Below are 67,430 nucleotides of genomic sequence, written 5' to 3'. Positions count from 1 at the left end.
AAAACAGCTTGTTTGAGGGTAGTTGGAAGATGGAACTGCTTGAATGGTGATGGATTTAATATACAGCCATTCCAAAAGTTCCATAAAGAATAGTTACTTACTGGGTTTTTCAAACACAGAAGTGGCATATTTATTACTGGTTTTGTAATTCCTTATTGTCTCCTTCACAGCAAGAATTTTATTATTTCTTCCCTTGGAGGTATGAATTTGTTTAAGAACGTGAATAGTATGGGTCAGTATCAAGTAACAGTGAATGCTGAGTTATTTTGATGAATGATTACAAACCTTGAAAGACCCATTATATCAGAGACCTGCAACATGATGTATCTGTATAAGGAACAACACACTGGAAGCAATCACATGATTTGTTCATTGATCAGACACCACCAAATACTTGTAAAGATATGGTTGAAGGAAAAAACACATTACTCTTTCATAAGATGATCTTAAGACCCAATACATAGCTGAACTAGTCACATTATTATCATTGAAAAAAACTTGTACACTAATTTTTATAACACAAGCTGTGTACACAATCTGATATATTTGTGACATGAAGCTATTGGGACCCAAAACAGCTTGACCACACAGCTGTCATGAAAGGCTTAGGTGTAGTGAAGAAAACTCTCAATACTGTTAAAAAGGAACTCACTAGCTGGGTGCTGGTGGTTTAAAAAACCTCACACCTTTCATCCCAGCACTTAAGAGGCAGTGGCAGGTGGATATCTGCGAGTTTGAGGCCAGCCTGGTAGACAGAGTTAGTTCCAGAACAGCTACGACTGTTAAACAGAGAAACCCAGTCTCAGAAAAAAAAATCACTAACTTTCTAACAGGATTGTTTTCTCTTGATGTTGACTCAATGACTAAGTGTGGTGATTGAAAATGCTGCAGATATGCACCTGTGATTCTGTACCCTCACCTCTCCTCAAAACGGCAACTATCTTTTCACCTGCCATAGCAAAGGACATACAGACTCCAGAATCAAAGACCCTTCCTGAGAGATGTTTGCTGCAAGTAGCAGGGATCAAGAATAATTACAAACTTATTGCTTTCATCTTTTAAGGGAACACTAAATGAGGATCTGATAATTCTGCATCATGGGAGATGCAGTGAGAAAGAAATATTGAGTTATGACATGTGAAGACTTGCAGTCATCTATGGAAGTCCCATTGCATCCTTTTTTCCACAAGAGAAACAGATTTAGCTATTTCCTCTTTGTTATACTCAGGAGACTGCATCACTGAAGTTAGTAAAGAGAAAAAAAATGAGACAAATGGATAATGAAGATGTCATGGATCATAAGAAAATGGCAATAATCCATACTGAAGGTTATTGTGTCCTCTGTTCAATCACACTCTGACACTGTGTACATGCCCATGTCTCATTGCCAATGGGTAGTTACATTTTGTAGTAAGTTGTGGTTTATTTAGAGCGCTATTGGTCACAGGAAAAAAGCTAAAAGAGTAAGTATAGAAAAAACATCGGAGGTTCTCAAATCTCTCAAAAGACAGCCTCAGCAGCAGATGCTGTGACAGGCCAACTCTACCACGTCTGTCAGATACACCGTTGCTGCCGAAAAACTGTTAAAAACTACAGATGATGTTCTCATCAGAGTTTTCTCCAATTCTTCCCACATTCCCAAATCCACAAAACCCTCAAGGACAGTATTTGGTTTGAGATAAAATGAAAAAGAACATGCAGAGACAGGGATATTTGTCTATCTGATGACAACCATTGACTGAGGGATGGGGAATAGCAAATATTTTTACCTTGCATTTAATTGATACAGATGGAAATAAACACTATGTTTCTTTTTTTCTTTTGGCAATTTGTGTTTCTTCTACCAAGATCTCTCTGTACTATTCATTAATATAGTAGGTAATTCTGTAATTCCTGGGATACAGTGAATTTACTTTTTCATTTCTTTTCATGATTTATACACTAATATGTTCTCAAATATTTTCTTAACAAGGATTTTATTCTCTTTTTGCTGTTTGTATTCTTATTACATTTATTTCTTTGTTTTAAAGAGGTGCTTTTTTACGAGTTTGGAGGTTACAGGACAATTGTTCTCTCCATTCATGAGGGCCACCAGAATCGAACACATGATCAGGAAGATGATTGATTCAGTGAGTGAGTTTTGCTGAATTTCTTTTCTCTCTGGTTTTTAGAATACTCTTCAAAACATTGGTGTCAGCTCTTTAAAGGTTTGGGAGAAGTCAGCAAAGGACCCATCCAGTCCTGGGATTCTTGTGTAAGGACCATTTTTATGATGCTTCTGCAGTCTTCTATAATTGCTTATACCTTTGGATTATTCATATCAGGTCATATGTATATAGGAATTTATCTACTTATATATATCTACTTATCTACTTATATATTTATCTACTTTTAGAACAAAAAATTCAATATATTTCCTAATAATTCATTGGATTTTACTGGGATTTTCTAAGACACCTGTTTTCACTGCAAATTTTATAATCCTTGATCTTAGTTCTCCAGTTTTACAAATGGCTTCTCTTAATGCAGAAATCTTGGCTCTAAGTTGTTTCCTTATCTTCTTTATTTAATAACTTATTTCTTTTGAGACAGAGTCTCTTCATGTACCCCTAGCTGCCATCCACTTTTCTTCTGAGAACAAGCTGTCCTTGAATGTGCAGAGATCCACCTATCTCTGACTTGCCAGTGCTTGGATTAAAGGAGTGCCCTCCTTAAGTGTTGAACCACATCTTTCCATTGCTGCTAAGTAGATGCTAATGAGAGTCCTGACATCCCTCTGTTGTATTTTCACTTGCAGAGTGATGTCATTTTCCTTTATATCTTGTTATTTGTTTTATTAGCTATGTATTTCACATTATCTGACTATCAGATGAGGGACAGAGTTTCTCCTCTGGCCATAACTCTCTAGACTCTTAAATACCTCTCTTGTTAGAATGTCCATTTCTTTCTCTTCGTTTGAAAACTTCCTGTTTCTTCATTAAACACAATCTCTCTGATAACTTTTAACTTAGTTTTGTTCTATTGATTGTATCCTAGAAATGTTGTGTTCTTTATTCACCTTCCTTTCCACTATTGATTTTTAATCACTGAATGTGGAGTTACCAAAAGGCATTAGAATAATAAAAATAAATAGAGGGAATCTGGAGAAGTGTCAAAACCAGAAATCAGATCACAAGTTTTCTGTATGCTTTCACTGCTTTAGAAAACATGACCACTTCCAGTTGTCCCTGTAAATAATGTTTCATAGCTATAAATTGGATGTGATTGTCAAGACCACTTCCAGCACAGACACTGAGAGAAGTAATCAATCAATGAGACCTCTTGAAACTGAGAAGCTTTTGTAGAGCAAAGGATATGGTAACAAGACAAAGCCACAGCCTACAGAATGGGAAAAGGTCTTCACCAACGCCACATCTGACAGATGACTGATAATCAGAATATATAAAGAACTCAAGAAATTAGACATCAAAATGCCCGACAGTCCAATTAAGAAATGGACTATAGAACTTAACAGAGAATTCTCAACAGAGGAAACTCAAATGGCTGAAAGACATTTGAGGAATTTCTCAACATCCCTAATCATCAGGGAAATGCAAATCAAAACGACTCTGAGATACCACGTTACACCTGTCAGAATGGCTAAGATCAAAAACACTGAAGACAGCTTATGCTGGAGAGGAAGTGGAGCTAGGGGAACTCTCCTCCACTGCTGGTGGGAATGCAGGCTTGTACATCCACTTTGGAAATCAATATGGCGATTTCTTAGAAAATTGGGAATCAATCTCCCCCAATATCCAGCTATACCAGTCTTAGGCATATACCCAAGGAATATTCAATCATACCACAAGGGCACTTGCTCAGCTATGTACATATCAGCATTGTTTGTAATAGCCAGAACTTGGAAACAACCTAGATGCACTTCAACTGAAGAATTAGAAATAAAATGTGGTACATATACACAATGGAATACTACTCAATAGAGAAAAACAATGACATCATGAGGTTTGCAGGCAAATGGATGGAACTAGAAAAATCATCCTGAGTGAGGTAACCCAGACTCAGAAAGACAATCATGGTATGTACTCACTCATAGGAGGATACTAGATGTAAAACAAAGATGACTAGACTGCTACTCACAACTCCAGGGAAGCTAAATAGAAAATAGTACCCCAAGAAAGACACAGGGATCACCCAATGACAGAGAAATGGATGAGATCTACATGGTTGTGAGTGGAGGTATTGAAGGGCAGGGGTCGAGGGAAAGAGAGCTATTGGAGCGGGGGATCCCAGCTGGAGCAAGAACAGAGAGGGAGAACAAGGAATAAGAGAACATGATAAATGAAGACCACATGAGAATAGGAAGAAGCAAAGTGATAGAGAGGTCCCAGAAATCCACAAAGATACCTCCACAATAGACTACTGGCAATGGTCGAGAAAAAGCCCCAACTGACCTTCTCTGGTAATAGGATGGCCAAATACCCTAATTGTCATGCTAGAAACCTCATCCAATGACTGAGGTAACCGGATGAAGAGATCCATGGCCAGGCCCCAAGTGGAGCTCTCGGAGTCCAATTGGTGAGAAAGAGGAGGGTTTGTATAAACAAGAATTGTTGAGACCAAGATTGGAAAAAGCACAGGGACAAATTGCCAAACGAATGGAAACAAATGAACTATGAACCAATAGCTGAGGAGCCCCCAACTGGATCAGGCCCTTTGGAGAAGTGAGACAGTTGATTAGCTTGATCTGTTTGGGAGGCATCCAGGCAGTGGGACCGGGTCCTGTCCTCAGTGCATGCGTTGGCTGTTTGGAACTTGGGGCTTTTACAGGGACACTTGGCTCAGCCTGGGAGGAGGGGACTGGACCTGCCTGAACTAAATCTACCACCAGGTTGAATTCAATCCCCAGGGGAGTCTTTGCCCTGGAGGAGATGGGGACAGGTGGTGCTCTGGGGGGAAGGCAGGGTCGGGGGGAGGAGTGAACAAGGGAATCTGTGCCTGATATTTAAAATTAAATTAAATTATAAAACAAAAAAAGAAAACATGACAACTTCCAGTTGACCCTGTAAATAATGTTTCATAGCTTAAATTGGATGTGATTCTCAGGATGTACAGATATTAACACAAGAATAGAATCAGAGCAAGAAGAAGTCAGTTTTATTTAACATGCTAATCACCAAACATATCAAGAAAACCTGAACATAATTGTTCTTTTTAGTCAGTTTATCATGATCATAATAATTTTTTTCAGAATTCAAATTTTACAGATATATTTTTATTTATTCTTTGTAGTTACAATGTGTTACCAAAAATTCCACAAGCACATTGTATGAAGTAGGGTAAACAGAATCTGAGTGATTATTTTTATGCACTTGCTGAAATATGATGCATAAAAGCACATACATTAATTAAACACAAAAGTTTATATATGCATACATCAATGTTCTGTGATGGTTGTCCACAATGTACATACCCTTCTCAGGCATGAGGGGTTAATCAAGAACCATATATGGTGCTTCAGTTTATGTTTTAGTTATATCAGCTTCTGATAAATTTCTCATCCAGGGAACAGAGTGGCTGTATGCTATAGAATAGTGGACGTGATCAGACAGGGACTCAAAGCTGGGAAACACCCAGAGATGACTATGGATGTTTTTACCAGGAGATAGCTAGGATTAATCAAGAACACCAGAAACAGTTGAAAGAGACAATGGATTACATAAAAGAAAACAAATGTACTCACTTCAAGAAGGATGGTCTTGATAGCCCTGGACTCAGTGGAAGATTTTGGGGAAGTTTTGGTAGTAGACATGTGTTGCATTCTCTGTTTGGGTCTAAACAGGGTAAGAACAGTTGATATGCTGACCCAGACCATGAGGCCCCCCCATACAGCATCAAAGAGAGGCAGAAACACAGCATGCAGAATTTTGCCAGGTTTTTCAAGAAAAACAGAGCAGTACCCACAGTCTTGTATACTTATGTTTCTACCTTCCAATTTTCAAGTCATGTGGAGGAAATTATAAGAATTTAAGATGTTCAGAATGCAACAGAAGCATAGGAATAAACCACTGTGCTTGAATGTTTTGTCTCTAATCTCTGCTCACCTGGAGTCCCTGTGGCTGAAGGTAATGGCCTGGAAAACACTTATGAAGCTGCTACTTCAAATACATGTACTGATGCCCATTTTTTCAAGGTAAAGAAAAAGATTGCATCCACAATCAGTTACAAAAACTTTCAGCCTAAAAGCTTCCATGGTCTTCAGCAATCCTTTGTAAAGCAGAGCTATAACAAAGGCATGAACCTGGATGAATGACAATTGAGAAAAGGTGCAAAGTTACAGTGCAGTGCCCTGACTGCTGCTTTGATGGCTTCCTCAAATGCAGTTTACAATATTTCCTTTGTGCTTACACATAAATGCTCAACGTACAATTCTGGGGCTTTGAGCTATTTTTTACATCATGTGTGAACATGAATGCAAACTTCAATTTTCAGGTCACTATAAGTCATGGGTGAATATTTCCAGCAACTAACTGATACTGTAATGTGATAGTAACTTGCCCCATCGTGAATCATGTTGAACCTTAAGGTACTACCTCGAAACCTATATGGTTTCAAATAGCCTTTCCTAGATCCACGTGAGGAATATAGGTGTAATGTGTTACAGAATTGCTAAAACCATGCCATATATTTTGGACAATAAACTCAAATACATTTTATAATATTGAGTGTGAGAAAAATAATTTATCTTCAGTCTCAGATCACACACAAAAATCTTAGTGAATACCAGCAGAATATAAAAGTATTGGCTATTAACACAAGAGTGGAGAAAATTTTAATATACAGGATGTATATGTGAAACTGTTGTGTGAAAAACGAAAGTTAATTGTCTAAACTGGGAAGATTTCAAATGTATACTTTATTAGACTATTGCTTAGGATCCCTTTCAATACACAGATGTATTTTAGGATGTCAAAAAGTTTTCCACATCCATCTTATACATATCCAAACTCATCACTTTCAAACTCTTACACCATGGTGTGTTAATTTCCATGTGATTTCAATATTTTGAAAACTGACTGCAGGGCACACCTCTAACAGCTGGGATTAGATGGACAGCATTTCCTTAACTCTCCTTACCTACATTTATATAGAAAATGACCCAAGGGACTCCGCACTGTGCACATTTCTTTAAGAGATTCAAAATTTTTCTAAATTTATTTTGTTTTACTTAAATTTATGTAAAGACATCTTTCCATTAACATAAGGACAGTCATTCTGAGAATAATTCCATTAATCTTAGAAATTAATGATAGTTTTATTCCAAGTACAAAACCATCATGCAAACTACAAACTCCAGTATTAATATATTTCATGATTCTTATAATGCTAAATAGCATATTATAAACATAATGTTGTGTTTCCAAATATACTTTGTTTTGTTTCAATTTTCTATTGTATAATTTAAAACATTTAATTAGCAAATACTGCATATAACAAGGGTACAATGGGAAGATTTGGGATTTGAGAATTTGGTCTTCTAATCACTACAATCACATTCAGTAATACATCTATCAGCAACCACAGTGACCACTTTGCAAATGAGCACTAAGGTCAGCAAAATATATACTTTGTCATGGTTCAGTAAAGAATGCTGATTATTAACTGCATTCATCCTCCTTTTTTCTGCTCACTCATACTCTTCATACCTGAAACATTAAATCCTTTTAGGAGATTTGGAGATCACCTAAAACCACTGTTTTCTTTACCCCATAAGTCCTGTCACTATAGAATATATTAAATATTTGCAGAATTCAGCAATGTTAAATGTCCAGAACAACATGTATGCTGACTAACCCTATTCCTCAGTGGTGTCTCTCCTTCCTTCACAATTTTGACATACACACAGGTTCAATCCACACTCCCATTATGATAGGACCACTTACCCACACTCTTGACACAGGATTTCCTTTATGAAAATTTGTTGTGGGCTATCTTTCTATATGCCGTGAATAAGTGTTGCTCCCACTGGTTAATAAATAAAGCTGAGGGACTACTTTATAAGTGGCTGCAGGACCATGGGTGGGAGAAATTCATTCCAACTGCAAGGCCAGGCAGGAAGAGAGAAACTTCCAGCTACAAAATCTACTTGCACAATGCAATATGAAGCATACAACATTAGATCTTTTCTGAGTTACTGATCCTACTTCCAAAGTCTTTTTATCTGGGACATGTGCTATAGGGAGGCAGCCAATACCTGACATATGCCTCTGTGATTCCATATGTTTCCCCCCAATTATCATCTTACCTGTGAAGACCACAAGTATACAGCTATGTGGAACATACTGTAGGGACCAGCTGACCTGTGCAAGAGTACCTGAATGGGGGAGTGAGGATTAAGAAAGAAAAAGACAAAAGACAGAAGACAGAATCAGGGTGGCTCTCAGTGAATACTGCAGCAGACCTGAATTTATTTATTATAGCCTTTTATACCCAAAACAAGGGGGGGAGACCTTCTTACCATGGTTCAAGGAACAAACAAGCATAAACACCTCCTTAATTATCAAAACATTAAGTAACCACACCTTTGACCAAACATATCCGTTACTTAACCTTGATGAGCAAGACATCTAGTAACCAGTCCTTTGGCCAAACGTCCTGTTATTCAGCCTTGAGGAGCAAAGCCAAACTTGAACTCTCTGAACTTAAGTCAAGATGGAATCAGGCCACAAACTGGAGTCCCTGTGGGGTCTCATAATTCCCCCCTTTATTTTCTAAGGGTGTCCTGAACCCCACAGATGACTATGCCTGTACTAGGTTGCCTTTTTCAACTAACCAGTCTTATCCATCTTAGTCTCATGAGTTCCATCATTCATTCACTGCTTAGGTAGAAAAATGGTAAAAGGAACTTATCTGTCCTTAACTACCAGTCTCTGGAAAATTTCAATGGAGGATTCAGAGCTTAACACCATGTAGATCTGAACCAACTTTCCACCAAGAGTTCACAAATAACTTGATAATAACAGGCAAGAAAATAATACCTACCAATACACATGTTCCTATGGCTGCAATACACTCTAATAAGGGAGTAAAGGATGCCCAAGATGGAATGACATTTTTAAATTGATCAAGGATGTCTTTAGCCGTTTTAGCTGCATCAAAATCCAATATTGCCTTTTTAACCACAACAAATCTAAGGACTCAATAGCATCACACCAAATTCCTCTCAGGTGAGCTCTAACCTTTTTCCACCCAGTGACACTTTCATTGTGAAAAGAAGAGATTACAAACAGTAATGGGTTAACACCATAATTCTAGTATGATTATTAAAAATGGACACACAAATGGTTAGTTACAATTCTCATAACTTACATTACAAGAGGGTGTGTTAACACAAGCTAATACTGATCTATTCAAGAGACAAGAAAATGTGGGGTTTTTTTGGTGGGTGTGGTAGGAGTAACTCCATAATTCTGAACTTTTTATTTTCCCTCTTCTAAAATCCAAAGCATCAGGGCCTCTGGCTTCCAAAGATAACTTTGAGCTGTTCCAGTTCCAGAGTACCAAATATCAGCAGCAAAACTTTCATCCCCCTCCTTCTCATCATTTTGGAGGGCCTCTTCAGTACCTCCTAATTTGGTTTCCTGACCAGTCTAGCACATATCTCTGAAATCCAGTGATACTATACTTAAGAGGGTCTTCAGCCACACCTCTCTTTCATAAAGTGCTGGATTGCTCCAACAAGTCTCTTTCCCACAGAGGGAAAATCTCTGAGGGACTTGTTTTCAGGCCTTCTATTTGCTTTTATCAACAAAAGATAAACACTATAATGGCAAAAGTGACCTCCTTCTCCCAAGATATAGTGTACATAAATGGCCAAACAGGTTTATTTTGGAAAAACAGATAGGCTTTCTCAGCTGGATCCAGAATAATTAATACTCACAGAGGTCTGGAAATTTGTGTAGCATGTCTATCAAGAAGCTGAGAATCATTAACCATGACCATAATCTCCTTCCTTTTCCAGACTAGAGGATGAAATATTGGGAGATCAGAAACATGGATTCAGTAAATCTCACTCCAACCCCTCTGGGAAAGCATCAGCAACCACAATATCATCTGGACTGGCATTCCTCTCTTCTGTACACCACAGCAAATGCTGAGGCAGTCATCGAGCTTCATTTTCTTCCTGTGAAAAAACACAAACATGCCCTCAACCCCATATCAAAAGAGGGTTGTGGCCCTTCCATAATCCAGTGCAAAATCCTTCCATTTCACCTGAGCAAAAGTTGTTCGAGTGCCATCATGATAATAAATCTATATGTGGCAGATTGCTCATGGGCATCCAATTTCAAAATGTTTAAAATAAAAGGGAATAAATGAATGCATTATATGGTGACTGAAGATATAAATCCCTCTTTTTATTTTTTGAAAATGGATCTTGAGACTGCCATGGGCTCGTTCAACAATACCTTGTCCTTTAGGATTATAAGGAATGACTGTTTTATCCTCAGTTTTCCATTGGAAACAAAATTGTTGAAATGCTTTACTAATATATCCCAAACCATTATCTGTTTTTACAGATTTAGGAATCCCCATATATGAAAAACATTTTAAGAAATGAGCTATCACATGCTTAGTAACTTCCCCAATTTGCCCAATAGCCATCAAAAACCCTAAATAGGAATTAACTGTCAAATGCACAGATTTTAATTTGCCAAATTCTGCAACAGGAGTAATATCCATTTGCCATAAATGATTGGGAAGACAGACTCAAGGATTTACCCTTAAGGAAGGCACAGACAAATACTGTGGACACATCATATTGTTTAACATTCTGACTAGCAACTTGCCTGGTAAGGCCAAATTGTTTCCTTAAACTTCTGCTATTCTGATAATAAAGGGCATGTTACTGTTGGGTCAATTCTACCTGGGACAAGGTGACCATCTGTGTTAATTTATCAGCTGATGTATTATCATCAGCTAGAGGGGGCACGAAGATTGTAATGACCCTAATATGAACCACAAAGCATGACAGCTTTCTTTGATAAATGGCATCTTGAATATGCTGAAATAACATTTTACATGACCATTAGTAGTCCCAAAGCAGGAAACAGTCTCTATAAATTGAAGGACTCAGGAATATAATGACTATCAGTATACAAACTAAATGAGCTATTTACAAAAAAAAAACTGGAAAACCATAGCCACAGCTCAAAATTCTGCTAACTGAGCTGAAGCTAGAGCTGTTTGTACTACATAACCTTTACCATTAATGACATAAGCAACTCTTCCATTGAAGTAACCATCAGTAAAAACCAGCATAGCATCTTTCATGGTATCTTTTATCACAACTTTAGGAAATATAAATGAATGCATTTGGGCAAATTGAAACAATAAATCAGCTGGAAAATGATTATCAATTTGGACCCAAAACTGAGCAAAAGCAACTACGTAAAAATCATTATATTAAAATAAACAATTAGCTTATTGTTTATTAAAAGGAATGTTGATCACACTTGGTTCTTTACCAAAATAAAACTTAGAATGTATCCAGGTTTTCTATGTAAAGAAGCTGCTGCTTCATAATAAGATTTTAACACTCAGGCTGGTGAAACAGCTAGATTCAAACACAGTAACAGCCCATTTTGCAATAACACAGCTGTTGGAGTATGTCTTGTAGGAAGCACATAGATTCCCCATGGCTTTGCGTAGTCAACATAGCATACCTGCAGATGTTGAATGGCATGCTCTACTTGAGCCAGTACTTGTCCAGCAACATCTATAAGATAACTAGGGAAACTAGGATCACTATTTCCTGTAAGAATCTAACTGTGGGTCTCCAGATCACCCACAGACAACTTCAAATAGAGCCACAGCCATTGTATATCCCCAATAATTTTTGAAAACCATTCAAAGTTTGCAAATTATGCTTCCTTATTTCCATTTTCTGAGGTTTAATTTCTTTAGAATACAATATATGTCCCAAATACTGAACAGGCAGCTGTCTTTGCACTTTCCTGGAGCAATTAACAACTGTGCATGAACAAGATTCTGCTGAAGCTGTATAGATGTGGCAAGCAAAACTCCTTCATATTTATGGATAAGCAAAATATCACTCATATAACACAGTGGATTCCTCTGGTATCCTTCTTTGACTTACATTTATAAGCCCAATACTTCCCTGTCTTGAATCCACAACAGGTAATCCTCTTGTGACAGACAAGCGTTGGCCATCTGTTTCCAATCTCTGGGAGGCAAGGCTTCTATCAATCCCTGGGAACATTTGAAATCCTTGCACATCCTCCCCTCTGCTAGCTGATCTCGAACAATAGCTTGCAGGGGAGATGCATGACTAAGGGTGAGGGTTTGCCATGTTCCAGGAGGACTTTGCACCATAGCAATCATAGGCAAATTTTCTACATTGATAGACAGCCCCCCAGTTAGATCTAATCCAGCCACTACAGTAGAAAGAGGAGTGCTCTTCCAAGCAGAGATGACCTGCAGACTCTCCAATTTTGTGAAAGGAAAACTACTAAATTTCTCAAGCCCTTCAACTTCTCCTTGGTTTCATCACAAAATTTGTGCTTCTTAACGTTCATGGTCAGAAGCAGAGCAGGTGAAAACTCCTGATTATGTTATTTAGTGGCTTCTTCCTTAAGCTCAACTTCATCACCAGGATTGAACTGATCATCATCAAATAGTTCTGTGAAGGAGTCTGGGTCTAGTGGCTCCTCTGGTGTCATGGAGTGTTTTGTTTCACTTTTAACCATTTCAAGGGGAAATACCTTCTGCTGTTCCTGGCACAAATTAAAAGTGTCCCTGATAAGTGCCCACAGAATAAATGAATCCATTGTGATCTTCCCCGGCCCATGCTCATTATAATGCTGTTGGAATTTGATTACAATCATCCCCCATGTGTCTGTGTCCAAGGTCTCATGCTTGGGAACCCAAGGACACACTTGCTCTACAAACTAAAAATTTCTGTACTGACTGCTGCCCTACTTTAGCTCCTCTGAGTTTTAAAATATTTTTAAGCAGGAAAGAGGAGGGTTTGTACGAGCGAGAATTGTTGAGACCAAGATTGGAAAAAGCACAGGAACAAATAGCCAAACTAATGGAAACACATTAACTATGAAACAATAGCTGATCAGGCCCTATGGATAAGTGAGACAGTTGATTAACTTGATCTGTTTGGAAGGCACCCAGGCAGTGGGACCAGGTCCTGTCCTCAGTACATGAGCTGGCTGTTTGGAACCTGGGAGTTATGCAGGGGCACTTGGCTCTGCCTGGGAGGAGGGGACTGGACCTGCCTGAACTGAATCTACCAGGTTGAACTCAATCCCCAGGGGAGTCTTTGTCCTGGAGGAGATAGGAATGGGGGGTGGGCTGGGAGTAAGGTGGGGGTGAAGGGAGGTGGGAGGACAAGAGAATCTGTGGCTCATATATAAAATTAAATTAAATTATAAAATTTTAAAAAATATATAAAAAAACAGTTGTCTACTATTATCCAGCCCCATATTTACAATTTCACTCCCAAATTACTCACTGCACTTCCACTTTAATAATATCTGAGTCCTCAATTCACCTGAGTGTCTTTCATGAAGCCCCCTGTTTTCAGATCCCCTGTTTGGGCACCACATGGCAGGACCAACTGACCTGTCCAACAGTACCTGAAAGGGGGAGTGTAGATTAAGAAAAAAAAAGACAAGAGACAGAAGATAGAATTAGGGGGGCTCTCAATGAATACAGCAGTAGCCCTAAATTTATTTTGCAAAGCATTTTCTTTTTACACAAAGCAAGGGGAGAAAAAGACTTACTCACCATGGTTCAAGGAACAAGCAAGCATAAATATCTCCTTATTATCAAAACATCTAGTAACCATGCCTTTGTCCAAACATCCTGTTATTCAGCCTTGAGGAGCAAAGACAAGCTTGAACTATCTGACCTTAAGTCAAGATGGAATCAAGCCACAAGCTGGAGTCAGTGTGGCTCCCACAAGTATGTCCTCATGTTTCTCTCATTTTCCTCAGGGTCTGTTGTAAAGTCATCTCTTTCATATCTAGCTTCATTAATTTAGATATTCTCTCTCATTTTGTTGACTAATTTGGCTAAGGCTTTGTTATCTTGTTCATTTCTTTGAGGAAACAACCTTTTATTTCTTTTATTCTCCATTTGGTTTATGCTGTTGCCATTTGTTTCTATCTCATTGATTTCATCCTTGATTTTCACAGCACTGTTTTGTAGCCCTCTTATTTCTTTTTATCTACCAGTTTCAAGTATTGTTTTTCTAGAGATTTCAAGTGTCTAATGAAGTTACTAATAAGAAATCACTCCAGTATTTTTATGTAGGCATTCAGTGCTTTGAATTGCCTCTTAGAACTGCCTACATTGTGTCCCATACTTTGGATATGTTATGTTTTCATTTTCATTCTTTGTTTTTGTCTTTACCCATCGTTCATTCAGTAGTGAGTTTTTCAGCTTCCTTGAGTTTGTATATTTCCTCTTCGTATTGTTGATATCCAGCTTTAATTCACGGTGGTAGGATATAGTCTATGGTATTATTTCAATTTTCTTTTAACTGTGAAGACTTGTTTATTCGCTTTTTGTGGTCAGTTTTGAAGGAAGCTTTGTGAATTCTTGGAAAAAGGAATATTCTTTAGTGTTTGGTTGTTATATTCCATAGAAGTCTGTCATGTCTATTTGATTCATGATGTTATCTAACTCCAGTGTTTCTTTGTTTAGATTATGTCTGGAAGACCAGCCTATTTGTGTGATTAGGATATTGAAGTCACCTAGTATCACTGTGTTCGGATCAATATGTGATTTTTAGCAGCAGTACTGTTCCTTTTACAAAATTTTGTACCTGGCATTTGATGCAATGCTCAGAATTGTTAGATGTTTTCACTATATTTTCCCTTTGATTATTATGTAATATCCTTCTCAACCTATTCTGTTTAGTTTGGGTTTGAAATTTATTTTATCATATAATATAAAAATAGCTATGCCTGCTTTCATCTTAGATTCATTTCCTTGTAATATTTTATAATCTTTTTAAAGTATTCAATGACTGACCTTGATTGTGAAGTGTATATCTTGGAAGCATCAGAAAAATGCACCTTGTTTTTTACTCAATGTGTTAGTCAGTATAGGATATTAGTAGAAAGTTAGGCTCACCTGTCCCACAGTTAAAATGAATAAACTATTATTTTCAACATGTTTCTAAAACAAAATATATCTATACTGTGAGAAATTGTAGTGTCATTTTTTACTATTAGATTATAGCTAGGAGTAAGAAGAATTATCTCCACGCATTCATTGTCATTCAAGTATAAATTAATTTATTGCATTGTTTTTATTAGAGGACAACTTTTTTTTTTATTCTCTATTGATTTTATTGTCCAGATTCACCTTTTCTCAAGCATCTTTATTCTTTGGAGGGGGCTAGCCTTAACACACGTTTCCTTGGCTAACATATTTGGTGTTCTCTCTCTCTCTCTCTCTCTCTCTCTCTCTCTCTCTCTCTCTCTCTCTCTCTCTCTTTCCTTTTTCATATCAACCACAGATCCCCGTCTCTTCCCTCCTCATGCTCTGCCCCCGCTTTCCCCCCCTACCCAGCCGACCTCCAACATGGTAAGTTCATCCTCTCCTCCAACAATGTAAGTTCATCCACTGGAGGACAACTAAGTCTGGTACATTTGGATAAGGCAGGACCAAGCCATTCCTGGCTTCATCAAGGGTGAGCGAGGTGTCCTACCACAGGTAATGGAATCCAGAAAGCCAGTTCCTGCACCAGGGATAGATCCTGATCACAGTGCCAGGGTCCCCTCAAACAGACCCAGCTACACAATCATCTCTCATATGCAGAAGGTCTACTCTGGTTCTATGAAGGGTCCACAGCTGTAGAGGACAACTCTTTAAAAAAAGTTTGATGTGAATTGAAGGATAATTAATTTCACAACATATTTAATTACTTAGTAAGGAAAGCTAAAGAACAACATTAAAAAATAGAAGATATAAATCAACTTATAATGCCAATTAATAGAACTGCATTGTTGTTTTTCATATTATAGTGGAATCACATCATTTTTGCCTTCACTTCTCTCTGACTAAATGATCCTGAATACCTATTCTTTCTCTATTACAAAATCTTGAACTCTTTTTTTAAGTTGTTATTACATACATGCATTCAAATATCTGTGAGTACATATTAGTAATATAAACATGTATAATTCCTATACATAATATATACCTTATATAATATATAACCTATACATATAATTTCAATTATAACATATAAATTATGTATTATATGATTCATGTATATGAATACATATAAATAAACAGTCCTAAATTGTATATGAATACCATTTTGTCTTATAAATCATTTAGTGTGCTCTGCCTCACGGAAGACATTTTCTTCCTCTGTCAACTTTAATTTGTTCCCTGTAATCCTTGTGTGGTTGAGGTCTACTGAGGTTTGCCATTCACATATGCATGCCTATTGCTGTGTTCCTAATTCACCTCATTTATGAAGTCATGTTGATCAGACATTATGTGTCTTTATGGATAATGTATACATTCCTTAGAGACATAATCTAACAACAAACTCACAGGTCCTCAGGCACTTAGATTCTTTCTGTCCCATCTTCATTAATGAAACCTGAACCTTAGGGGAGTATTTACTGTAAATGTATCAATTAGAACTGAGATCCACAATTATTCAATTTGATTGCTTGTGGCCTTATATAATTGTATGCATCTGTTTCAATATGACATATCCTTAAAGAGATCTGAAGAATAGACTTAATTGTATATGAGAACAAATACTTAGAATGTTTAGGGACTATGCTATTTTAGTAAAGTGGCAGTTGTAGCTTCTCCTCTGAGCTCCAAGACTTCACTAGTCCTCGGTTGTTGTTTTGATTTCAATAACTGGGGTTGGTTTCCCATTGACAAGCAGTAAATGTGGTCAATTAAAGCTAACAATAGCATTTGTGAAACCTGATAGCCTAGTATATAGATATAGAAGCAAAAAAGTCACCACAGCTAGTACAAAACTCACAGAAGTAAAAGCCTAAAAATTTTATACAATTTTGATTTTATTTAATGATGAGGAAATAGAAAATATTTTACTTTATATATTGTATGTATTTGTATGAAGTGGTGATGAATTCTGCAGAAATATGTAATAATAATGTGGCACTTAGTAACCTATTCATGATTTTAAATGAAGAGTATATACTAATTCAAGGAAAAGCAGTTAATTGGAAGAAGCATTCAGATAAATGATGTGCAAATGCCCAGATTAAAAGGGTGCAGGGGGTAGTCAGCAAGAATTAAAACAGGTGGAAATGTGATATAAGTCATATGAGGGCAAATAAAGGATCCATGTAGTTAGACCTAGTTAACTGTTCTGATTGACTGACATTTAACATTGGGTAATAAAATATAATTCGTAGTAAGTCTACATTCTAACTTAGCATTCAACATATTATTCAATGACTGATGAAATATTATGTTCAAGAAGATTACATTTACATTTTGAAAACCCAATATTCTTCAGTTTAATTACATAAACTTGAATGAAAATATGATAATTTGGTGAAGGGCCTTGAGACTTTAAGAAACAGATGGATGTTTTTGTACAAAACTGGTATATTAAAAGTTGAATATAAAATAAAATTTTGATCTATATATTTTACCACATCTATTGAAAGACAAGATAAAATTTTACTAGGGAACACTTTCAAAATTTAAAACAACATGTGATGAGTACAATTGGAAAAGAGAATATACTTGATGTTTTCAAGCAATTTAAATCAATAACATAATTCTTAGTAGTTTATATTATAGAAGAATATGGTGAGGTGGTGGGACTGGCCATCTTTAATCCGAGAAGAGGTGGTGTGTAGCTGTCCATCTCAGAAGAGCAGAGGCAGATGCAGGTAGATCTCTATGCATTCAAAATATCATTATATTCACAGAAGGTTTCAGACAAGCCCAGATACATACTGAGGTCCTGCTCTTATGAAAATACAACCTGGATTTCAAGTGTGGATAACTCCAATAGCTCCAGTATAAAGTGGCTCTAGTAAAATTGGATGACTGTAGACAGAAATTTTACTGTAAGCAGATGACCATGTAAAAGCACAAAGAATCAAACCCATACTCTAACTGAATAACAGATATTTTCAGTAGAGTTCATGTGGACTTCATCTTTGAAATTCATGTCTTAGTATGAGAACTATGTTGAGTTTTGAACTAGGTTTTGAGAGGGTTATTCCTTCTAGAATGTGGCCTCTTTCTGATGTGATGAACTGAGTTCCTATCTGGCCTTATTAAGATAATATAGCACTTAGGGACAAAAATGAAGCCAAGGAGGGCTGCACTAGAAGCCAAGATAGAGAAGACTTCCATAGCCACCATGACCTTCCCCTGGGTGCTGTGGTAGACAGGGAGGAATGTGATCCACACACAGAAGAACACCAGCATGCTGAATGACAGGAACTTGGCTTCATTGAATGTGTCAGGCAGATTCCGGGACATGAATGCCATTGTAAAGCTCCCAAGTGCCAAGGTGCAGAGGTATCCCAGGACTCCATGGAAGGCAAAAGATGACCCCTTATTGCACATAATGATGATATTTTCATGTTCAGCATGATAATCTTGGTCAAGGAATGGAGGAGAAGTCCCTAGCCAGATTCCACAGAAGACAAGGTGGATCAGAGTACATATGGGGATGATAAAGTTTGGGGCCTTTGATATTATTAACCACCTCACCACTCTCCTTGGAAAAGTAACCTTGAAGGCAATAACCACAGTGATAGCTTTGGCCAACACAGTGGCAAGAGCCACAGTGAAAGCACCTCCAAATACGATCTGCTGCAGGATACAGGTTGTGGTGTTGGGGTGGCCAATGAAGAGCAAGGCACATAGGAAACAGACAGTGAGTGCAATAAGCAATGTGTAACTAAGGGTCCTATTGTTAGCTTTGATGATTGGAGTGTCTCTGTGCTTCACAAAGAGTCCAAGAATCACAGTTGTGAGTACAGAGAAGCACAGAGCTATGGTTGTGAGAGACATCCCCAAGGGGCCTTCATGGTTAAGAAAACTCACAGCTTTCTGGAGGCAGTGTTTCTTCTCTGTCCCTGCATAATGACTCTCTGAACACTTCATGCACTTTTCCATATCTGATCAGAAATGAAGGAGAGATTTAATCCAAGCTGAAGTTATCCCTTTTATTCTAAGCCATTTTTCTGTACTTTTGGACAGAACTACTATCTACATCACTTTCACTTTTTCCTCAGGAACAAAGAAACACTAACACTGTAGTGAACGTTTTCGTATCTATACCACCCAACTTTCTTATCTGATATTTCAGTTATTATATATGTGAACTTATAAAGTGTGTTGATACAACTCAGCCTTCTTTCCTCTTGCTCCATTCCTCAACTTCTCCCACTTTTACTTCCCAACTTAATGTGCTCTCTTATCTCTTCTTTATACATTTTAATACTCACTGAGTCTATTAAGTGATGCTAGTATTTATATATTTTGGAGGCAACAATTGGAATATGGGCAACATTTCAGAGTCCACAACCTTAAAGAAACATGATGTTCCTCTTTTGGTAGTAGTTATCAATTACTAGTAGCTTCTCATACAACCCACCTTCTTTATAGTGATATAAATTAAATACACCTTACACTCTTCTCTCTTATACACCTTCAAGCCTCTTGTGCTATTGGTGTATCGCTTTTGGAAGTTATTAGAATACTGATTTACAATACATAAACATACTTTATTTTTGAAACCACATTATGTCATACATCATTATGAATTTGAATAGTGCAAAAGAGGGAGTATGCTCTTGAAATTATTTTCATAAAATACACTTCTTAAACATAGGGTATCAGTTTTCTTATCATTATAAATATCTTCCTGTTTTCTGATATTGACTCTACTCTGTGGAAGCTTTAGTGAATAGGCATTACTACATTGTTACAGGCTTGACTAATGCACTAGTGAATAGTCATCTTTCCAATTGGGAAAAGGTCAGAACTATTGAGACAGTTTTAGGGTATGAAATAAAACAGTGTTATAATATTCTGCTCTTGAAAATTCATAAAATTCACCTTGTATTTGAAGTACAAGAACAGTGATTTGTGCATGCCAGATTTCCACTGTCATTTTTTGTATGATTTTAAAGAGAAACTCATCACCAGATTTTCAATTTTATTTTATTGACACATTTTATTAACATATCATTGAATTAACTTTAGTAGAATAAAACTTATTTCTATATACCTTGTAAATAATGTATCCTTCAGATATTGTGATACATTGTTATATCTGTTCTTAGGACCTGCTTTCAAGGTATAACTTCAGGCTCTGTTATTTCCTTCTCTTTTATGTGGAGGTGTTCATTTTGTTTTAGTTTTCTAAGTTTTAATAGATGACTAACATTTATAACTCTATTCCTTACTGAAGGCACATGACACGTGTAATAAAAACTCCTGTCTGTGTGTGTGTCTATGTGTGTGTGTGTGTGTGTGTGTGTGTGTGTGTGTGTGTGTGTGTGAATATGTGCATGCATATTCACTAAAAGTATGTTTCTTTTGAATAACAGCTTGAGGGCACAGTCTTTTACATCTCAATGTGAGAAATTCATGAAAGAAGTTGCAGGAAGAATGTAAAAGTCAGAGGTCATGAAATACTTCAAGGGAATAGAAACTTCCAGACACAACTGGGCAGTTGAATATATAAATTCGAGATTTGATATCATGAATAAAACATGTGAAAGCTCGGGGCAGACCAAATATCATTATGTATGGAGAGATGGAATAAAGTACTACACTTAACTGAGAAGCTATTTGACCTCATAGCTGCTATAAAGGGAAGACACTTTAACCCGGTCGGTGGTGGCGCACGCCTTTAATCTCAGCACTCGGGAGGCAGAGCCAGGTGGATCTCTGTGAGTTCGAGGCCAGCCTGGGCTACCAAGTGAGTTCCAGGAAAAGGCGCAAAGCTACACAGAGAAACCCTGTCTCGAAAAACCAAAAAAAAAAAAAAAAAAGGGAAGACACTTTAAACTTTTAGAATGTGACAGTAGAAATTAGTCCGTATTCCATCAGGGATTCTACTCCAAAGATTATTCAGGTAGCAGAAATTGAATTCAATGAGTTTTTCTTAATTTTTTTTAACAAGAGAGAAAGAAGTTAGGTAGGAAAGTGGAAGATTTGGGAGGGTATGAATATGATCAAAATATATAGTATGAAATTCTGAAAGAATAGAAAACATTTCAAAAGTTAAATAGACAAATTTAGTGTTAGGTATGGAAATACTAGCTTTTAAAAATTTTTCTTCTCAGTGAAATATGCTGTGAATATTTTCATTAGCTATTCTTTAAATGGAGATTCTATATTGCAGCTCTTAGATCTTCGTACTAATCACAGTAATAGACCATTGGGACTGCTTTGAGGATATTGTTTTATATACTGTTTGGCATAATTGGAGGATAAAAAATGGACATAATCCTATTCATTAAGGAAATTTGAAATTTTAGTTATGCTGTACAGTCAATAATTATGCAGTAGGGATATCAAACATAAACTGCTAATTTTCTGTTCTTGCTGGGAAGAATCATTATTAAATAACCTATCCTACATTTAGGTGAGTTATAATCATTATTAAAATACAGTTAGGAAAACATCCATTTTGAGCACTTTATTACTATGTGTTAAATGAAGTGGGTCTTATCAGTGCACTTGGTCCAGTCAGAGCTGGCAGATTCAGGAAGCCTCTCTTACTTGTCCAGAGGGGAGCTCTTGTCCAGATGAGAGGTCCAGGGCAGAATGGGAGCTGGGGGCTGGTCTCTAAGTCTCAGGAAGTGGCTAGGGTCGCTTGTCCAGATGGGAGGTCCAGGGCAGGATAGGATCTGGGGGCTGGTCTCTAAGACTCAGGAAGTGTTTGGGGTCTTGGGAGGATGGGCATAGGGACATTCAAAGACAAAGCCAGATTTAAACAATACTTATCCACAAGCCCAGCCCTACAGAAAGCACTAGAAGAAAAATTCCAACCTAAGGAAGTCAGATGCACCCTCCAAATAACAGGCAATAGAAAATGCCACAGCAGTAAACCCCAAAGAAGAGAAGAACACACACACTACCACCAAAAAATAACAGGAATGAACAATCACTGGGCATTAACATCCCTTAATATCAATGGACATAATTCACCTATAAAAAGACACAGGCTTACAGAATGGAAACGAAAACAGTACCCATCTTTCTGCTGCATACAAGAAACACACCTCAAATTCAAAGAAAGACACTACCTAAGAATAAAAGGATGGGAAAAGATTTTCCAATCAAATTGTATTAAGAAGCTGGCAGGTGTAGCCATCCTAATATCCACCAAATAGACTTCAAACTAAAATCAATCAAAAGAGATCAAGAAGGGCATTACATACTCATCACAGGAAAGATCCACCAAGATGAAGTTTCAATTCTCAACATTTATGCCCCAAACACAAGGGTACCCACATATGTGAAAGAAACATTACTAAAGCTTAAACCACATATAAAACCCCACATATTAATAGGGGCAGACTTCAACACCCCACTTTCACCACTGGACAGATCTCCCAAATTGAAACTTAACAGAGAAATAAAGGAATTAACTGATGTCATGACTCAAATGGACTTAATCGATATCTACAGAACATTCCATCCCACCAAAAAAGAATATGCTTTCTTCTCAGCACCCCATGGAACCTTCTCTAAAATCGACCACATACTTAGCCACAAAGCAAATCTCAACAGATTAAAAAACAATTGGAATAACCTCCTGCATTCTATCAAACCACCATGGTTTAAAGTTAGACTTCAACAACAACAAAAACTGCAGAAAACCTGCAATCTCATGGAAACTAAATAATGCTCAACTAAACCACCAATGGGTTAAGGAAGAAATAAAGAAAGAAATTAAAGACTTCCTAGAGATCAACGAAAATGAAGACACCACATACCCAAACTTATGGGACACTATGAAAACAGTGCTAAGAGGGAAATTCATAGCACTAAATGCCCACAAAAAGAAGTTGGAGAAATCTCACACTAGTGACTTAACAGCACACCTGAAAGCTCTAGAAGCGAAGTCTGCCAGGAAGAATAGACACCAGGAAATTATCAAAGTGAGAGCTGAAATCAATAAAATAAAAACAAAGAGAACAATACAAGAAATTAATGAAACAAAAAGTTGGTTCTTTGAGAAAACCAACAAGATAGAAAGCCCTAATCCAAACTAACCAAAAGACAGAGAGAGAGCATCCAAATCAACAAAATCAGAAATGAAAAGGGGGACATAACAACAGTCATTGAGGAAATCCAGAGAATCATCAGATCATACTTCAAAAACCTCTACTCCACAAAACTGGAAAATCTAAAAGAAATGAATAATTTTCTGGATAGGTTACCACATACATAAATTAAATCAAGACCAGATAAACTATTTAAATATTCCAATAACCCCTTAGAAAATAGAAACAGTCATTAAAAGTCTCCCAACCAAAAAAAGCCCAGGATCAGATGGTTTCAGTGCAGAATTCTACTAGATCTTCAAAGAAGAGTTAATATCAAAACTCTCTAAATTGTTCCACACAATAGAAACAGAAGGAACATTACCAAACTCCTTCTATGAGGTTACAATTACCTTGATTCCTAAACCATATAAGGATACAACAAAGAAAGAGAACTACAGACCTATCTCCCTCATGAACATTGATGCAAATATACTCAATAAAATACTGTCAGACAGACTCCAAGAGCACATCAAAACAATTATCCACCATGATAAAGTAGGCTTCATTCCAGGGATGCAAGTGTGGTTCAACATATGAAAGTCCGTCAATGTAATATACCATATAAACAAACTGAAAGGAAATAAAACCACATGATCATCTCACTAGATGCAGAAAAGGCATTTGACAAAATCCAACAACACCCCTTCATGATAAAGGTCTTGGAGCGATCAGGAATACAGGGAACATACCTAAACATAATAAAGGCAATTTACAGCAAGTCGGTAGTCAACATCAAATTAAATGGAGAGAAACTCAAAGCAATTCCACTAAAATCAGGAATGAGGCAGGGCTGTCTGCTCTCCCCATACTTATTCAACATAGTACTTGAAGTTCTAGCCAAAGCAATAAGACAACATAAGGAGATTAAGGGGGTACAAATTGGAAAGGAAGAAGTCAAGCTTTCCTTATTTGCAGATGACATGATAGTATACATGAGTGACCCCAAAGATCCAAACAAGGAACTGATACAGCTTATAAATACCTTCAGCAACATAGCATTATACAAGAACAACTCAAAAAATCAGTAGCACTACTATATACAATTGACAAACAGGCTGAGAAGGAAATCAGAGATACATCACCCTTTACAATAGCGAAAAATAATATAAAATACCTTGGAGTAACACTAACCAAGCAAGTGAAAATCCTATATGACAGGAACTTTATGTCCCTGAAAAAAGAAATTGAAGAAGATGTCAGAAAATGGTAAGATCTCCCATGTTCATAGACAGGCAGGATTAACATAGTAAAAATGGCAATTTACCAAAAGTAAACTACAGATTCAATGCAATCCCCATCAAAATACCAACACAATTCTTCACAGACCTGGAAAGAACAATAGTCAACTTCATATAGAAAAATAAAAAGCCAAAAGAATCCTGTATAATAAAACAACCTCTGGAGGCATCATGATTCCTGACCTCAAGCACTACTATAGAGCTACAGTAATAAAAACAGCTTGATACTGGCATAAAAACTAACATGTGGACAAAAGGAATTGAATTGAAGACCCTGCTATTAATCCGCACACATATGAACATATAAATTTTGACAAAGAAGCCAAAACTATACAACAGAAAAAAGAAAGCATCTTCAACAAATGGTGCTGGCGTAACTGGATATCAACACATAGAAGGCTGCAAATAGATCCATATCTGCCACCGTGCACAAAAGTCCAAGTGGATCAAAGACCTCAACATAAATCCAGCTACTCTGAACCTGGTAGAAGAGAAAGTAAGAAGTAGTTTTGAATGCATTGGCATAGGAGATCACTTCCTAAATATAACACCAGTAGCACAGACACTAAGAGAAACAATCAATCAATGGGACCTCTTGAAACTGAGAAGCTTTAGTAGAGCAAAGGATACGGTCAACAAGGCAAAGCGACAGACTACAGAATGAGAAAAGGTCTTCACCAACCCCACATCTGACAGAGGACTGATATCCATAATATATAAAGAACTCAAGAAATTAGACATCAAAATGCCCAACAGTTCATTTAAGAAATGGGCTATAGAACTAAACAGAGAATTCTCAACAGAGGAAACTCAAATAGCTGAAAGACATTTAAGGAATTGCTCAACATCCCTAATCATCAAGGAAATGAAAATCAAAATGACTCTGAGATACCACTTTATTCCTGTCAGAATGGCTAAGATCAAAAACACTGAAGACAGCTTATGCTGGAGAGGATGTGGAGCTAGGGGAACTCTCCTCCACTGCTGGTGGGAATGCAAGCTTGTACAACCACTTTGGAAATCAATATGGTGCTTTCTTAGAAAATTGGGAATCAATCTCCCCCAAGATACAGCTATACCACTTTTGGGCATATACCCAAGGAATGCTCAATCATACCACAAGGTCACTTGCTCAGCTATGTTCATATCAGCATTGTTTGTAATAGCCAGAACCTGGAAACAACCTAGATGCCCTTCAACTGAGGAATGGATAAATAAAATGTGGTACATATACACAATGGAATACTAGTCCACAGAGAAAAAAAATGACATCATGAGGTTTGAAGGCAAATGGATGGATCTAGAAAAAAATCATCCTGAGTGAGGTAACCCAGACTCAGAAAGACAAACATGGTATGTACTCACTCATAGGAGGATACTAGATGTGGAACAAGGATGACTGGACTGCTACTAACATCCCTAGGGAGGCTACCTGGAAAACAGGACCCCAGGAAAGACACGGGGATCGCCAAATGATGGAGAAATGGATGATATCTACATGAACAGCCTGGACTTGAGTCGGGGTAATGAAGGGTGAGGTTCGAGGGAAAGAGAGCTTGGGGAAGCGGGAGATCCCAGCCGGATCAAGAACAGAGAGGGAGAACAAGGAATAGGAGACCATGGTAAATGAAGACCACATGAGAATAGAAAGAAGCAAAGTGCTAGAGAAGCCCACAGAAATCCATAAAGATACCCCACAATAGACTGCTGGCAAAGGTCAAGAGACAGCCTGAACTGACCTACACTGGTGATGGGATGGCCAAACACCCTAATTGTCGTGCTAGAAACACCATCCAACAACTGAGGGATCTGGATGCAGAGATCCATGGTTAGGCCCTGGGTGAAGCTCTGGGAGTCCAATTAGCAAGAAAGAGGAGGGTTTATATGAGCGAGAATTGTTGAAACCAAGGTTGGATAAAGCACAGGGACAAATAGCCAAACGAGTGGAAACACATAAACTATGAACCAATGGTTGAGGGGTCCCCAACTGGATCAGGCCCTCTGAATGGGTGAGACAGTTGATTGGCTTGATCTGTTTGGGAGGCATCCAGGCAGCGCGACTGGGTCCTGTGCTCATTGCATGAGTCAGCTGTTTGAGACCTAGGGCTTGTGCAGTGTCACTTGGCTCGGCCTGGGAGGAGGGGACTGGACCTGCCTGGACTGAGCCTACCAGGTTGATCTCAGTCCTAGGGCAAGGCTTTCCCCTGAAGGCGGTGGGAATGGGGAGTGAGCTTGGGGGAAGAGGAGAGGGGCGGGAGGGGGGAGAACAAGGAAATCCGTGGCTGATATTTAGAACTGAATTGTATTGTAAAATAAAATGAAATAAATGAAAGAAAAAAAAAAGAACAGAGAGAGAGAACAAGGAATAAGAGACCATAATAAATGAAGACTGCATGAGAATAGGAAGAAGCCAAGTGCTAGAGAGGTCCCAGATATCCTCAAAGATACCTCAAAATAGACTACTGGCAATGGTCGAGAGACAGCCTGAACAGATCTACTCTGGTGATAGGATGGCCAAACACCCTAATTGTCATGCTAGAAACCTCATCCAATGACTGAGGTAACCGGATGCAGAGATCCATGGCCATGCCCCAGGTGGAGCTCCAGGAGTACAATTGGTGAGAAAGAGGAGGGTTTGTATGAGCGAGGATTGTTGAGTACAAGGTTGGAAAAAGCACAGGGACAAATAGCCAAACTAATGGAAACATAATAACAATGAAACAATAGCTGAGAAGCCCCCAACTGGATCAGGCTCTCTGGATAAGTGAGACAGTTGATTAGCTTGATCTGTTTGGGAGGCATCCAGGCAGTGGGACCAGGACCTGTCCTCAGTACATGAGCTGGCTGTTTGGAACCTGGGAGTTATGCAGGGGCACTTGGCTCTGCCTGGGAGGAGGGGACTGGACCTGCCTGGACTGAATCTACCAGGTTGAATTCAATCCTCAGGGGAGTCTTTGCTGGAGGACATGGGAATGGGAGGTGGGCTGGAGGGAAGACCGGGAGGGGAAAGGGAGGGGGAGAACAAGGGAATCCGTGGCTGATATGTAAAATTAAATTAAATTAAAAAATAAAATTTACGGACCCCAAGAAAGACACAGGGATCGCCCAATGACAGAGAAATGGAATGAGATCTACATGAACAGCCTGGACATGAGTGGGGTTAATGAAAGGCGAGGGTTGAGGGAAAGAGAGCTTGGGGGAGCGGGAGATCCCAACTGGATCAACAACAGAGAGGGAGAACAAGGAATAGGAGACCATGGTAAATGAAGACCACATGAGAATAGGAAGAAGCAAAGTGCTAGAGAGGCCCACAGAAATCCACAAAGATACCCACACAACAGACTGCTGGCAATGGTCGAGAGACAGCCCGATCTGACCTACTCTGGTGATGGGATGGCCAAACACCCTAATTGTTGTGCTAGAAACCTCATCCAACTACTGAGGGATCTGGATGCAGAGATCCATGACTAGGCCCCGGGTGGATCTCTGGGAGTCCAATTAGCGAGAATGAGGAGGGTTTATATGAGCGAGAATTGTTGAGACCAAGGTTGGATAAAGCACAGGGACAAATAGCCAAATGAATGGAAACACATGAACTATGAACCAATGGCTGAGGGGTCCCCACTGGATCAGGCCCTCCGAATGGGTGAGACAGTTGATTGGCTTGACCTGTTTGGGAGGCATCCAGGCAGTGGGACCGGGTCCTGTGCTCATTGCATGAGTTGGCTGTTTGAAACCTGGGGCCTATGCAGGATTGCTTGGCTCGGCCTGGGAGGAGGGGTCTGGACCTACCTGAACTGAGTCTACCAGGTTGATCTCAGTCTGTGGGGAAGGCTTTGCCTTGGAGGAGATGGGAATGGGGGGAGGGGTTGGGCGGAATGTGAGGGGGACGGGAAGGGGGAGAACAAGGGAATCCGTGGCTGATATGTAGAACTGAATTGTATTGCAAAATAAATTAAAAAAAAATAAAAATAAAATAAAATAAAATAAAATTTACAAAATTATGTGGGGAAATAAAGCATATTGATTAGTACAGAGAAAAGGGGTTTCCTGCAGGAAACAATAGCTGAAGTTGATCAGAAATGTAAACCAATTATGAATTTCAGTGCCTACTCTGCACTATTTCAAGACATGGTGATGCACATTTCATATCCTAAATAAGAGAAGGAATACATTTGTCTCACTTCTCTCTAGATATTTTTCAGTTTTTAAGATAATGAGGAATCCTGTAGAAATGTGGAACCATTTCTGTAAGATTTCTGCTTACCTGTCTCATTGGAAATCTCATTGTCTGCACAAGGAGTGCAATCATAGCAGCAAACAGCCTTGCCCTCCAGGGAAACTTTCCTGAATCCAGGACCACAGCTCACACTGCACACAGACTGAGGAATCTGAGAATAATGGGAGCAAAGTTAACAAATTCTCATGCATTATTGAAAGTCTCAATAATATTTTTAATATCACATAATTAATTTGCAAGTTTTATTGCTATATAAGTAGAAAGAGAATTTGAGCATCTGTGATCAATACAAAATTGGTCTGAAGATTATCCCATTATTAGACAGTTTGGATCATAATGAGGTAGGGACAAGTTTGATGCAGGGAGGTCATAGAAGACATGACCTAGAAGGTCAAGTGGTCTTTCCAGATGGATCATGTCTCTGTGCATGCAAACAAATTGTGGGCATCCCTGTGAGAGTTTTTAAAGAGAAGTTTAAAGGGTTCACTCTAAGAGTGAGCATCACCATTCTATAGGCTGTTGTCTCAGAATTGAGAATGAGAAAAAGGTGATTTGTCATATTTACTTTTTTCTATTGACTGAGAATATGATGTCATCAGGAACCTCATGCTCCTAGAGCAATATATTTCCAAAGATAAGGGCTGAAGGCTCATACTGTCATCCAAAAGAAACACTTTCTTAAGTTACATTAGGTATGTATATATCTTTAGTAGCACAATAAGAGATAACAGACACACATGCACGCTAATATTTCAATTCAAGGGGTTGATAAAAGAAATGATAACTGTTTATCTTCTGTAATTTTAAGCATGGAAAAAAGATGAACTACATAAATTTTAGATACAGTGAAGGAATTCTAATGGAGACATTGTGTATTGGTTTGAATGAAAAGTGGCAATTATAAACACAGATATGTGACTATATATTTCCTCATTGGTGGTGCTATCTTGAGAGTTATTTCAACTTTGAGAGTTGCAGACTTAATGGCAGAATTATTTCAGTGGTTGGGGATTTTGAAAATGTATGGCCCTCACCTAATTCCTGTATTCACTCTCTGCTTCCAGTGTGTGGACTGAGACATTTTCTTTGAGGTTCCTGCCCATCTCTCCATGATTGCCACACATTGGCATGCCTCCTGAGTATAAAGGAAACTCGAAACAACAGAACCATAAGTCAGATAAACTCTCTTTTCCAAAAGTCAATTCTGGTGATGGTGTTTGATTATAGAAAGAAAATATAACTTATTTAGTTTTCTTTTGTGAATGTAGAGATTTTCGACATCAGAATGTCCTGTGAGACATTATGAGGATTGCATATACCACTTCTCAGTTGTACTTAATTTGTATCAAATTAACAAAATTTAATGCATGCACCACTGAATGTTAGCAGACATTTAAAGCTTAAAACATCCTTTTTTAAGAATCAGGGGATGATAAAGCACTGTTTTCTAGTAGTTACTGTTTGTCTTTGTCTACTGGGAATTTTATAGTACTGGGATTTAATTTCAAAAGTAGAATGTGTTATACTGGGGGATATATTTGTATTATTATGATAAGTTTAATGCATTGAGATAATATATAACCCACCTCCGAATATCTTTCTGGCCATTGTATCATCTTCTCAGATAAAGTTAACTGTTGATTCTGGGGAGCATTGGGCAAAAAATTTCCTACTTTCACTTTTAGTCCAATACCCTTGGGAAAATTCCAAAAGTTGAGAATATCATACTTATCATCATCTAACTTCTGTTTCCATTCTAAAGGCATGTTGGCTCCCACATGGATATTCCTCAAGAAAGGATGAAGCTGAAAGTGATGCAAGAATATGTTTCAATGTAGGTCTGAGAGTTTGACCACTAATGGATTATAGAATAACTCTCAATGTTCATTATCTGTGGTGTAGGACACAATAATAATGTAGATATCATTGAAGGTCAGCAATGATGGCCTAAGTTAATGAGATACAATTCTCCATCTGAGGAACAGTCAGCCTCAACAACATCTTCTATACAAACTTCGAAATGGAATCAGTAAGTATTGATTGAAGCAAATCTCAATTTCTTTACAAGAAAGCTATACCAATTTACACACAGGGTTCATCTCAAAGTTCATTGAGTAAAATGTGGGTACTTATGACTAAAATTCTTAGGTTTCTGGCGTAATAATTACAATGAAAAAATTGTGCAGATATTTGTGACACTATTTTTATAATGATTAAAATCATTTCTTCCATTCTGCTAGTATCTTATTCCTCAGCAACATGAACAGAAAGATCTGTACTCACCTGGAAGATACAATAACACATGAAGTATCTCCTCTGTATGGATACACACACACACACACACACACACACACACACACACACACACACGCATATATGTATGTATATATACATATACTATATGTAAAATACTGAAATACGTAATACCTAGTTTGGTGCCTCTGAAGACTCTCAAAATTTCACGTTATAGTTGCTCTAATACAATGGAAGGAATATTACCTGCCAGGGGATGAACGCCATTCTTTCCACATTTCCAAGTGGTTGCATTTGTACTTGCTGAAGACTCATCTCATGAAGACTGTGGGCCACAGTATAGACAGCCTTGTATGTATTGTAGCTGTCTTCATTCATTACCATGTCAAACATATGTCTAGGCAGTAATTCCAAGGAAGCATTGGGTTGGCAGTTCTCCAAAAGATGACAATCAAGCTCTGAAAATGAGCATTTGAAGAACAAAAACCACAATTTAGGAAGGTAATTGTCTTCTGGGTATTTATAAGGATTAACTGTTTGGATAAAATTTTTAAATTCAGTCACCTGCTCATGGTGTTGTGAAAAAATGAGACTTCCATGGAATGAATCTAGCAAGAAATAATCAGCGGTATTAGTAACATCCCACTCAGAGGTCATGACCCAGACTTTACTCGTCAAAATCTGTTGCCCTAGATTGCTCATTAAACCTTGTAGTGAATCATTGTCACCATAAATGATGATAATATTGGCCAATGTTTCCTGGATGATGCCAAGACTTTTCCAGTATTTGTATGAAAATGAATTCCAGGTGCTTTGAATCGTTTCAACAAAAGCTATGCAGACTTGATTTTTCTCCATCTTTTCTCTGATATCTGCTAGAAACTGAGTCCCTCTGTGATCATCTTGGATAAGCAGACCAACCCAGGTCCAGCCAAAATGAAGCATCAAAGAGACCATGGCAAGAGACAGAGTTGTGCCTTGGGGGGCCATCTGGTAGAGAGAAGTAAACTGACCTCGGTCATTGAAAATAGGCTCAAAAGGACCAACAGTGAGCTGAAGAGAAAAAAAATTGGAAACAAGAGAAAGAACAATGGTATTATGCACAATCCTTATTCTGCAGAAACAGATGGAAATGGTTAGCACAATGATGGATTCACCCTGATTTTAAAGGCAAATTTCTGTGAGAGATGTTTTCAGTAAATATCTGGCCTATTTTTTATTTCTATTAATCCTCCTTGTCTACTCCAACCTCCCCCTTCTTTTCCCAGTGACTGAAATAGAGGTTGATCTCCAATTATCTGGACAATTGTCATTGATATCTAGCTAATCCAAATATACCTTTTTACCTATGGACACACCTGAAATGTCAGCAAAGAAGATCTGCATTTTTATCCCATACAACTCCTCACCTGGGGAAATTTGTAGAGCTGAAGCAGTGTCCCAATATGGGCAGATTTTGCCCATGATGGTCCTGTTATTGCAGCAGTTAACTTTCTCTCCTTTACACATTTATAATTACAGTAAACATGGCGAATACTACTTAGGCCTGTGAGCCAAAACAGAGCATGCATAAGAATGTTTTTCTCACTGTATGGGACATTATAGAAGTCAAATCCCAGAGATATGTTTGGTAAAAGATGAGGGTTCCTGTTGATCTCCTCAATGACAAATATCAGGGCCAGAACCAACTGGTGTATTTTAAAATTATACCTGCAGAGAGTGAATAAAAACATACCCGAGGAAATTACAGACCACACAGAACTGCAGATTTCAACTTCAAAGACTAATGGACAGATTCCAGAATTCCTGGGTGCAGCTGGGTATTTCAATGTTTGTGGAAACTGCAATGCCTCTATACATAAGCACAAAGTATGAGAATTAAGCCCCTAATCTTGACTGAGACTAAATGAAAGACATTCAAGCCTTTAAAAATGGTGATGCTCGTCTTTAATCCCAGGACTTGGGAGGCAGAGCCAGGTGGATCTCTGTGAGTTCTGGGCCAGCCTGGTCTACAAAGCGAGTTCCAGGAAAGGCAAAAAGAACACAGAGAAACTCTGTCTCAAAAAATTAAAAAAATAATCTCTGATTTTGGCTCCAGCCCTAGAACTTCCAGATGCCTCAAAACCTTTTCATTGCCAAAGACAAAGGGGGCTTTACCCAAATGTTGGGACCATGGAAATTCCCTGTGATACATCATTCCAAATGATTGGACCCTGTAGCCATAGGATGGCCTCTCTGTCAAATATATGTGGAGAGTACTGCTAGCTTAATAAAAGAATAAAATCGAGTTAAATTTGTTAAGATCTGATGCTCATAGTATCTAGAAAAATGAGGTCTTCTACTGAGGAAAAAAATCATCAACTGTTTAATGACTGTTTGACCCAGTACAAGACTCTACTCCTGGCCCCAACTTGAGTTCAGTTTGTCATCAATCCAGCTATCCCTCTTGCCTGATGATGACCTACAGGTGCTCAGAGAAGACTGTCACCAGATGAATGATGAAACCAGGAACGTGGGAGATGCAATACTTACTTTTAGTAAAATTATTTGTGCCTAAACCAGGAACCTCATCCCAGGTAGAGGAACTGATTGATCTAGCCCAGTATCTTATATGGGGAAAAGGAAACGCCACTACTATATACATGGACCAATAGTTGATATGCTTTTACAAGTAGGTATGTCAACTGTGTGATCTATAGAGAAAGATGGCTTCTCACTGCTGGAAAAAAAGGACATTAAAAAATATTGGCCCTCCTATGGACTAAGTGGCTACCCCTAGAAAATGATGTCCTCCATGGGCACACAGTTTAACTCACTCTCTGAGAGATGACACTAAAACTTATTGATGTTCTGATGACACATACCACAAACAGTGCTACCTGAGACTGCAGGGTAAAGAAAAATGGTCAGTACAAAACTGTATGTAGTCAGGACGTTTCCTATGTCCCAGCCTGATGGCAGTTGGGACAAATCTCTCCTACTTGCATCCCCCAGGTAAACACACAAAGGCTTATAATTAATCTGCAGCTTTACCTGCGTCCCATTAAATGTTGCTCCTTGACTGGCTCGCTGGTGTCTCTCCCTGCCTTCTTCCTGTCTCTCACTTTGAATTTCCTGCTTACTTTAAGCTGCTTTGCCATAAGAAAAATGGCTTTATTTATCAACCAATCAGAGCAACACATATTTGCAATGCACAGAAAGACAGTCTTCCATCACCTATGTGTTGATGGCAGGTACCAGAGGAAAAGTTCATTCTCTCAGAAATAACTAGCTGGATTCTGGTAACAAACCTTCATCAGGCTATTCCCCTGGGTCCCACAAAATTTTCTGAGTTGTTCAGATGAAGGTATGTTATAGCTATACTCGGCACACTAGCATAGCATATCTCAGCGATATACCAGGATTGTGTTAAAGTAAATAGAAACAGAGATGCCTTACCCAGGAAGGGATCCAAATGAAAGACCAACACCCTGCCAAATGTTGGAAAAACTGACTTCACCCAAGATCTGGCTTGCTGAGGAAGGGAAAAATACTTGCAACTTTCTTATAGATACCATTTTTGAGTGGTTAGAAGTGTTCCCCATATAGTATCTAAAAAGCTCAGGAATAAATGGGTGCTCCAATTTGGCTTCCTTCTAACAATACGGTTCAACAATATCCTGATTTGCATAACCCAAACCCTCTTAATTAATAGCTATGGATTCAGACATAGAGCAGAACCTTCACTGTGTATCTAGACCTCAGAGTTGTCAGCTGGCAGAAAGAATGAACAGGACATCAATTGAAACTCCATCAAAATTCTCATTACAGTCCAGAAAAAGATGGATGGTCTTCCTCCTTTACTGTGCCTCAGTTTACATTTTCCCATAAGGAGGGATTAACTACCTATGAGATTATATTTGGAAGTATTCCACACCTGCTTCCCAGGCTCAGAAACAAGCAATTGACAAAACTCTTTAATCATTACCTTAACAAGTCACTAAAGGCCTTCCAATTATCCACACAGGTTATTCACTGAATTATCTGAGATACCCAGCCAATTTCTGAGTCCACCACCAATTTCACCTTGCTTAAGTAGAGTGATATCCTCTGTGTCAAGTGAGTAGCTAAAGGAACTCTGGAGCTAATCTGTTAAGGACCCTACAAGGTCATTCTCTCCACTCCTCTGGTGGTGAATGTAGGTGCCCTTACATCACAGACCCACCCCACCCAGATAAAGAAAGTGGAAGCCACAGATGCTATTCTCAAATGGAATGTCTCTGAACTATGGGCCCATTAATAATAAGGTTTCATTGGTCCTCAGGTTCTTGCACTCCCTGCTCTTATACCTCTTATTGAATCTTGTGTTTTTCACTATGGGAATGAACACAGGGTCACAGTCCAAGCCTCACTGTTCTCAGGGCTGGAATGGAGATTGAGGATGACAGATACATGGAAGGTATTAGCTAATGTGACTACAGACCAGCAGCCTTTATCTCATATTGATCTTTACTTGCTGATGCCTACTTTAAGTGTTTGGCTGTACTGGAGAAATGAAGGATATGAGAGTTTATCTTTTTAGATAGTAACATAGAGTTTATGATTCCATGCATTCTCCGTAGCTTAGTCCCCTAGTTGCCAGCATCAAGGCAGTTTCCATTGTAAAACTGGAGAGTCCTAAAACGATTGATTTAAAAAGATTGTGGTCTTTGGGAAATAGGAATAACCTAATAAATCAGACTCTATTCTGCAGGTGGGACCTTAGGGATAGAATTATATCATTCCCATCCAAAATCAGCCAGAATTGCTGGTTATGCTTAGACCATGCCCTCATACTACATAGGAATTTGAATTAAACAGACTGTCAGCCCATTGACTGACATACTCACAGTGACTGGGGGTAGCCTTAATTAACATTAGGAGACTTACAAGGGACAAAGAAATCTAATATCCCCAATTTTTAACCTACATACTTTTCCTTATTTGGATAGCTGATATTCAGCATATATATATATATATATATATATATATATATATATATATATATATATATATATATAGCATCCCATTATATATATAGAAATATATATATAAATTGTCCCATTATATATATAAATCATATTTATATATGTATATATATGCATATGTATATGCAATATTACTTGGCCTCTGGGACTACTTGATGGACATATACTAATGTATTGACTCAATGGCTATTCTAATTGTTTCCAAATTAAGTAGATCAACAGATCAGAACTTACAGGCATTAAAGTTCCTGTTTCTGAATTAAAAAAACAGATTTCTTTCCAAAAATAAATGTTCCTAAAAAATTGGAGAGACTTAGAGTTCTCATGAAATATAGGAAAGTATGTATGGATTTGGGAGAAACCAGGTTTCTCTTTACTAATTGATGAGGAGCAATTAGAGAAGTTCTTGGCATGGTGATCTGTCACCTGCATGTGAGACCTGAGGCATGACTGTGCAGGGACGCACACAAAAATTTTGGTAAAAATGCCTTACAAATTCTCTATTATGTGCAGTCCAATAGAATAAGTCATATTGCCTCAAAAGAAAACTTAATGTTAATCTGGAAATTGATATGTAATTTTATGTTTATATATCATATCATATCATCTGAATAGTTATAATAGTCCTAAAGTAAAATCTGTTTAAAAATTTAGACCACACAAAAACCAATGTAGTGAAACAAAATTCCTGCCCACAGCTAGTACGTTTTGTAATCTTGATAATTAAGATGATCATTTCTAGGCATGTCAAAATTCTATGCATGAAAAGAGACAAAGAACCTTAGAGAGCAGACGTATTCCCTCTTTGAAAACATATATGCACTCTCACAGTGTAATAAAGGATGTAATCAGAAGCCTTACAAAATAATTTTAGCTTTGAGAAACATACACTTCTTGTTCCCCAGCTTGTATGAAAAATTAGGAAAGGTATTGTACAATGGAAGATTTTGAGGGAGGAATGGAAAGGGAGAAAGTCACACATACTACTCTTTTGTAGTAACAAAAACATTTCCCTACCACAAACTTAATTTTATTTCTGACTTAGTAAGAAACAACCCTACGTGGCCACAATCTTGTCATTGTGTCTTATGACCACATCCATGAAAATGAGATTAAAAACTTGTTAGAAATGCATGGAAGACATGTAAAAGAGAAAAATGATTCTGGTAGTAAAATCTTAGTAAATAATTAATTTAACTAAAAAATTTTGAAGACAGTCATAGTTGTTTGACAACAAGTAACTATTGTCAACTTCTAAATCTGACACCCTTACTGCTAAATCATTGGTATGTAGCAGATGCAAACTTGTTACTCTACCATCACATCCCTCCATAGTAACAACATTTAGTGGCATCACCACTTTACATGGGTACATATAGACTTCTAGACTGTCCTCAAGAACCAGGTAAACTTTGATAAAACCATCCTCCATCTGAAGACCAAATATGAGAAACGTGGCTGCAAAGGCACGGCCAAGGAAGATCCAATATTTCAATTGTCATATTTGGAAACAAAAATCAATAAACAAACAAGCAACTTATTGTATCATCTTTGAGAATAGAAAATAAATGAAGAATAACATACAATTAAATAAGGAATTTTGGATTGGAAGAGGGTATTTCATGATAAAAATAAGAAGCATAGGAGTTTGAATACACATATCACCTGGGTCATTTGTAACATGAAATTTGAAACAGCATAAATGAACAACAGCACTTACTGTATGTGAAAGTCGGTATAAACGTTTGGCAGATAAGGATGGGGAACTTTGTTGCCTGTGTACATAGAATGAACTGGGAAAAATACACCAATGGTTACATCTCCTTCATGGTGAAATTCTTCTTTGATTCTGAAATAACACTCAGAGGAGGTATAGGCATATGCATGACTGTGATTAAACAAGATCCTGATAATAATAACCAAAAGAAAACATCCCACCAACACACATGTCTGTTCAGACATAAGTGTGATGGATCCAGATCTCACAATGTCCTGCAGGTTTATACTTAGCTCAAATGTTTGTGACCATATGCGCTTCTAACTTTGTTGATGGGTGAGGCTGTCACAGTAACCCAGAGAGCTGTCACACTCTGAGTACTTTCTTATACCTCTTCCACTGCCACTGAGAATTCTGGAACTCTTTCTTCCCTTAGGCTATGCATCTGAGGCCCTGTATTCAGGTGAAAAACAAGCTGGAAAATATGTTTATAGATTTTCTTCTGCACCCATAGGCAACACGATCTCATCTAAAACAACAGGCAGTAAGAGCTCAGGGATGAATTCCTCTTTGGATAATTTGGTCACAAGAATGAAGCAAGAAACTTTTTATATGAAAACAACAGAGATTGGTGTTAATAGTCTACATCAGAGGAGACATTCCAAGTACAGTGGGTAGAGAAAGGGCCAAAATCCCATGATGGACGAAACCCACCAAAATGATTGAGACATCATGATTTTCCAAACCAAATCAATTATTAGATTCTACCTTGCTTAGTTTCTGTGTCTCAGAGATTCTTTGCTTCTTTGATACATCTGTATATGCATATTAATATAATGTCCACATCCAGTAAAATCCATTTATTTCTCACTTTGAGAAAATTAATGATCTTACTAAATTATTCAGTTCCAAATGCACCAACTAACTGAGACATGAAGTTTCCTGTTTAGATTCTATGCTTTGAGCTAAAGCACGTTTGCTGTCCAAGAAATAATTGGGTAGATGTGTTGTTCTGATAAATACCTGTACCTAGTGCACTGGATTTACCAGCTACTTACCCTGTTCTGAGAACATCAGGATAATAGGAAATCCTTCTCTTTTCTCTATAAAGCATAATAATTTAATAGCCTCTAAATGTACTCTTCACCTAATAAACCAAATGAAGCTGTTATGAGCAGCGTTCTATTTCCTAGTTCACAGGATAAGCTAACACAGTGAAAGTCTTTTGTATTATGTTGTATCAATGAGTGGATGCTCCAACACATTAATTAGTTTCCTAAAGAAAGGATGGAAGAGTGGAGTGAAAAAAACCCAGAGACAATTGTCTTAGGATTGATAAACATTATTATATCTTTTTCAGTCATGTGCATTAGAAGACAAAATGAAACATCTCAAATAGTTCAGGTGACAGTGAAATTAATAAATCCCTCCATCATTTGTGCTTCACATCAGGAACATAGAAAACAGGAGGAACTGAATTATCCAAACAGGATATCTAGATGCTGTGTGAATGTCTTCGAAGGGATTGCTATTTATGCACAACATTATTTGGATTTTGTCACTTAGATCCTATGATATGTTGGTTTTTTGTTTTAGCATACTATATCTTATTTTATATTTTGTTGTTACCTCTTAGAAGCTCATTCTTTTTAATGAGAGACAGATATCAAGTGGATCTCGATATGATGGAAGAGTGGGAGGGACTGGTATGAGTAGAGGGAAGGAGAATTGATCAGGATATATTGGATGAAAAAAGTATCGGTTTTTAATAAAAGGTTAAAATTAAAAAGAAGAAAGCAAAATGCTTTCACCTTAATGGACTAGAGAATTATTCATGTATGAATTTGCTTATCCAGAGCATAATGCACATGTCAAAACTATCATTGAGTGCCTTATGGAGTATCTTACACACCATCATTTTATTCCAGACAGCATTGTTTCTTTGTGTGAATGTTTATGTTTGTGTGTGTGTGTATGTGCTTATTTGGTTTTTTTTTCTTTTTAAATCCCAATCAGTTTTCCCTCTCTCCCTCTTCACGAGTCCTCCTCTCGTCCCTATTCACCCAACAGACCCATCCGTTTCTCCTTCCCTGTTTCTCTCCAGATACATTTGGGCCTTCCATAGATATCAGTCAGCCATGGTATATATAAATTTTCAGTAAGACTGGGCACTTCCTCTTCTATCAATGCTAGAAGAGACAATCAGAAGGAGGAACCAGGTAACAGAGTCAGACACAGCCCCTCATCTCATTGTTAGAATTCACACAAGAAGACTAAGCTATACCACTGTATATATGCACAGGGTTTAGATCAGTCCCATGTTGGAGAGATAATTGGAATCTGGAGGCATTTCTTCAATGAGCTGGAAACCTAGAGAAATGGAAACTCCAAGGAACAGATGTGGGTGATCCTAGCCAAGTCTCTTAGCAATACAGGATATGGAGAGTAAACCAGTCATCTCCAGTAACAAGACACATCTTTCATTGGAGGGACTAGGACACTAATAGAGCATTATTTCTTACAAAGGAACTCTCTTCACAGGAAGAGAACTACAACATTAGGCCCATTATCATGGAAACCACTAGTTTAATATGTCCTCCATCATCCTTTATCAACAAGCATGGTGTAATGGTAAAATGGCTTTTCACAGGTAAGATACCATTTATGTGGTGTTTGCATAAAGGGCTGTGACAGTGCTTTCCAGAAGATGGTAAATGCTTTGAATTCAGGATGCAGTGTATTGTATGCTGTCTTTCTTAGCCATCAGTTATGGGTCAAGGAATTCTACTGTAGAAATTGGAATGTTTCCACTTAGCTTTTCCTCTTATGACCCAGGGAAAAAAATTCCTTCTGCTGCAGTGTCTTTATGGTTTACTCTCCTAGAAATATTCTTTCAGAAGCTGGAGAACTACTACCTGGAGACACAATAAGTATTTCTTCAAATTAGAACCTGATATTTCACCCTGGTCAACTTGAGCTTTCAATGCTCTGATATGAACATATTACAAAAGGATTAACAGAGCTAGGAGATGTGATTAGTCTGCACTACTGAGGAAAAGCTTGGTTGTTTTTCTGCAATGAAGGAGTAGAAGATTATGTCTGATTTACAGAAGATCCTTTAGGACTATGGTCTGTATTACTATGTCCTGTGATTAATGCCAGTGGGAAATTGAAACTAGAACTAATCCATGTAGAATGATACAGAGCCCATGATTTTCAGAATGAATTTAGAGATCACACATTCAGGGAAATAGTCAAGACCTTCAAAGGTGCTTAGCTATTGTGTGGGGAAATAAATAATGAGAGGTAGTAGTGTAAGTTCAGTAACACCAGCTAAGATTACATGAACAACTGTGGAAATAAGGATTCTTTTGGTTAAGAACAACTTTTTGTGTATAAACATGCATGTATATCAGTATTTATGATTTAATTCAATATTTCTTATGGGTGAAGACAGTGATTGATATATTCATGGTTACTATAGTTATGGGGAAATAAGACTAAGCATTCCTCAAGGGACATCACCATCTACTTTTAAATGTATAATGAATTTGACATTGTATTTAAGATTGTTGTATCATATTATTTGGAACATGTGACCGGGTTATTGTTTTTATAAGGAATAAAACATGACAGAAAGAGATTTGATTGTATGTCATGTTGATGTTGGATGGATTTTGATCGGTTAACCTCTGTTTACAACTGTATTGCATCAGGAATAATCTAACAAGCTATTAGGAAATCCTGTAACATATTATCTTAATGAGATTACTGGAAGCAAAAAGACCTACCATAGACATGGGCATCATTTTCTGGTAACAGACCACACAAAATGTATAGGACAAAAAAAATACAATTTTCAGAGATATGTCCTCACTCATCTACCAAGTCAATCTTTACTGCTGCTCTGGAATTATTTCACTGATATTAGATCCAGAATCTTTATAATTTCAAGACAAAATGACAATCAGCATCTCTCCAGAAATCTTTACAGAGTACAACACCAGATTTGGATTGCTGAGACATCTAGTCTCTTGAATTGAACTACTGGATTTTCAGTCTCTCCAGTGTGAGATATCTATTTCCATTGCTGACCAGCCTGGAACACAACATGGAAACCTATCTCATAAATCCCATAAATATACACATATATGTACTCATTCTCTATGCTGTCTTACTTTAAAGAATCCAGACTAATACAGTGCATTTTCTGTACCCTCATCCTCAACTGTGTAAGTAGTGGATATTATAAGTTCTTATTAGTCTACTCACCAGACCTACTACTATTTGTTCCTTCATACAATGGTGTAAAATCTCTCTAAAACAAAGAAACAAATAGTACTGTGTGTTTTTATAAGCTTCATACCCCATAAACTCTCATAAAGACAGAAGTAGTTAAAGCGAATACTTAACAGTTATTTTCTGCTGGACATACCTTTCTTTCTTTGGATCCATGCACTGATGTATTTGCAAAATTCTGCTGCAATAATGAAATGCTTGCTGGGCAATGGTTGTGGATGCCTTTAATCCCAGCACTCGAGAGGTAGAGGCAGGCAGATCTCTGTGAGTTCGAGGCCAGCCTGGTCTACAGAGTGAGATCCACGAAAGGCGCAAAGCTACACAGAGAAACCTTGTCTTGAAAAACAACAAAAAAATTAATAATGAAATGCTTGAATTGCAGATAGAAACATTACAGATGTGAATTTACTTAATATGTTTATAGTCTGAGAACTCAAACATCATTGCAATGTCAAAGAACTACTTGTCACCACTATCTTTTGGTAGATGTAATGTAAATGAATGGAGAGAGACACACACACAGAAAGAAACAGAGAGAGAGAGAGAGAGAGAGAGAGAGAGAGATGAAAGAAGAAAAAGTAATATTGAGCATAGTGAAATTTTTTCATGTTATTTTAATTTTTTATATTTTTATAATGTAAAACAATTTTAAATTCAAATGTATTTCATTCATATTCTTCCCCTCTCTCACATCCTTCCAGATCCTCTCCTTCCTATCCTCCAAATTCAAGTTCAGTCTCAAAAAAACAAGCAGAAGCTCAGTAAAGAAAACACTCAAACCCAAAAGAAAAAATAAAACAACACTAACAAAAAAACCCACTACAATACAACCAAATAAAATCACACACTCAAAACTGTGGAGTTTATTATATATTGATCAACAGCTCCTGAACACAAGACCTACCCTACAGTGGTTGATATACATACTGTCACTCTATAGGAGAAAACTCAATTTCCCTATCACAACAGGAATAAAGAGTTCATATTTAATGTTTGTGTTAGTGGAAAGGATTTTATTCATTCATTTATTCATTCATTCATTCATTCCACCATCCATCCATTTACATAAAATAAAATATAATGAAATCAAGCAAAACTGTCACATCAAAGTTGGAGAAGACAAACTGGGGAAGATAAAGTGCCCCAGAGATGGCACAAGAATCAGAGACTCGCTAGTTTTCAAATTTAGAAGTCTATTGAAAGATTTTGGGTCCCTTGATAACCTTCACTCAGAGTTTCAGAAGAGATGCTACTGGTGACTGATTAATCTGAGGGATACCCTAATAAATCTACATACATGAAACCTTTTAGTCCATACACTTCATTCTTTGGAGTCAGTTCTCTCTCACACAGCTTCTTTTCTGCTCTCATAAATTGCTCCTTTCTTGCCTGATTCTCTCTCCCTCTTTCTGCTGTTCCCTCTAACTGCTATCTTAATTCCTCTTAGTTCTGCCCCACCTAGGTCTTTCTCATCTTGTTCTTATCCACCTAGTTCTTGGCATTTGGCTCTTCTTCATTTTCCATCTCATCCTTCTTGCTCTCCATCTAGTTCTCCAGTAAAATATTGTTCTCAAATCTCTGATGTTTACAGTTATATATTCATTCAATAGCAATGCTCTGGCTAAGGCATGGTCACTAGGCTTGAATTCCCTCAGGATCAAAAGGAGGGACAATAGGATCCACACAAACGAGTAGTAATTGCCAGCCACCATATGCAACCCAAAAAGGAAGTGACTAATGGGGAATAGAATTAACTGAGGGCTAAATTCAGTTAATATCCGACCAAAAGGGATTGTATGTGTTCAACTATATTCTTAGAAGTAGCTAGTTAAAGCGTTAGGAGTCTATCAGTGACAAATGAAAATAAAACTGCCATATTTCCCTTTGGCCCCTATCTGTCCAAGCTATCTTGGCTACTGTCATTTTCTGGCAGGGCAGGGGAGTGAACTCCTTGACTGGGAAGTCTGAGTCAACTTGATGTACCTGTAAGTAGAAACCCTTTATTTCTGTGTCAGTAGTTAAAGGTAGATCAAAAACTAGAGATAAGACTTTGGAAAGGGAGAGAGTTAGGCTGAATTAGCACATCTGCTAGGCCTTCTCAAACAGATAGTCTGGATGCTTAAGTCTGCTGATAAGATACTTTTTTTCTGTCTGGGAATGGTCCTGGCCAGATGCTGCTAATGATGATAATTACAGAAAGGCCTGAAATTAGGGATCCTGACCACATTAGTGCACAGAAGGTTATCTAAATATTCCTTTAGTAGAGGGGAAAATAAATGATGGAAAAGCTATAATAGCACATGGGAATTCATAGCAGGAAATGGCTAATAATCAAAAACCAATATCATCAAGACTTCTTGAGCCTTGGCCTCATCCTCTGGAAGAGTTCTTAACTCTTTTAGGTATTGCTTTGCCATAATCAGATAAATTTCTACAGCACATATTTTTTCAGGTTGCAGCAGGAATCAAATAAAAACACTAAACTGGAAGCTACAATGCAAGCAAGTGGACCTAGTGCAGACCTGTGCAAGCCCTGTGTATACTTATGTAGTAACTGTGAGTTCATATGAGTTTGATTCTATATGTTTAGAGACTTGACTTTTTCTCATCATTCTTCACTGGCTCTTACACTTTATTCCCCCTCATACATGTGGTTACCTGAGCTCCGAGGGAAGGGATTTGATGGAGAAATCCCATTTAGGCCTGAGTGTTACATTGTCTCATTCTTTGCATAATATAAGGGGGTCATATGTATTTGTTCCAGTCTGCTGCAGGAGGAAGCTTCTCTGATGATAGCTGAATAAGGCCCTGATCTGAGTATAACAGAGTATCATTAAGTGCTATTTTATCACTACATACATTCCCACACACACACATACACACACACATATATATATATACACATTTATATTCTCCATGTCTATAAATTTATCGATAGGTAAAATGTAAAATACATTATATAAGAAAACTGTATTTAATTTCATGATTAATTTTATATTATCTAATTAATATTACATATTAAATAATAAAAGACAAAATACATATTATTATTTTTTCTTTTTCAGGCCAGTATTATTTGCTTTTACTGTAGATCCCTAGTCAATCTAATCTCAGGATCTTGTTCATCCAGTCAGTGTTGGGTGTGGATTGTGGAGTGGGCTTTAAGTCAAATCTCTTTAAAGCTGGTGACTCCCATAAGCATTGTGTCTTCATTACCCTAGCATATCTTGCAGGCAATACACCATGTAGATAAAGGGTATGTGACTAAATTTCTGTTTATACATCTCTTTTAGAGGCAAGCAGAGTAATTTTCTGTACAAAAGTCACCAAAAAAAGGGTGAATATTCTACATAGGCACCTATTTAACATCTCCATGCTCAATAAGTTGAATAGGTTTTGTGTTCAGCAATGAGGCCTTGTTATCAATTATCAGTTTAAAGAGAATAAACTTGTCTTGGTAATAGCCTGGGTTGTTTGGGGATTCCCATGGAGTCTCTTGGAACAAGAACCCAGTTAGATATAACCCAATCCTATTCTAAAATCTTCATTTGGTAACAAGAGATTGCCACTCCCTTTATATGACAACTTCCTTTAGATCACCTAAATATATATGTGAGTTTTACTATATGAAGTTTCCATACTCATTCTAGCCCTCAAATAGTCTTTAATTTTGGTTGTCTCTCCATGTGTTCTCTCCCAAAACTCCTCTCACTTCCCACTCCATACTTTATCTTCCATTCCAGCTAATCTTAAAAAAGTACATACTGTACAGAAAAAGCATGTTCAATTTTATATTTGTTTATCTATGCCAGAAAAGTATAATATATATTTCTTAAAGATTATGTATATTAATAATTAATAATTTATCTTTATCAAATGATACTTAAGTTTTCATTCATATTAGTAACACAAGAATGATGAATGTTGGTAAATCTGAAAGTTGGCATGCATTTCCATTTGAAATATAAATATTTCATAAATCAAAGAAAAAAACATCAAACTCTAAATATTTCATAAATACCTGAAGCAAATATTTATGCTTTTTATGCAGAAAGTTATTATTAAGTGTATATATATGTACATATATATAACACAAATCATCAAGGATATATTTCTATGATACATGATTTTTTATAATGCTATTAAGGTAAGAAATGACTTGCTATAATACACAGACATAACAAGTCAATCACATATTCAGTAATTGTAAGAGTAAATACTCTGTTTCATATCTATTGAAAGTGACATTTTGAGGTTTGGGGGAAGAATATTAGCCAGCAGATATAAATATAATTACCATAAGGCTTACCAAACTTGCTCAGTCAGTTGAAGATCCTTCTGATGATTTTGAAGAGCTGAGTTTGATCCCAGCACACAAATCATGGTAGAAGAGAATCTGCTTTTATTGTTATACACTGACCTGGACTTGAGAGACAGTACATAAATATGTGGAGAAAAATCATACAAAAATAATGAATGTGACAAGTTTGAAAATACTTTACAATGTATATGACCACAATCCAAGCCACTGTGTGCTAAAAATTAATTACCTTAACTAAGAACCTTATATTTATTCATGTTATATATCTAACAGGTACTTATATGTACCCTCTAAGGAATTGTAACAGCATGAAAATAAGTCCAATTAGAAACATAAACCGTACAAAAGTTAGCACAATGGCACCTGGCACTAGTCCACAGCTTAGGGCATTTTGTAGTCATGATAATGATAAATATTCTTATGGATATAAAAAATTCAAAAAAGCAATTGGAGAGAAAGAGGAAAGAGAAAGAGACACACAGAGAGAGATGGTCAGGTATGTATGTATGTATGTGTATATATATATATATATATATATATGTAAGAGCACAAGGAGAAACTTGTGCACCACACAAACAAGCAGTATCACTGAAAAATACATGTGCCAACTGAAAACAGTTCGATTTCTGTTTATCTCAATCAACATACCACACCACCTAGATACACATCTATTTTTATTTTTGGCACTGTTTAAAACAGAAACAATGTCTCATATGCCTATTGAGATGTTACTGAATAAAGAAATTTCATCTTATGTACATGTTTGGATATACAGACTTAACATGATGAAGATTTATTCACCTGTAAGGAAGTAAAAGTTCATAATAACTGCAGGAAAAAATAAATAGAACTGGCGCCCAGAATTAAGCCAATTGTGTCATAATCTGAAAGTAAAACACCATATATTTTTCACATTCATTATCTGTCATATATATTGTGATGATACAGGATTAGATCCTCCAAAATTTGACAGTAAGACCCCATTGCTGAAGGCACCACATCCTGAATCACAGATATAGAGAAACTAAGTTTTTACCCATCTGAAAGCTGCATCTCTTCTGGTTTGATTTCATTGTGCTGGCAATCTATGAATCATCTCATAGAAGAAATACAGTCATCACATTTACCCAGCTGTGAACCATGATAGGTACAGTAACAACAGGCCTGTTTGGGGGTAAATGGACAGAAAGTTATGTTTGTAACCAACCATTTTCTGATTGGATATAAGGTCCATACCAGGCTATGGAACACATGACTGGAAATATAAACATGACTAAATTTCTGTGGCTAGATAGTTCATAGAAGCTAGGAGGGAAACAAATACTTTTATTCTGCCAAATGGACCCAATATTTAAACAAGGCCTAGTTAGCTCTGACCTCTTGGCTTTCTTTGCATTGGTTCTGTATTTCTTATTTAATAAGAAGGTTGGTTACATCTACATTTGGCGCCCAACGTGACGAAGAATCCAGTAAAAACTGCTTGGCTTGGCTCCGCAGCAGGTCTGTTCTGACTTCTCATTGGTTGTAAACCCAACCACATGACTGCCTTCTCACGGCCTGTCTGTATAGACCTCCAGGTTTTCTATGATTGGTATTGAAATTAAAGGCATGTGTATCCAATACTGGCTGTATCCCTGAACACACAGAGACTTACCTAGCTCTGCCTACCAAGTACTGGGATTACAAGCGTACGCCACCACTGCCCTGCTTTCCTATGGCTTGCTAATAGCTCTGACCCCCGGGCAACTTTATTTATTAACATACAAATAACATTTTAATACAAATAAAATATCACCATACTCCCCTTCCTCCTCCCATCCCACAGCCTTTCCCACAACCCACACCCCATTTCCACCTCCTCCAAGGCAAGGCCTTTCATGGTGTGTCAGCAGAGACAGATACACTCAGTTGAGGCAGGTCCAATCCCCCCATGCAACACCAAGGCTATGTAAGTTGTCCCAGTATAAGTAATGGGCTCCAAAAAGCCTGCTTATGCACCGGGATGGATCCTGATCCCACTGTCAGGGGGCCCCTTAAGCACACCAAACTACATAATCTTCTTGCCTATGCAGAGGGCCTAATCCAGTTCCATGGAGGCTCCACAACTATTGGTCCATAGTTCATGAGTTCCCATTACTTTGGTTTGGTTGTATCTGTACATTTCCCCATCATGATATTCATGCCCCTTGATCATAGACTCCCTCTTTACTCTCTTTGAACTACTGGAACTAGTTCTGGTGCTTGGCTGTGGATCTCTGCATCTGCTTCCATCAGTTACTGGATGAAGGCTCTATGATGATAGTTAGGGTATTCACCAATCTGATTACCGGAGTAGGCTATTTCAGGCACCTTCTCCACTATTGCTAGTGGTCTATGGTGGAGTCACTTTTGTGGAATCCTTGGAACTTCCCTAGCTCCTGGTTTCTCCCTATCCCCATGATGTCTCCCTCTATCATGGTTTCTCTTTCACTGCTTTCCCACTCGATCCCTGGTCCAGCTTGACCATCCCATTCCCTTATGTTCTAAACTCCCATCCCCTACCCTCTATTGTCCCCACTCATAGATTGTTTTATGTACTTGTGTGTCTTTAATTTTAGTGAATAGATATTAAGAATTTCAATGTCCTTTAGGTGGAGCATTTCTTTGATGAGTATGTATCATCCTTTCCTATTTCTTCTCATTAATTTTGCTTTGAGGTATATTTTATAAGATATTAAAATGGCTACACCAGCATGCCACTTAGATCCATTTGCTTGGAATATATAGTTCTTTTTGTTTTACCTGAAGTGATGTCTATCCTTGATGTAAAGGCATATCTCTTGGATGCAGCAGAGGAATGGATTTTGTTTTCACATCTGTTCTTTCAGTGTGTGTATTTTTTTTGTGGAATTACAATGATTGAGATTGAGAGACATTAATGACAAATGATTGCTGAGTCTTGTTATTTAGCTGTTGTTGCTGTTGTGGAGGTGGTGGTATTATTAGTGCTGGTAGTGTGTACGTGTGTGTGTGTGTGTGTGTGTGTGTGTGTGTGTGTGTGTGTGTGTGTGTTTCTGTGTTTTAATACTTTTGATTTGCGTGTCTGGAATTATTTATTCCTTGTGTTTTCTAGGGGGTGATTAACCTCTTTAGGTTATATTATTTCTATGGTACATTCTGTAGGGCAATATTTGTAGACAATTATTGCTAAAATTTAGTTTTGTCATTTGATTTTTTTTGTCCGTGTATGGTGACTGAAAACTTTGCTAGTTATAGTAGTCTAGGTTATCATCAAAGGTCCCTTAGAATTTTTATAACATCTTCCCATCACATTCTGACAGAGTCTTCAGAGATAAGTCAGGTGTTAGACTCTGCCATTATGTGTTCATTAATTGATTATTTTCCATTTCAGCTTTTAATTTTCTTCCTTTGTTTTATCCATCCAGTATTTTGATTATTATGTAACATGGGGAAATTACTTTCCGGTCCAGTATACTTGGTGTTCTGCTTACTTCTTTTACCTTTTAGGCACTTCCTTCTTTAGGATAGGGGAATTTCCTGGAATGATTTTGTTTGAATATTTCCTGAAACTTTCACCTGAGTTTCTTCTCCTACTCCAATTCTCAGATTTGATCTCTCTATAATATCCCAGATTTCCTGGCTTTGTGCCAGGAGTTTTTAATGTCTGCGGTCATGTCAGAGGAGCAGCAGATAACAGTTGACTTTAGGGTACGAGTACAACCAGGAGGCAAATCCCTGCTGGGTGAGTCTCAGTTAGACAAGGCTCAGAGATCACAGACTCCAGAATGTCTTTAGTTTCTGCTGTGTCTTCATGGATTTGTGGCTGATATCTTTTTCTGGTATCTGGCATGGTGTGAGTGGCTGTGGAGAGATCACCACTGCCTGTAATGTGGTGTGCTTATCTCATGGAAACATCCTGTGCTACTGGGAAATTTTACCTGTGGATTATTATGAAGATGATTTCTTCCTAATCTGTACTGCCCAATTTATAATGATAAACTTAGTTTAAGTAGAGTTTTGATGATTAAACATAAAACAAGGAAGTATCACGCAGCTAAAATACATGAAGTTCAATTGAGGAGGCTTATAGACTGTAGCTTAGGTTAATGACTAAGAAAAACATTTGAGTCCTGGTAGCCCAGCTACCTTAAATTCTTTTAACCTTAATGTTGGGAGATGTGTTCACAGGCTTTCGAGAGCATAATAGCTGAAACAAAGGAAATCTTAAGTTTTAGGAAAGCACATAGTTGAATGAGGAACTCATGAAATTCAGGGAACAAGAAAAAAACCAGCCTAATTATCATGAGTAGGCATGCATTTCTTGTTAGGATTGGTTGATTACCAAAGGCCATTAATTCCTTACACCCATATTTGCCCTCAATCTCCTGATATAAGAATCTATTCATGAGTGGGTATGCACCCCAAAGATTTAAATTAGAACTGACTGACTCTTTTGCATATATCAAAGTTTAGGTTTGTGATTCTTTTAAGATTCTATGTAAGATTACCTTTCAAGGTAAATAATAAGATAATTTACCCTTTTGTTGAAACCAAAATACATCCTTCCAGTAAAAGACCTGACTGAGAAGAATGTCTTGCTTGTCTATGTTGTTAATCTATAAGAAATTTCTTGGGTATGAATGTACACAGGTTCTTGGGATAATTTGCTTTTCACTTGTTTTTCTTATTTTTTAATTTTATTTTATAATTTATAATTTTTTTTTCGTTTTTCGAGACAGGGTTTCTCTGTGTAGTTTTGCGCCTTTCCTGGGACTCACTCGGTAGCCCAGGCTGGCCTCGAACTCACAGAGATCCACCTGGCTCTGCCTCCCGAGTGCTGGGATTAAAGGCATGCGCCACCACCGCCCGGCTATAATTTATAATTTTTATAATTTAATTTTACATATCAGCCATGAATTCCCTTGTTCTCCCCACTCCTGCCCCCCACCTTCCCCGCAGTCCACCCCCCCCAACGCCTCCAGGGCAAAGACTCCCCAGAGGATTGAGTTCATCTTGGTAGATTCAGTCCAGGCAGGTCCAGTCCCCTCCTCCAAGGCTGAGCCAAGTGTCCCTGTATATGCCCCAGGTTCCAAACAGCCAACTCATGCACAGAGGACAGGTCCCAGTCCCACTGCCTGGATGCCTCCCAAACAGTTCAAGCCAATCAACTGTCTCACTCATCCAGAGGGTCTGATCCAGTTGCCCCCCCCCCAGCCATTGGTTCATATTTCATGTGTTTCCATTAGTTTGGCTATTTGTCCTTGTGCTTTTTCCAATCCTGGTCTCAACAATTCTCACTCATACAAACCCTCCTTTCTTAAGGGATTTATTCCTTTCATCTTTCACGACATCTATTATATTCTTTAATGGTGTTTTAACATCTTTGTCATGTGCTTCAGTTATGTTGCAATACTCAGGGGCTACTGCAGTAGTGTTGTGGGACCCTAGTGGGGACATAGAGTTCTGGTTGTTAGTGATTGTATTTTTACATTGATGTCTAGACATCTAGGTTTGGGATGATCATAATTCTAGGTGTTGATATCTAGACTAGTCTTTATTTTGTGGATTTTTTAAATTTTTTTGTGTTCTCCAGTTCTTAGGAGAGTACTGCGGGTGTGTGTTATCTAGTAGGAACTTTGTTTGGCATTGTGATACTTTAGGTCTCTGGGGCTTCAGGGTAAAATATGCTTCTCATTATTGGGAGATGACAATGACACTTAGAAATACAGATGAGTTAAGAGGCTGTCTGAATGAGTCCAAAGGCAGAAGGATGTTCCACTAGGATCTTCTTAGTTGCCAAGAAATGGGTGCAGGGAATGAGGAGAGTCCTGCTGGTATTGTGGGATGAGATAACAGGGTATGTGGTTAGGAAGGTTGTAAGAAAGGATCTGCATGATTGACAGGGGATTCATACATTGAGGAAGGGAGTCCATAGTAGGTGATCTGTTTCAGGTCTGGGGATGACAGCAGGGGTTGGTATGGAGTAAAAGAGGCAGAGGTGAAGATCTGCAGTTAGCTATCTGCATTCCTAAATGGAATGAAAGTAGGTTATAATTATATGAAATGTTCTGGTTGTGCTTTTTCCTCCCTCTACTTCACCTTGTTTCTCCTCATTTCCCCTCCCATCTGGATCCACCCCTTCTGTACTATTAGAAAAGAAACAAGCTTCTGAGGGATAATGATAAAATAAAATAAGACCACAAATAGGAAAAGGACAAAACCAGCAAACAGATGGAAAATATCCCAAGAATAGGAAAAAGAAACATATACTCACAGAAACTAATTTTCCACACACTCAGGACTCCAAAATACCATGAATCCAGAAGCTTCACTGTTGATTCAGAAAGAGAGAGAGAGAATTAAAAGAAAAAATAAACATTAAGAACCAGAAAGATAAATTTAAAATAATAAAAAGGCCTGACACAACACAACGAGACAAGGAACTTTCACAGGTGCCTTTGAGTTGTTTTCTTTGGTCCATCCAGTACTGGGAATGCAGTCTGCTACGAAAAGAAATTGGTTTTCCCAGTGATGCTCCCTTGGAAAAATCGGAATTTTCATTTGTAAGTGATTAGGAGTTGGAGATAGCTATGTAGTTAGAGGTGAAGGGACATATCCACTTCTCCTTTCGGCTCAAGGATCCCATATGTTTCTACTTTTCAAAATTACTATGAAATTTTGAAGGTTAATTCTAAGATCTAGAAAGTCTACACCAATATAAAAAAGATGAAAATGTGTATAATGAAAATCAGTTTTCCAGAAGCAGTGAACACAGTAATAAGAAGTAAATAACACATGGTCTACAGAGGTAAGCAGTTTACAGTAAGTTCTTCTGAAGTATTCCTATTATTGTATTAAAATGTATGGTTATTCTTTCAGAGACAAATACAAGCAAATTTGTAAATATTATCTGTTTATAAGTAGAACATGAATAAAAAACCATGTGAGGCCATTCAATTAATTTCTTTGCAAGAGAAGTATCTAAGATTAATTAGGTAAAAGCATTCTTATTCACTGACTATTCACTGGTATATCAAATAGAATGGCAAGGTAATTATCATGCAAAATAATTTGCCCTACAAAGAGGAGTGTCATTGTTTTGTTGGAGTACTTAAATTTTATGAAAAAAAAAAAACAATAGTCTTTAATGGTCAAAAATCATGTGAGATATTCAAATATACATATAAAATAGCACATAAATTATATATTTGTGTCTGTGGCACATCACATCCACATTTCTTATGTGACAGTTTCTTTATTATACTGCACAGATACTGGTGATTGAAGACACTATTATACATTAATAAAAACCACACAATTTACTAGCTTCCCATGTGATTACTGTCTTCTATTCCTTATACAAGCAAAGGAGAGTGGGTTTTCAATGGGAGTCATGGTTCATCTGAAGACAGGAACTCATAGCTAGAAAGCAGTCAGAGGATAGTGCAGTCATGATGACTATGAGCCAACTTGGATTATATTGAAGAGATAAACTTGCCTGTAAGAGGCAAGAAAGTGTAAAAGCAGACAAGAACAGAACGGTCTTGGCGGCTCTGGACTCAGTTGAAGATCTGAAGGAGAAATGACTCCTATGAATGTGCTTTGTTTTCTTCTTGTTTCTATAGAGGATGCAAACAATGCAGTCACTGGACCACAGCATCAGTTTCATGAACAAGACATCAGTACTTTAGAGTAATACTGCATAGAGGTTGTCAATGGCCTCCTCATGACAAAGAGAAGATCATTACTCAAGCCTTCTTAGATTTGTCATGTTCTATGGCACATGCAGTCATGTTCAAAGGTTATTTACAATAGGGGACAGGATTCAGCTCAGGCACCCACAATAAGCAATGTCACTTGGAGACTTCATTTTAATCTTTGTTCATCTAGAGCCATTAGGCCTGGAAGACAACCAGGAAGCTGGTGTTGCTGAAGAACATGCCCCTCCATATTCTGTGAAGATAAAAGAGGAGTTTGCACCAAAAATCATCAAGAAAGACTTTCCAGTCCAAAGCAGCCATTGTCTGTGGCAGTCTTCTACATAGGGGAGTTAAGAAGTTGGCTGCAACAAAGCACTACCAGATTCAATCTTTGGACCTTAACTTGCCCACAGTGAGGTGAAGAAACACACAATGGTAGAGGAGATAAGAATTTCCCAGGAACCCAAGCACAATCTGTGCCAAGAATATCACTCCCATGGTGAACTCAACAGCTACCATGCTCTCAGATCTTGCTTATTAAGGCTGAAGCTGTACATTAAAATGTTAAGCACAGGCTGCATGTACTGTCCAATCTTCCAATTCATAGTTAGTCTCTCCGTGTGCTTCTTCAACATGTATGGTTTTATAATAAAGTTTTGTTTCAAAGAGTGGCTTTAAACCTTTAGACACTTGATAGTTTACAGGTACTTACTATGAAGGCAGCACTCATTTCTTCCATGGATCTCAATGTATTGAAAATCAAAGATCTGGAGGACATTACACTGAATCTAGTCTGTGGAGTTCAGCTTGTACCTTGTGAAGTAAAGCAGCAAGTAATTGTAGAAGACAGAAGAGTTGCTCAGAAGTCCAAATGTAGTCCATGATCACTCCTAGAGCCATATTCATACCTGTCATCCTGTCATTTCCTGATTTCTGAACCTGAGAATCATGCAGGGGAACATGAGGCATGGGCTGAATTTCTGTCCCAACAAAATTCCACATTCTATATCCACAAAAACTCCACTAGAAACAATGATTATTTGTAAAATTGGGAAGGTTTGAAGATGTTTATGTGAATTTTAAAGCATGTACCCTTCACACAGAGCTGCCTCAGAGACAGGAGACTTGATAACTCCTGCACTATTCCAACTGTGAGTAGAGCATAAAAGTGACTTTACCAAGCACAGAGAAAATGACTTTAGCAGAGAGGGGTTATGGCTTTGTAAACTCATGCTCTGATTATAGGTACAACAAGGACTTGAACCTGGCTGAATGGCAATAGAGAAAACATGGAAAGATACAGTGCAGTTCCCTGACTGCTACTCAGGTGGCTTCTTCAAACACAGCAGTGCAGTGTTTCCTTTGGGCTTACATATAGCTGCTCACCCTACAATGCTGCTGCTTTGACCTCTTTTTTGGATCATGTGTTTACATGAATGTAAAGTTCTATTTTCAGGTCAATGTAAATTATGAGTGAATATTTCCAGACACTATAATGTGAAAGTAACTTGCCCCACAGTGAATCTTTCCCAACTTTGAGTTAATGCCTCTATAACTGTATGGTTTCAGAGATCCTCTCCTGGATTCATGTGAGGAATATAAGTGTAATATGTCACAGAACTGTTAAAAACCATGTTATTTATTTTGGACAAAAACACAAATACATTTAAATATTGTGTGTTATAGAAATAATCTCTCATCAGTCTCAGATCACAAACCTAAATCCTGATGAATACCAGCAAAATATAAAATTATTGGCTATTAATGTAAGAGTGGAGAAAATTCTAATGTACAAGATGTACATGCAACAATGTTGTATGAAAATTAGTTGTCTAAACTGGGAATAGTTCAAATGTAGATTTTATTAGATGATTACTTAGGATCATTTCAAGTTTACAGATGAATTTCAGGATGACAAAAAAGTCTTCCACTACCCTTTTCTATATATCCAGACAGATCACTTTCAAATTTTTACACCACAATCCTTTAATTTCTATGCGATTTCATTATTTTGAAAACTGACTGAAGGACACACCTCTAACAGCTGACATCAGATAGACAGTATTTCCTTAACTCTCCTTACATACATTTACAGAGAAAATTACCTAAGGGACCCTATACCATGCACATTTGTTGAAGAGATTCAAACATTGTCTCCATTTGTTTTGTTTTACTTAAATTGATGTAAAAACATCTTTCCATTAACACATGGACAGTCAAATGGGAAATTAATCTAAAAATTAGTGCTAGGTCTTATTCCAAGTAGAAAGCCATCATGCACACTACCAAAGCCAATAAGAATATATTTCATAATTCTTATAATGGTAGTTAAATAGATTATTAACATAATATTGTGTGTCCATGTGTATTTGTTTTGTTACACTTTTCTTTTGTATAACTTAAAACATTTAATTAGCAAATACTGCATATAGCAAGGCTGTAATGGGAAGGTTGGGATATGTGAATTTTTTATTCTAATCACTGCATTCACATTCAGTCATACATCTATCACCATTCTGCAAATGAGGGCTAAGGGCAACAAAATATGTACTTTATCATTAAACAATATAGATTATGAACATGTTCATCTTCCTTTGTTGTTCTCATTCACACTCTTCACAACTGAAAGATTAAATCCTTTAAGGAAATTGGAAGACCACCTTAAACTACTGTTTTCTTTATCCCATGAGTTTGTCACTATAGAATGTATTAAATATTTGCATAATTCAGCAATGTAAAGTATATAGAACCCCATGTCTCTTTTCTGACTGATCATCTTCCTCAGGGGTGTCTCTCCTTCCTTGATAATCTTGACATACACACAGGTTGTATCTCCACTACCCTTTTGATAGAGTCAGTTATCCACACTCAACATAGAATTTCCCTTACAAACTCTACTTGCACATTGCAATATGAAGCACATACACTATGTTTTTTTCTGAGTTATTGATCTCACTTGCATAGTCTTTCTGCCCAGGACTTGTGCTATATGGAAGCAGCCAATGCCTGAGATATGGCTATGTGATTCCATGTCCTCACCCCACCTCAGTCCTGAAATTATCATCTCTCATGTGAGGACAGCAAGTGTGCAGCTATGTGGAGCCAAGTGTCGGGACCAGCTGACCTGTCCAACAGTACCAGAATAGGGGAGTAAGGATTAAGAAAGACAAGAGACAGAATATAGAATAAGAAGGGCTCTCAGTGAACACTGTAGCAGCCCCTAATTTATTTCTCATAGCCATTTTATACCTAAAGCAATAGGGGTAAAAGATCTTTTAACCATGGTTCAAGGGACAAACCAGTGTCAACACCTCCTTAGTTCTCAAAACATCTACTAACCACACTTTGGTCCTCTAATTTGGACTTGAGGAGCAAGACATCTAGTAACCATGCCTTTGGCTAAACATCCTGCTATTCAGCCTTGAGGAGGAAAAACAAACTGGAACTCTCTGGTCTTAAGACAAGATGGAAAGAAAACCACAAGCTTGAGTCACTGTAGACTCCCATAATTCCCCCATTTTTTTATTTTCTAGAGGTCCCCCAACTCCTCAGATGACTTTGCCTGTCTTAGGTTGCCTTTTTCAACCAACCAGTCTTACCCATCCTTGGCATAATAATTCCAGGATTCATGCCCTGTCTTGGGTGGAAAAGTGGTGAAAAGGACTTAACTCTTTTTTGACTGCCAGGCTCTGAAAAATTTCAAGAGAAGGTGCATCGCTTAATTCCATGTAGTTCTGAACCAACTTTCCACTGAAAGTTCACAAGTAACTTAATAATAGGCAAGCAAATTATGCCTAGCAAATTATGCCTAGCAATACACATGCTCCTATGGCTGCAATACCTCATAATAAGGAAGTAAAGGATGACCAAGATGGAATGGCCATTTAAATTGGTTCAAAATGTCTTCAGCAGTTTTAGCTACATCAAAATACAACTTTATTTTTTTAACCTCATCAAATCTAAGGACACATTAGCACCATGCCAAATTCCTCTTAGATGAACTCTAACCATTTCCCATCCAGTAGAACTTTCATTGTGAACAGAAGAGGTTACAAACATTATCAAGTTAGCATCATAATTCTAGTATGATCATTAACAATGAACACACTATTGGTTAAGTTACAATTCTCATAACTTACCTTAAAAAGAGGGTGCATTAACACAAGCTAACACCTACACATTCAAGAGACAAGAAAATGTTCTTGTGGTGGGTGTGGTAGGAGTAACTCCATAATTATGAACCTACATTTTCCCCTCTCCTAAAATTCAATGCATTGCTGTCACCAATTTTCAAAGATACCTTTGATCTGTGCTTGTCCCTAAGTACCAAATATCATCAGCAAAACCTTTATCCCACCCTTCCTCAACAGTTTGGAGGGTCTCTTCAGTACCTCCAATTCAGTTTCCTGACCAGTCTAGCACATATCTCTGAATTCCAGTTATATTTTGCTGAAGAGGGTCTTTAGCCACCCATTGCCTCTATAAAAGTGCACAATTGCTCCAATGAATCTCTTTCCCACATAGGGAAAGTCTCTGAGGCACCTGTTGTCCAGGCCTTCTATTTCCCCTGGACAACAGCAGATGCACACTATACTGGAAAATGTGACCTCTGCTTTCCAAATTATAGTGTGGATAAATGGACAAGTATCCAGTCACAGGTTCATTTTTGAAAATTCAGATAGATTTTCTTCAACCATATACAGAATAATTAAAACTCACAGTAGTCTGGGAAATTTATGCAGCAAGTTTGTCAAGAAGCAGAGAATCATAACCACCACCATAATCTGTGGTGTTGTATTTTGTCCCCCAATATAATGTGTCTCCCAGTAAAATAAAATTTACCTGGAGATCAGAGGAAAAAGGCAGCCACTATATAGAAGTCAGACCATAGTAGCACACACCTTTAATCCTATCACTTTGGAGGCAGGGATCTGTCTGAATCTATGTGAGCTCAAGGCCACACTGGGAAGAGAGCCAGTGTGTATTGACTGCCACATGGACATGTATTAATTTGACAAATTCTGTAACATTAGTAACATCCATTTGCCATAAATGATTGGGAAGGAGGTCTTGATGATTTATCCATATAGGAGGTAGAGGAAAATACTGTGGGACCACATCACATTGCTTAACAATCTGAGAAGCATCTTCCCTGGTAGGGACAAATAGTTTTATTAAATTTCTGCTATTCTGATGATGAAGGGTATGTGACTATTGATCCAGTTCTACCAGAGACAAGGCAATCATCTGTGTTAATTTATCAGCTGATGTATTACCATCAGCTAGTGGACCAAGAATATTGGAATGAGCCCTAATCTGACCCACAAAGTATGGCAAGTTTCTTTTACTAATAACATCTTATTTGCTGAAACAGCATCCTAACCTGACCATTAATAGTCCCAAAGCAGGGAACAGTCTCTGTAACCTGAAGGGCTCTAGAAATAATGACTATCAGTATACAAATTAAATGAGCTATTTACAAAAAGCTGGAAACCATACCTACAGCTCACAATTCTACTATCTGAGCTGAAGCTGGAGCTGTTTATATTACATAAACTTTGCCATTATATAACATAAGCAGCTCTTTAATTGGAGTTTTTTCTCTTCCAAAATATCACCTAGAATCTATCCAGCTTTTCTGTACTAAACTGCTTCATAATAAGAGTACACCACTTGGGCTGGGGAAACAGCTAGATGCAACCACAATAATGACCTAATTTGCCATAACACAGATGTTGAAGTATGCTGTGTAGGAAGCACACAGGTTTCCTATAGTTTCCCATAGTCAACACAGCATACTTGCTGGTGTTGAACGGCATGTTCCATCTGAGCCAGTACTTGTCTAGCAGCATTCATAAGGAATCTAGGGGAATTAGGATCACTATTTCCCTTAAGAATGTCATGGAGGGGGTCAAGATCTTTTATAGACAACTTAAAATAGAGCTATAGAATTTGAATATCCCATAATATTTTTTGAAAATCCTTCAAAGTTTGCAAGCTATCTTTCCTAATTTCCAATTTCTGTGGATTAATTTCCTTAGGATACAATATATGTCCCAAATATTGAAAAGGCAGTTGTCTTTGCACTTTCTCTGGGACAATTAATAACCCTTCATGGACAAGGCCCTCCTGAAACTGTAGATATGTTACAAGCAAAACTCTTTCATTTTTATGAGCAAGCAAAATACCATCTTTAGAATGGAGTAGATTCCCCTGGGCATTCTTCTTTGATTTACATTCATTAGCCCAATGCTTCCCTCTCTTGAATCCACAACAGGTAATCCCCTCCTGACAGTTAAGCTTTGGCCATCTGTGTCTAAGCCCTGGATGGCAAAGATTCTATCAATTATGATGACAATCCAGACTACTATACCTAGCAAATTTTTCAGTCACCATAAGACACCATCTCCACCCCAACAACAATAGCAACAACAGCAAAATAACAAGACTCAGCAATCATTTGTCATTAATGTCTCTCAATCTTAATCATTGTAATTCCACAAAAAAATACACACACTGAGAGAAGAGATGTGAAAACAGAATCCATTCCTCTGCTGCATCCAAAATACATGCCTTTACATCAAGGATAGACATCACTTCAGGTAAAACAAACAGAAATATATATTCCAAGCAAATGGACCTAAGTGGCATGCTGGTGTAGCCAATTTAATATCTTATAAAATATACCTCAAAGCAAAATTAATGAGAAGACATAGGAAAGTATGATACATACGCATCAAAGAAATATTCCACCTAAAGGACATTGAAATTCTTAATATCTATTCACTAAAATTAAAGACACACAAGTACATAAACAAAACAATCTATGAGTGGGGCCAATAGAGGGTAGGGGATGAGAGTTTAGAACATAAGGGAATGGGATGGTCAAGCTGGACCAGGGATGGATTTGGAAAGCAATGAAAGAGAAACCATGATAGAGGGAGACATCATGGAGATAGGGAGAAACCAGGAGCTAGGGAAGTTCCAAGGATTCCACAAAGGTGACTCCACCTTAGAACACTAGCAATAGTGGAGAAAGTGCCTGAACTAGCCTACTCTGGTAATCAGATTAGTGAATACCCTAACTGTCATCATAGAGCCTTCATCCAGTGACTGATGGAAACAGATGTAGAGATCCACAGCAAAGCACCAGAACTAGTTCCAGTAGTTCAAAGAGAGTGAAGAGGGATTCTATGATCAAGGGGCACGAATATCATGATGGGGAAATGTACAGATACAACCAAACCAAAGTAATGGGAACTCATGAACTGTGGACCAATAGCTGTGGGGCCTCCATGGGACTGGAATAGGACCTCTGCGTAGGCAAGACAGTGCTGTGGGATGGTTTGTATGTCAAGTGTGTTGCTGATTGGTCAATAATTAAATCACTGATTGGCCAGTGGCCAGGCAGGAAGTATAGGCAGGACAAGGAGGATAATAAAGCTGGGAAGTAGAAGGCTGAGTCAGAGAGACACTGCCAGCCACCATGATGACAAGCAGCATGTGAAGATGCCAGTAAGCCACAAGCCACGTGGCAAGGTATAGATTTATAGAAATGGATTAATTTAAGATGTAAGAACAGTTAGCAAGAAGCCTGCCACGGCTATACAGTTTGTAACAAATATAAGTCTCTGTGTTTACTTGGTTGGGTCTGAGTGGCTGTGGGACTGGCAGGTGAGAGAGATTTGTCCTGACCATGGGCCAGGCAGGAAAACTCAAGCAACAAATGGTGCCCAAAGTGTTGGCAAGAGTTTCCACCTAAAACCTGAGAAAAGATTTTAAAATAGAGCTAAAAACAGTTCCTAATTGTCTCTCTCAAATGAGCGGCAGCTGCCGGTTTGAGCTACTGGTGGGTTCCTATCATGCATGCTTGACCTGCTGTATGGCAGGAATGAGGCCTCTGCAAGTGGCACATTGAGCTGCATGGTGGATTTAGCCTTTGCTAGTACAAAACAAAAAAAAAGAGGTTTTTGGGCTACACGGTGCTTGGATAAAAGCATAGACCCACAATAGCTCCCAGAGCTGGTGGTAAACCACCACCATGTTGGGAAGCTGAGGTGGGTGGAGCCAGCAGCCACAGCTACTGCAGTTTAAAGCAATAGATTCACAATAAGACAGATTCAGATGTAATAGTTTGCAATGTGTGTAAAATATATGTAGACTTGAAAGAGAAAAAAAAGGTGATATATACAGTTATAGAAACAAATACATAGTTTTAAAAAATAAAGTCTTTAAAGAGACAGTAAAATTAATATAAAAAAGCCACGTAAAGATGAATATTACACAGAGAATCTGGATTGTGTTGTCTTTGGGATTTTTAACTGCAGAAAAACATTTGATCATAAAAGATGTTGAGTTAAACCAATATGTATATTTTAAAGATACCTTGACTTCAAAATTTGGATGTAAGGATATGTTGCTTTGGAAAGGAGTCTCTGCTTTTGTTCCCACAGAATGCCAAAGGCTATGGATTTGTTCCAGATTAAGATACATCAGTTTTGACCAGCCAAGACCCACTGAAAGGTCTCCGTTGACACCATGGCCCAGATGATCCAACATCCAGAATGGTTTGAAGGTAAGTGGCTCAGATGATACAACCTCATGGACTCTTCAATAATTCTAAAATTTTCTTTGTGTCTCCATAAGATACAGCGCCCCCCTCTAGAAGGAAGTAGTAAGAGAAGCTATGCCCAAATTCCCAAATTATATGTAATTTTACTTTAAGGTTAAAAGCTTCCTTTTTGAAAAAAAAGAAAAGGGGAAGTGCTGTGGGATGGTCTGTATGTCAAGTGTGTTGCTGATTGGTCAATAAATAAATCACTGATTGGCCAGTGGCCAGGCAGGAAGTATAGGCGGGACAAGGAGGAGAATAAAGCTGGGAAGTAGAAGGCTGAGTCAGAGACACTGCCAGCCACCACGATGACAAGCAGCATGTGAAGATGCCGGTAAGCCACAGCCATGTGGCAAGGTATAGATTAATGGAAATGGATTAATTTAAGATGTAAGAACAGTTAGCAAGAAGCCTGCCACGGCCATACAGTTTGTAAGCAATATAAGTCTCTGTGTTTACTTGGTTGGGTCTGAGTGGCTGTGGGACTGGCAGATGAGAGAGATTTGCCTGACCATTGGCCAGGCAGGAAAACTCAAGCAACAAGACAGTTATGTAGTTTGATGTGCTTAAGGGACTCCTGACAGTGGGATCAGGGTCCATCCCTGGTGCATGAGCGGGCTTTTTGGAGCCCAATACCTATGCTGGGACAACTTACACAGCCTTGGTAGGGGGTGCAGCTTGGACCTGCCTTACTGAGTGTATCTGTCTCTGCTGACACACCATGAGAGGCCTTGCCTTGGAGGAGGTGGAAATGAGGTGTGGGTAGTGGGAAAGGCTGCGGGATGGGAGGAGGAAGGAGAGAGGGATATGTGGTTGATATGTAAAATGAATAGAAAATTTCTTAATAATAAAAAGTGAAAAAAATCTACAACTTAAATGAAATATTGATGCTCAACCCCTGATAGTGGAGGACTTCAATGCCCCACTCTCATCAAGTGACCTGCCATGCAAACAAAAATTTAGCAGAAAAATACTGAAGCTTGCTGACATTAAAAAAACAAATTGGCCTAAGAGTTATTTTCTGAGCATTTCATTCAAACTTGCAAAAGAAATTTTCTTCACAGCTGCTGATCTAAATTTTCCAAAATTGACCATGTACTCAGATACAAAGGAAGTCTCTACAGATACAAGAGGAATGGAAATAGTGCCCTGCATTCTACCTGAGCACCATGGTTATATCTGGAATCAACAAAAACAGAAACAGGAGAAAGTTTACAAACCCATGGAAAACAAGAGGCTCATTATTGAAGGAAACCTGAGTTAAGACAGAAATTAAAGACTTTCTAAAATTGGATGAAAATGAATACAAAGCATACGCAAAATGGATATGGGAAACAGTGAAGGAAGGCAGTTCTGAGAGGAGAGTTTATAGCACTGAATGTCTACATGGAAAAAGTAGAGATATCTCATACTACTAACATAGCAGCACACATGAAATCTGTAGGAAAAAGGAAGAAATCACACCCAAAATTAGACATCAGTAAATAACTGAGCTCAGGGCTTAAATCCATAAAATAAAAACAAAAACAAATATAAATCCTAGAATCAATGAAACAAGAGTTGGTTCCTTGAGAAAACCAATAAGATTCACAGACCCTTGTCCAAATTAATTAAAATTGGTGAGAAAAAAATCCCAAAATAGCAAAACTAAAATGAAAAGGAGGACATAATAACAGACACCAGGGAAATCCAGAGAATCCTAAGAACATATTTTTAATACCTTGACTCCATTTAACTTGGGCATGTAAAAGATATGGATGATTTTCTCAATATATACCACTTAACAAAGTTAAACCAAGATCAGATAAACAATTTTAAAAACCTATAACTCTTTGTGTAATAGAAGGAGTCATTTGAGCTCTCCCAACCAAACCAAAACAAAACAAACAAACTAGGGATTAGATGGTTTTAGTGCAGAATTTTGTTAGAGTTTCAAAGAAGACCTACCATAAATAATCCTCAAAATATTTCACAAAATGTAAAGAGAGGAACATTGTCAAACTCATTGTCCAAACCAAATAAGGACTAAACAAATAAAGAAAATTACAAACCAATTCCCCTAATGAACTTGGATGAAAGTTTCTCAATATATTACACATGTACTGGATTCAAGTACACATCAAAATGATCATTCACCATGATCATCTATGTTTCACCCTAGAGGGGCAGGGAGGCTTCAACAGATGAAAACCAGTAAATATAATCCACCATATAAATGAACTGAAAGAAAAAAGCCACAGGATCATACCATTGAATGCAGAAAAGTCCTTTGACAAAATTTGATACCACTTTATGATAGAAGTACTGGAGAAATTAGAGATACAAGAGATATACCTCAGCATGATAAAAGCAGTTTACAGCTAGCCCATGACAAACATGAACTTAAATAGAGAGAAAATCATAACAACTCCATGAAAATCAGGAACAAACAAGGTAACTCTATGTTGAACTTGGATATGATATTTTTGCTTCATCTTACTATATTTTAGGTTTTCATGTTTGGTTGTTTTCTCCTACTAGCCTGTTCTTTTCTAATGAGAGACAGAAAGGGAGTGGATTCAAAGAGGAGGAGAGGTCAGAAGGAACAAGCAGGAGTTAGAGGGAGGAGAAATTATAATCAGGATATATTGTATGAGAAATGAATCTATTTTCTATAAAAAGAAAGGGTTAAAACAAAAATAAAATAAATTTGGGATTTTGTGCCACCTCCCGGTGCCATGCTAATTTTTTTACTCACTTAAGCATTCACAGGTCTTGTGAATACTGTCACAATCACTGTAACTTCATATGTTCACTTGCCCTGTGGTATTTAGAAAACAATGTGTCCCTCAGGATATCCACATTTTCTGGCTTTTACAATCTTTTTACAGTCCTTCACCAAAGATATCTATGTATAGTGGGGATGAATATATTGTTTGTCCCATTTATGGCTGTGAGATTTACAGTCTCTTATTGTCTGCAACTTGGTCAGTTGTACGTTACTGTTTGAATTGCCATCTACTTCAAATAGGACCTTTTCGGTGAGGTTTGAGAGATGCAGTAATCCGTGGTATAGCAATATTTCACTAGGCCTTGTTTTAATACTGTGTTCATTTCAGAATAATAGCATCTGTCTCTTGCTTCGAGTCTATGAACTATCTAGCCACAGAAATTTAGCCATATTTATATTTCCAGTCATGTGTTCCATACCCTGATGTGGACCTTAGATCCAATCAGAAAATGGTTAATTTACATGTTTAGAGAAATATTCAAAATTTGTAAAGAAAATTTTATCAATTTATTTATTTATTAATCAGTTTTAAGGTGTAAATTATCCAATACTTTTACCTTGGATGAAATCCTTGATAGCTGAAACTGATGTTTCAGTTCCTGTGAAATTTTTGGGGGATGTAGTATCATTGTTTGGCCAGTAGGTGTCGCAGGAGCAGCACCAAAACAGGTCTGGTGCAAGCTGATTCAGGGCCCTGAATGGCTCCTGTGAATTAAGCACTTACCCAGGCATCCCCTGAGCACTAGGTGGGGTTGCTGGGACCCCAACAGATTGTAAACAACAATGAGACAATACAGTGGAAGCACTCAGGTATGATCACACATCTGGTAGGAGCCACTTGTCTGGTTGGTACTATAAGGCTGGTGATGGCAGTCATGGGTGGGGACACAGGACACCAGAGGCAGACTCAGCCAAAGCGGTGGAAGCAAGAGGGCAGGTGGGTGGACAGGTGTGCTCTCAAGGGCATGGGCAGGTGCACTCTCAAAGGCAGCATATCAGGGTGTCCTGGAATTGGCAGCTGCTACACCGCACAGTTTTAAAAGTAAATGAATAGTCTGCTGGTAATCTCTAAACAGCCTGGGAACTGTAACCAGATCCACCGCCAAAAGCACGGAACTAGAAAGGTGCCTAGTGTGGGTACCTTTCTCTGGTGTTCTACCTGCTGAAGAACTCATGTGCTTCTGGCAGTGGTTGCTAGAGCTGCGGCCTTGTGAGTCACCTGGCCAGAGAGTGATTAAATCACATGCCATGTGAGCTGCCTGTTCTACAGGCTCCCTGCAGGGCTGCTGTATGCAGCTGGACATCCTAAGCAGGGGAAAAGCCCTTCTGGAGGGTTTGGACATCACAGGCTCTGCAGGGCAGATAAACTCACTAGCAGCCACCTGTGTGCATTAGGGTTTGGTCACACAAGTAGTCCCAGTGGGGACACATGAGGCTCAGATACACTTGGTTGGGACCTAGTGGCTGGGGTGCTAGCAAGGCTGATCTGCAGCAAGCACACAAGCCTCTGAGCCAATCTGTTGAGGCTAAGGACAGGAGCTACAGGAAGTATGGGCTTTTTTTTTGTCCTATGAGCACCACTTATTACTATCAATCCACATGAGTCTATTAAATGAGTAACAGAATTATTAAGATATAAATTGAGGAAATATACTCGTGAATACAGAATGGAGTAGACAGCAGAAGTCATCATCTGATCTGACCAGGAGAGAACCCACCTCGAAGTCAGGAGCAGAGAGAAGGGTCATGTGATGTTTCTCCAACTCCTTATAAGAGATTATGTACAATGGAAGGAAGCACTGCCTCCTTTGGTTTCTATAGCCCAAGGTCATGTGAGTAGAGCAAATACCACTACACTGGTTGAAATACCATGATGGCGTGTAAGGTATTCATTAAGGCACTAGATGTTTGTTTTGACATT

General features: G+C 37.9%; 1 protein-coding gene and 1 pseudogene across 1 annotated transcript; both read right to left on the bottom strand.

The window, feature by feature from the left end:
- Positions 1-5,519: 5,519 nt before the first annotated feature.
- On the bottom strand, positions 5,520-11,328 carry LOC128124286 (vomeronasal type-1 receptor 4-like; annotated as a pseudogene).
- Positions 11,329-18,255: 6,927 nt separating this feature from the next.
- Positions 18,256-55,130, bottom strand: LOC128124285 (vomeronasal type-2 receptor 116-like). Its single transcript, XM_052760449.1, has 8 exons — positions 55,037-55,130; positions 51,737-51,872; positions 37,812-37,979; positions 32,495-32,795; positions 31,332-32,138; positions 30,419-30,637; positions 28,860-28,983; positions 18,256-19,184 (listed from the first exon to the last, which is right to left on the bottom strand). The coding sequence occupies exons 1-8, from the start codon at positions 55,128-55,130 to the stop codon at positions 18,256-18,258; spliced, it is 2,778 nt and encodes a 925-aa protein (XP_052616409.1).
- Positions 55,131-67,430: the final 12,300 nt, after the last annotated feature.

This window comes from Peromyscus californicus, unplaced genomic scaffold, assembly GCF_007827085.1.
Source record: "Peromyscus californicus insignis strain IS unplaced genomic scaffold, ASM782708v3 Scaffold_4__1_contigs__length_199733344, whole genome shotgun sequence".
NCBI classification, from domain to species: Eukaryota; Metazoa; Chordata; class Mammalia; order Rodentia; family Cricetidae; genus Peromyscus; species Peromyscus californicus.
Note: the sequence above shows the minus strand (reverse complement) of the source record. Positions and strands in the feature narration are given on the sequence as shown.

Excerpts from the sequence above, each read along its gene's own strand:
- LOC128124285 (XM_052760449.1), bottom strand. The coding sequence starts at position 55,130 with ATGTGGAATTTTGTTGGGACAGAAATTCAGCCCATGCCTCATGTTCCC. Across the intron at positions 30,638-31,331 it reads TGGCGTTCATCCCCTGGCAG|CTTCATCCTTTCTTGAGGAA; the intron begins GTAATATTCCTT and ends CATCACTTTCAG. Across the intron at positions 28,984-30,418 it reads GGCCAGAAAGATATTCGGAG|ATTCCTCAGTCTGTGTGCAG; the intron begins GTGGGTTATATA and ends CATTATTCTCAG.